The following is a 59,708-nucleotide window of genomic DNA, read 5'->3' as shown; positions in this document are numbered from 1 at the left end:
TTCTCTTTCTGACAATCTCGGATGGCGAGAGACTGGAATTGGCTGCTTATTCTGATTTTGCTGATAAAATAGCTGAAAGTTCCAGAATTTTTCAACAAACTTTTCGCAGTTACGACATATCACATATTACCCATGTCATCATCTTCTTTGACTGTGACATGACAGCTATGGAATATTTTTTTTCCCAGGTTATGCTCCTTTCCAGTTTTGGAAAATATTTTTTTAGGCTTTTTGTGTCTGTTGTTTGGTTACACAGTCGACATAGGCTCCCTCTCCGATTATACACTTTTTTTGGAGTAATTGGCCAGTATCGTTCATTTAAAATAAAAAGCTTGAATCAATAAATTCTTGTTTTGATTTTATACATGTTTTTTATAAGAACAACTATATATTGGATGTTCAAAACTTTAGAATATGTTAAGAACATTTTAAGAACATTTTTTTTAAACTTTAAATTGAAAAAGGTAAAAGCATTTAAGGGCTTCCTTCAAGTTGGGTGTTCTTATAAAACAAACGTTTATGTATAAAATTTACAATATGTATTTTTATACCTAGCTATATATATATTTTACCTTGTGTTGTTTTTGAGAGCTAGCTCTGCTCTAGCCATGTCTTGAAAAATATTTCTTCTTTACTTCACTGTACTAGTTTTGTTGGAAGCTAGCTGTTACAAAAAACTATATTTTATATTTACTACATTGCACGTGGTGCCTTAACGTCACACCAAACTCTAACACCACCCTAACATCACACCTAAACAAATCTTTTTCACACCTTGCATAACCTGCACAAAAAGCTGCCCCAGCTGCATTGTGAAAAACAGAAACTTGCTTTAACACTCTCTGAATACACTCTCTAATACACAACTTGTATGAAAATAAGATCAAAACATAGAGCACACAGCGGAAGTCACTGCTTCAGCTGATCCAGCAACTATCACTGCTGGTGACCAAAAATTTAAATGGAACGATGAATTAGTAGAGAAACTGATTGATCTGTAACTGGTAGGGCCTCGCTTTCTTTTTTCATCGTCATCTATTACCAATGCCAAAAATAAACATGCTGCAGCACAAACAAAGAGAATGAATGGTCACGTTTCAGTAGAATGTAGTTGCTTAAAATGTTGACGGGAATGTTGACGAGGGTATAGCAAATCATATCAATAAGTTTGCTCAAAATGTTGACGAGGATGTTGACCGAGAATGACCGAGTCACAAAAAAATAGGGACCAACCTGAGAAAACTTGTCAAATATCATTGAAGTCTATTTATTAAGATTTCGGATTACATCCGAGATCTTAATAAAACGGGCGGTTTTTTTCTTCTTCTTTTTCTTCTTCTTCTTTGACCGATTTTAACCGATTGCCGTAACGTCACGACTTTTAAAGTACGACCTGACCCCGCGACCTAGCGCTACGCCAGCTGTGTGTGTATCTCGATATCCGTGAAGAATGAAGACTGCGTTACGAATTTGATCACAAATATTGTTATAGACTTATTTTAATATTATTTAATGAACTACGCTAGATACTCCTTCAAATTTACGTTTCAGTTATGTTTTTAACGAGGCGGATTTTGTTTAATTAAACCGAGCTCTGGGGGTTAAGGTACGAGTCGTTTCTTTGATGGACGGAGTTCAAGGACGCCATATAGATTATACTTCAGCTGCGAATCAAAAATTCTTGAAGCAAAAAGAAATATTTGGTTGGGTTAGTATAATTATTTAACTGCCTAAATTTCAGTTCTATCAACGTTTAAGATACTCTCTTCATTGTGTCTATGTTTTCACATATTATGATAAAAAAATCATCACGTTTTCTAGCCATGTGTAAATCTGAAACAAATCAATTTCAATATTTTAGCTAGCTACGAACGTAGATTTCAAGGCAGCATCCTGCTTAAGGTGTAGCTGGCCTTATTTCTTCTTATTCTTTTAGAGTTTGGTATATTATTATTTATTTTTATGTTGGGGCTGTGGCTCTTTAGCTAGCTCTCTAGCTAGGTGAAAAGAAAAAGTAGCCAAATGCAATTTGTCTTGCTAACAAAATTCTTAATCAATATTTCTTATACGTCAGTAGGTAGCGACACCATTTATTACAATTATGAAAACTTACTAGACAAAATAAAATTGCTAAAGGATTTTTTTAGCGGAAGGGCGTAACGACAGGCTGTTGCCTGTTTTTTTATTTAAACCAAAGTTGCAATAAATTTTTTTGAAAAAGGGTGTTGCATCAATATGGATGTGCAACATTGTCTGCCTGTACTAATCACTCAGCCCGGAGTAATATTTATTTTTAAACTTTTAGCTGAAAAATAATAGAGGTTGGCCGACTGTTTTTGCTATAACAGGTAGCAACGAGTGGTAAATTGTGTTTTCATTTCAGCTAAAGTTGTGGAAATTTATTTATTAAAAAATATATTACACCGGCTAGTCTCTATTATAATAGCCGTATTTCCTCTATCTGTCTCCGCGCGGACCCCCCGCTGAGTTAGAAAATCGTGCTACGGAAACACGAATATCAAATGCGACATATATTTATCCACTTTGTTACCACGGGTAAATTGAAAGGACGTATTCCGTCTTCGTGCGTCTGTTTGTCTGTCTGTTACGGAAACACGAAATTCGATATATAAAGGACAGGTGACCCCGTGGACTTTTCCACGGGTTAACAACTAGTCTCTTCAATAATAGCCGTCGTCTGTCTGTCTGTGTCTCCGCGAAAGCCGCGTCCCGTAACGGAAACACGAATTTTGTAAAATTACACGCCCATACCAAATGCGATATATTATTACCGACTTTGTTTTGACCGCTCGCGCGTGGTATACCAATCACGACGCCTGATTCTTAAAAAAAAAAGATTTTCGCGACCAGAAAGAATTCAAGATCTTCGCTGAACGGAGGCCATTTTGATTTCGATAATGGTCGTGTGTGCGGTCAGTGTGTGAGGTTTGTTGTTTGTAGGCCTGTTTGACTTTTTTTATCTTCTAAAAGCTTTATATATTTGTAATATTTTTTTTCTGTTTGTTTTCAATGTTAGGATAAATATATTGTTACGCTTTTTAGCCAAGTACAGATCTTAAACGCACCAGTTTAGATGTTTGGCTAGGAACGAAGATTAGCTAGCTAGCTGCTAGAGCCTCACGTATTGCTACTCTGTTTGGTATAAGAGCTTTCTATCCTAGCCAACATTTATTTTTATGTTGAGGCTGTGGCTATTTAGCTAGCTCCTTAAAAAGTGAAAGTATAAAAATGCAGTTTGGCTACAACAATATTCTTAAGCAATAATTTTTATGCTAAATGCAGTTAGGTACATCTTTTATTATTTTCCTGAACACTTTTCTCTGCAAATATAATGGTTGAGCAATTGTTTTAACTGGACAGGTAACAACAGGCTGTTCTTCTTTCTTCTTCTTCTATGCCCTTTCGATTTGTAAAAACAGTGTTTTATTTATCTTAGGCGAGGCAATGACTTTAAAGTCATTTTCTTTCTTTATGTTAAAATGAACAGGGAGACTGGACGTCAGTCCGCCATTTTGTTCAGTGTTCCCTGTGTTTTTATTTAAGCCATAGTTGCAATGTTTTTTTGGATTATTACGCCTATATGCCTGTTTAACTATGTTTAACTGTACTAAGCGCTTAGCCCAGTGTTGACAACAGACTTTTTTTCTGCAACGTTGTTTACATGTACCAAGGGGTCAGCCTACTGTGACAATTAATCTTTAAACTTTCTCAGTAATCACGCCGGCACGGTTGTGCAACACAGTTTACCCGGACTAACTGCTCAGCCCAGTTTTACCAATGGACTGTTTCCTGTTTTTTTTTTTTTTTTATTATTAAAACAGAATCTGCAATAAAGTTTTTTCAACAGGGTATTATCCCTATACGCCTGTGCAACACCGTTTAACTGCACTAAGCGGTCATCCCGGTGTCACAATTAATTTTTTTACTTTAGGAACTTTTATTCCGCATTGTAAAATAATATTGAACGACTGTTGTTGCTATGGCGGGGTGACAACGGTTTTAACTCTGTTTTTATTTCATCTTTTTTTTTTTTTTTTTAATTTATTTTGCCGTTGTAGAATTTACAGTTTTCCGTAAGAATAAAATACAAATCTTAAGCTATTATATCGTATAATCTAAAGATAGGATTGCATATGCTAAAAATATTAGCTAGAGAGGTAAAAAATGGCAGGAACGAGAAGAAGGCTATAATAGCCTTATCACCAAGCCCCCAACCTATATAAAAGGTTAGCATTGAAGATGATGAGGAGTTAATTGTTCCACCGATGCGTTCAAAGCTGTTTGCCTGTACTAGGCGTTCAACCTGGTTGCACAAATAATTTTGAATTTACGCCGAAACTTATTCTGCAAAATTAAATAATATTGACCGATTGTTTTTGTTATGATTGAGTAAAAACGGTTTGTAGAACTCTGTTTTTATTTCAGTTATTGTTGCGGGAAAGTTATTTTTTTTAAAATGGTGTATGCACTGCACTTGATTTACGACATACTGCCTGTACTAAAGCGCTCCAACTGATTGTGTGACACAGTTTACGGCTCTTATGAAGCGCTCCACAGAGTGTTCAACACCGGGTCACACTTGTGGTTTCCCGACCATCTATATTATAATGCCCGTATACGTCTGTCTGTCAAGCAGCTGCGACGGGCGAACCCGTGGATTTTTCCACGGGCTAACGACTAGTCTCTTTAATAATAGCCGTCGTCTGTCTGTGTGTCCGCGACAGCCGCGTCCCGTAACGAAAACATGAAATTTTAAAAATGCACACGAATATCAAATGCGATGTATTATTATCCACTTTGTTTCAACGGGTAAATTTAAAGGACGAGCGAACGCGAAGGGTGACCCCGTGGATTTTTCCACGGGCTAACGACTTCTATATTATAATACCCGTATACGTTTGTCTGTCACGCAAAATGGTAGCTTCGCTGCTCAATAGCGAGAAGCACGCAATGCGTTATAAAAAGGACGAGCGAACCCGTGGATTTTCCACGGGCTAACGACTAGTCTCTATTATAATAGCCGTATTCCGTCTGTCTGTTTGTGCGCGAGAAAATAGTCGTGTTACGGAAACACGAAATGCGATATATAAAGGACGAGCGACCCCGTGGATTTTTCTACGGGCTACCGGCAGACTCTTATAATGATATGCTAAGTGTGTCTGTCTGCCTGTGACATGCACAGTGGATGTTTATTTTCCTTTGATGTAGCCGAAAAAGTTGTCTCAGATGGTAAATTTTCTGACGTTACGGCGCGACATAAATAACACGACTTTAACATCAAACTTTAGGCCAAATAACTTGGAAACGAGGTGGTGACGTCAATGTTTTTTCACCGCGTGGGTAACTAGGGACAACCTGGGACCAATTTGGGTAATTTTTCAAACCTAGGTTTCCGAATCCCTTTGGAATGGACGGGTTGATGACGTCATCAAAAAACCTTTAAACCCTCCTAATGTATCTACAATCCTTTGTTAAAAGTACATTTTCTTGATCAGCGCTTCAAGATCTGTACGATGAAGACAACAGCTAAAATTTTTGTGTTTGTCGGGTCTTTCCTGACGTCATCAAAATTTTTTAACTCTTATATCTCCTTAGGCTTTCAAAAAAAATCATATTTATATTTAACTTTTACTACATTTTTAACCACTTTTACCCCCAGTTTTTTTAAGTAAACGTGTTGATATAGTCATCTCATGCGACAAAGCTTTGCACATGTCATATATTGTCAAAGAAGCGATGGACACAGCCATAAGAGCTTCCATCTCTACACCTGTCTTTCCCGTGCATGTAACCGTGGCAACAACTTCAATGCAATAATTTTGTTTGTTTAGATTAAGATCAATGTCTACACAAGAAATTGGAATATTGTGACAAAGGGGTATCAGATTATGTGTATTCTTAGCTGCCATTATGCCGGCTGTTTTCGCAACAGTCAACACATCACCCTTTTTCAGCTCATTATTTTTAACAGCATTAAATATTTCTTTACTGACAGTCACTGCACTAGAAGCGACAGCTGTGCGTTCGCTGACATGTTTAGACACAATATTGACCATGTTTATTTTACCGTCCGTTCTTACGTGCGTAAGTTTCTTAACGCCGTTGTTTTGATCTCCTTGAGGTTTGTTGCTTTCGACAGCTCTGGTTCTCAGACCTCTCGATAACATTACATTCGTTATTGCAAAACTGTTTAAAAGTTGTCTCCAAGTTTCATTTTGACGGTAATTAGGCAGGCTGGAGAAATATCTAATCGCTTTAAGGTTACCTTTGATTCGATCTACAGAAAAATAATTAAAAAAAACAATCACATTGCTGTCAAAAAATTTACAAATTATGTCATGCTAAATGCGTACCTCAGCCACCAACTAATATCATGGGACGATTTTTGGTCTTCGCAATGTTAAACATCCCTGAAATAGCGCAAAAGTTATCTTGATAAAACTTGATAAACACTGCTGATAAACTAAGAACATTCGGCCTCAGTCAAAACTTTGTGTTACTTATAAAAAGCGTAACCACGTAAAAAAATTCGTCAACATTCCACAGCTTTCAAATAAAAGATAAGTCATTCAAATACATTGAGAAATAAAATAATTTGTATGCACTAATGAATTAATACGGAAAATAAAATATATCGAAATGAATTTCAAACGTACTTGCTCTTCAAAGAACTTGATTTTTGCGAAGACTGTCGCAAATGAGTAAATTTTAGATAATTCACTTTTTTTATTCTTCGAATTGACCATTTTTTGATACAAAGGTACAAAAATATGATTAAATAACTCCACTGGCATCCAAAGGAGGAGATTTTCATGGGTTCTTGAACCCGAATATTAACATCGCTAAGGTCTTCATCCCAAAGCGAAGGAGAAAAAAGTAAAGCAATAAGTGACATTAGTCAATAAGTGTCTTTACTAAGGAAGAAAGAGAAAAAACGAAAGAAAAAAAATGAATTATTGACCTTTCAAAGAATTTTCGGAAATATATAGGTAAAATTTGCGAAACTCACAAAAATAGGGCAAAAATAGGGTAAAAATTGCGAAAGTCGCGAAAATAAATAAAAGTTGCGAAACTCGCCAATATAGGTAAAGTTCGCGAAAATAAAATAACCTAAGGTATCACAGTTTCTAACGTTTTAGGAAGAATATCTACGCAAAACGTTTGAGGAAGAATATCTACGCAAAACGTTTTGGAATGACAAGATTTTTTTGACATTTTCACCGTCAAACGGATAGAAATAATACCAAAACTGAAGGGATTGGGTCTTAACCTCGAAGTTCCACATGACATTGTTTAGAAGAGGTACGCATATAGTGCAGTAAGTAAATAAACCCGGCAGACCTGCGTGTTGTTTCTTCTTGTTGTCCACAGCAACCGAGATTATTTTCAACAAATCGCTTTCACTGGCCCCATTACGCAAAGCATTTCTTAACGAAACTTCATTAGGACCAAATAAGCATACCTAAAAGATTGTGTATCAGTGCTTAACCATTTGATCAAGAAAACACCTGTAAGGCTGTACCTTTTACCAATCCAGTATCATCAGTGTCACTCTTCACTTTAACATTTCAACATAGCTATTACATACTTTGATATTTCCATCGGCCGTTACACGAAGCCGATTACAACTGCCACAAAACTGCTCACTCATTGATGTAATGAAACCAACTTGTCCTTTAAAACCAGCAACTTTGTATGCCTGTTGGAAATAGTAAAAAGTTTAATAATTTTTTTACGTAAAACCTATTTGACCGCATTTTATACAACCAAACAACAGTAGTCATTACTTCAAAGACCTGGATTCTACCTGCAGGACATATTACATATTATTCAATTCTAGTGTCATCGAATTACTTAAAAAGTACCACACCACCATAACGTTAAAGGATTTTTTATGAAAATGCTTTTCAAGTTTTTAGAATGAGGATAATTCTGATCCATCTAGGCCGCCAATTATAACTCAAATTTAGAAAGCTAATTTTTTTCTCCCACAAAAATTAGTCTTCCTAAAAAATGATCAACATGTTTATGAATTGAAAAACTCAACTTTGTACTTACCTTTGATGTATCGTTCGCTTTGTCTGAAATTTTATATAAACCAGGAAAAACACGGTGTATACGACTTAACATGTCACGATAAGAAACAAACTTCTGGAGGCTCCATTTATTACCTATAAAAAATGTTCTTTTAGTGTTCACACTTTGCTAAACCAGCTAACATTTCGTTGGATTGATGTTGGTTAAGTACAGGAGTTGCTGTGCAAACAGCACTTACCATCAAACGGCATATACTCGATAAATCTTACATCCAAATTCTAAATACAAGTTACTTTAAAATACAAAAGGAATTCTAAAGTAATAATTTTTATCTACATCAAATCGTGTTCACTGCAGCGTTTTAAGGGCAGGTGTTAAATGCATATACTTTAATCGGAAAAACTGTCGCAAGTCCAAAATGGTTTGGATAAACTTACGCGGATTCAATTTAACGATATCTGAAATTAGTTTTTGCAAGAAAAATTCGCGATTTTGTGACTCATTTTCATTAACTTTAAAATCCCTTGCTGAGAATAGTTAAATTACGAATGTCCTACAAAGAATGATTTAAGAAGTTTGTTCTTATTAAAACTTTTAAAGTGAACATTTTTAAACATTTTGCGGGACAAAGGTTCGGAGTCTATTAATAAGTTAATATAGACATAAAAAACTAGAGTTTTAAATTTTTAGTTGAAACTAATTTTTAGATTTTTTAATAAGGTTAATCCTTTTCAAAAAAATCCAAATTTTTAACTTATGATATAGCATATTTTTTTTAACGAGAAGTACCTCGATAGCTTCGTATAATTGTGACGGATGGACACACAAGAAAATAGACGTTTAGAGAAATCCACTTCATCATATGCCTAATATTTGAGTTGTTCTGGATTCTCCAGTTAAAATCCAAACTTTAAAGAATAAAATCGAGTTCTGTATTTATTTTTTCATCTAATTTAACAAAATTAGACAGGTCTTGTCCATCCTTAACAAATTTTGACGATGAAAATATTAATCCAGCACACATTTTGTCGGCACTCGTCCGGCGCATATCTATCTATATTGTTTTTCATGATCAAAGTGGTATACTCAAGCCTGCAAAAATAGGTTAATATCATGGTTAAACGCTTATTTTCAAACGTATTGTTGAAGTTTTTACCAGCAATGTTCACCGTCTTATATTAGGCACACTTTCCATACAATAATCACGTGCCTGCAGCGTGTTACAGTCAGATTTCAATAGAAAAAAGTTAGGCCCTATTAAAGGAGAATACGGAATTTGATCATTTTTTTTGCGAAAAAGACCCGGTCGAGCACCTCACGCACTGATTCTTTTGAAATTAAAAACAATAGAAAATTCAATACATTTAAAGCGTACAGAAATGAAGTTGTTTCTCCTTCCGTATTCTTTCCTCCAAGCTCTAATTAATAGACCTATTTCCATATCCATTTGGTTCCGAGAAATATGCATGCGAAAATGCAGAATAACATGAAAACGAGATTAGTTATGAGCAAATTTCGGGATGTTGGTTGTTTACATGCAAGTTTGAAGAATCTATCAACAAAATGTTGATTTTTACAGCTTTTAACTGGCAATTTCACATAATCGAAGTTAACAGTTATAAAGAGGGTTTTGGTAGTGGTAGTGCGACAAACAAAGTTAAAATATTGCAAATTTGAAGGGCGTATCTTTTGGCATATTTTAGCTAGCTAAACCTAAAACCTAGCGACGTTTTTAGAATGATGTGAATACATTTTTATTTTAATGTTTCCAAGTAAATTTAGAACTAAAACTCAGTAATATAGTGTACTAACGCTCAGTGGCTTTTCATAATACTCTGATCAGGTCAAAAAATTAAAATTAGCTTGCTGGTAGCTAGCCAAAGGAGCCAGCGTTAAGCTACAACCCTGGAAAAATCTTATTGGGAATTTCATTTTGAGCTCTCCATTCCCCACGATTAATGTTGAATATCGAGTATGCTTGACTTATGCTAACAGGAGTACTGTAAAAACCTGGAGTATTAGAGAAAAGTAAGATAGACTTTGGGGGATAAGGGAGGGGACAATAAAGGGATTTCAACATCAAGAGTAACGAATTGGCAGGAATTTCTTATAGCATTTTTACAAGTATTTTTTTCAGGATTGTTGCTATAGCTTAGTTGCATGAGTAATCAACAGATCATTTTAGAACATTTGTTGCGTAAAATGATATTTAAAACTTATATTTTGAAACTATTGGCTGTTGTGATTATGTATATAATTGTCACACTCCCTCTGTCACTACTCTCTCTCTCTCTCTTACTGACTGTCAATAATCGTACATTTGTATCAAGCATTGTGATGGTTAACTTTAATACTTACAGTTTGTAAGTAATATGAATTGATAGAGCTTAGACCTTATCATAAATCATATAACAATCTGTATGACAAATTAATTTTGCAAATATGCAAGTAAACAAACCATATCTGCACTACTTCGCTGCAAACTAATATTTCCTCATAACTAATCTCGTTTTCATGTCATTCGGTATTTTGGTATATATATATATATATATATATATATATATATATATATATATATATATATATATATATATATATATATATATATATATATATATATATATATATATATATATATATATATATATATATATATATATATATATATATATATATATATATATATATATATATATATATATATATATATATATATATATATATATATATATATATATATATATATATATATATATATATATATATATATATATATATATATATATATATATATATATATATATATATATATATATGTTCCGGAGAACGAAAATGAATATGGAAATAGGTCTATTGCTTAATCCAGGCTGGAATTATCATAAATCCCTTAAGCAATAATAATAGCCTTTTTGCGTTAAAATTATACTCTTTTACCCCAACAAGCATTTGTACAAATTTTTTTTTTGTGTTTTATGATGCAGCAATGCAGGGGTATCGAATTGTAGATTTCGAACGTTTTTTTGTTTCGAATGTTTTGGTTCACTTTTTTGAAATCAGTGATCTAAAGCCCGGTTCAGACTTACTTGCGTCTACGCTGCGCCAGTGGCGTACGCATGCGCAGTTAGATTTCTTTCAGATTGGCGCAAGAGTGACGCAAGAACGACGCAAGCCGTTCACATTTGCGCAAGGATTAATAAGAAAGATTTTAACAAGATGGACGACGAAGACCTTCTGATATATCTTGGCTACATACTTTTAAAAGGAAGTTCTCGAAGAGAAGCTGAAAGGAAAGCTCGAAAAAAAAGATCAATTTGGGTTAGGCAAATTTACAAACAAAGAGAAGAATGTGGTATATATCATACCATGGTACAAGAAATGGCTTTGGGGGATCGAGAATCCTATTTCAAGTAAGTATAACTTACCAACCATTACTGCCATTACTAGCAGTGATAGTAAAACCAGTTTCAGTATCTTTAATTTTGAAAAAAGAAACTAAGTAAGTAATCTAAAATCTACTTTCCTCTCTTTCTCTTTCTCTCTTGTAGGTTTATGAGAATGTCCCCGGAATCTTTCCAGTACCTGTTGAATGTTATCGGACCAGAAATCTCCAAAAAAGACACGAAATTTCGTAAAGCTATCTCAGCATCAGAAAGACTTTTACATTACATTATCTTGCCTATGGAGGAAGTCAGCAGTCATTAAGCTTTTCATTCCGTATAACAAAATCAACTATAAGCAGTATTGTAAACGAAACATGTTCAGCTATTTGGAATTGTCTTAAAGAACAATATTTGCGCCCTCCAAAAGCTTTGGATGAATGGAAGAAAATTGCTCAGGACTTAATGACATGTGGGATCTACCACATTGCATTGGTGCCATAGATGGAAAACATATCAGAATGAAAGCACCAATAAATAGCGGATCCCTATATTACAATTATAAAGGGTTTTTTAGTATCATCTTGATGGCAATATGTGATGCTCGCTACGTATTTTTATTTGTTGATATCGGAGATTATGGTTCAAACAATGATAGCGGTGTTTTCCGTAGATCAGCAATTGGGAAATCGTTTTTCAAAAAAGAAATGAACCTTCCTGAACCAGAAAATATTGAGAATTCCCCTACTTTTGGTCTAATGCCTTTTTATTTAGTTAGCGATGATGCTTTCCCGCTTCAACAGTGGCTTATGAAGCCTTATCCTGGACAGGGTATAAAAGAGAACCAGTTAATTTTTAACTACAGATTGTCTAGAGCACGACGAGTAATCGAGAATGCATTCGGTATTCTTGCTGCCAGATGGAGAGTTTTTATGAATCCCCTGCAAACAAATGTCAACAATGCAGAAACGATAGTTAAAGCCACAATATGTTTGCACAATTTCCTCCGTCTAACTAACAGTGCCGCTTATTGTCCATCTGGTTTTGTTGACAGTTGGGACGATAAGGGAGAGATCAAGGAAGGGGAATGGAGAAGGTTGGTCGCTGATGGGAATAGTAGCTTATTAATTGATATCCCACCCATTAGAGGATCTCGGCCATCGAATACTGCTGTTAATGTTAGAGATAATTTAAAGTCATATGTTAACTCTATGGAAGGCTCACTACCTTGGCAATGGTAGCATGTACGAAGCAGAGGGAAAGTAACACAAAACAAAGAGTAAACATTTTTGCTGAGCTTAAGTCAAGTTTAAAAAAAAGCATGTTCCAAGGAGTCGAAGATACATTTACATAATATACGTAGCTTATAATGATACAACCTAACTTTATACAAAATTTTATGCCTAATAAGAAATATAAAAATATATAGTTCTTCTCAGTTACCCATATCTCCTCTCATTCGCCTGAACATATGACCATTTGCCATCGGATCTTGTGAATCATTTTCTAGCATGTTGACATAGGTACCGTTTTGTAGTTGAAAGTTTTTTCGATATGAATCGATACTGGGTAAATTTCTTTGATTATTAAGAGGCTGGTAGACAGGGCTTGACGCCTCAATGGGGGTAGTGCCGCTTATTGTCCATCTGGTTTTGTTGACAGTTGGGACGATAAGGGAGAGATCAAGGAAGGGGAATGGAGAAGGTTGGTCGCTGATGGGAATAGTAGCTTATTAATTGATATCCCACCCATTAGAGGATCTCGGCCATCGAATACTGCTGTTAATGTTAGAGATAATTTAAAGTCATATGTTAACTCTATGGAAGGCTCACTACCTTGGCAATGGTAGCATGTACGAAGCAGAGGGAAAGTAACACAAAACAAAGAGTAAACATTTTTGCTGAGCTTAAGTCAAGTTTAAAAAAAAGCATGTTCCAAGGAGTCGAAGATACATTTACATAATATACGTAGCTTATAATGATACAACCTAACTTTATACAAAATTTTATGCCTAATAAGAAATATAAAAATATATAGTTCTTCTCAGTTACCCATATCTCCTCTCATTCGCCTGAACATATGACCATTTGCCATCGGATCTTGTGAATCATTTTCTAGCATGTTGACATAGGTACCGTTTTGTAGTTGAAAGTTTTTTCGATATGAATCGATACTGGGTAAATTTCTTTGATTATTAAGAGGCTGGTAGACAGGGCTTGACGCCTCAATGGGGGTAAAGGGAGTTGGTGGGGGGCTTCTCAAAACCTCTTGATGGTTTAATAATTGCTGTTGTTGCATCCTTTGTAAAGAATTTTGCTTGTGCTTGGGCCTGTCGATCAGGTACCGCGTTCTCCTCGTCTTCAAGCTCGAATCTAAACATAATGTTGTCTATCTCATGTTTAGCCTTGATCTTACTTATTTTCTTTAGTTTTCTCAGTTTTGTGGCGAGTAAATCACCATAAAGCTGATCGTCATCTTTGGCGTCGGTGTTACTTGAACTAAGTTTGTCTCTCAACTTATACATTAAGTCAGTCTCCAACTCTGCCTTCCTTTTAGTTGCGCCCTTTTGGAATTTTTGTCTTCCCGTGACATCCGAAACGTTTTGTTTACTTTTGTTGGGCGGAAGAGGTGGTGGGTTTGTTACTGGTTCCGATATCACTGACTTGTTGTCACCGTCATTTCCTCCATCTTCCTCTATATCTCCATCTTCTTCTTCCTGGTCAAACTGTTCTCCTTTGAATAATTCCCTGTCGTCATCTTCTTCTTGTGCCACTGGTGCTCCAATTGGATGATGTGCCTCTTTCTACGATATATGGTTCCAACCACCCTAGCACTTCGAGAAGAGGAGGACGTCTCGCTTCTTTTGCACCAGCTCCACTTTTGTTTAAAGAGTTCCACTTCTTTTTCCCTGTCCCATACTTGCTTCTCAAGTTTCGAAAAGCTTTTTCGACTTCGGTAACTAAAATAAAATCATAAAAAATATTTGTCTATGGTTTGGTTATATTCTTGATATAAAATGGGCGAAAAGATAGATCAAAGTCCTCTGTCAACCATTTATGTCCCTCAAGACTTTTAAAAATTTTGTATCATAGCCATCGTTTTAAACTTAAAAAGAACTTAGGATAATTAACGAAAACGTTGTAAAATACAACTTGTTTTTGTTCAATGATCTCAACATATATTTGGATCTTACCATTCTGTTAAGTTCTTTTGCCACATCTGCTCAAGCTAATCTTTTTTTGTTTTTATCTCTGAAATTTTTATCTTGCTTGTCATACAAAGCAGGATATTTTCTTACTGCTTCTGCGAGTCTTTCTTCACTTTCAGTCGACATTTTTGATTCCACCACTCTCTGTTCACTTCTTCCTTCACTTGATTTGTTTGAAAAAGTTTTAAGTTTTCTTGCGCACCTTGCGACTCACGTTCACATTACAAAAATGTGACGCAATAGTGCCGCAAGCGCGACGCAACCGCAAAAAATATCAAAAAATTTTGATATTCTTGCGCTTGTGGCACTCTCGCGACGCTCTTGCGTCACTTAATCCACTAGTGTTCACACGGTGCGCAAGAGTGACGCAGCCGCAACACAGCGCAGCGCAGCCGCAAGTAAGTCTGAACCGGGCTTAACAAGTTGTTTTGCCGCAAAGTTGATTGACAGATTGTCTGGTAAGAATATTTTCTTCGCTCTTTTTTCAAAAAAACTATTCTTTCCTTTTTGTTAAAAGTAAAACATTTTAAGTTTCCCTTATCGATTTTTAAGACCCGTGAATAGCCCCAACCGCACACAGCACATAAGGTCATTTCCTTTTCTAAGGAGAAATAGCATTCCTTTTCTAATATTTTAGAAAATGCCGGTTACTGCAGTGGAAAGAGCGAAACGTTACCGTGAAAAAAAATAAAGACGCCGTCAGAAATGGAGACAACCTTTACAGAAAAACACGACGCCTCAGCATAAAAGTAAACGATCCAATTAAAAATGGCTGAACGGCTACAAATACAAAGATCTGCCAAGGCATCATACCGTAAAAGAAAAGGACAGCATATAATCCTCCTTTGTCCCAATTATCATCATCATCATCAAGACTTTCTTCACAATCCTCAACCACAGGATCTTCACAATCGTCTGCAACGAAGTCATTATCGTCACCAACTCCGCAACCGTCGTGCAGCAATTGGTAAAGGAGTGCGACATCGAGGAGCCTTAGAAAAGCTAACTCACTAGAGTTAACTTTTCTTAGGCTAACTAAACCTAAATCATCAAGGGAAAAGGTTGAAACCGTCAAGTCCATGGCAAGTACCTTTAAATTGAGGATAGAACTACAACAAAAAGCGGTCGACCAAAAAACAAGCTCGATGATGACGAAAGCATGCGGCTTGAACAATTTTTTATCAGACCAGAAATTACTTATAAAACACCTGGGAAAAACCAACAATAATACCTTGGAAAGGTAAATGGAGAAAGTCAGTAGGCGCAGATCTGTTATCTGTTGTATAACCTTAACGACTTGTTAGAAATTCTTAATGGCAACAAAGTGATTAACAACAACGGCTTCGTGGATGAATTTGCTAAATAATCACGTTTCGCCAAATCTACGAGTTTATAAAGGGGCAACCTGAGTTTGTATACAAGGATATTCCGCAATCCGGATGTTTGTGCGAAATATGTAAGAATGCGGTTTACATTGCAAAGGCATGTCTAACGTAAGAGAGAATAGAAAATACGAATTTCTTATTTTTAAAAAATAGAAAATACGAAATTCTATTTTAAAAAATAGCATTTCGTATCTTTAAAAATGTTACGTGTATCAAGTGAGTGGTTAAATAACTAAATAGATAAATTACTTCTCGTCATTTTAGAATGATATCAACTGAAAGCTTCAGAGGGACTTTTTCTCTAATTTTAGAATGAAATACGGCAACTTAAAAGCTTCAGAGGGACGTTTTCTCGTCATTTTAGAATGATATACGGCAACTTAAAAGCTTCAGAGGGACGTTTTCTCGTAATTTTAGAATGAAATACGACAACTTAAAAGCTTCAGAGGGACGTTTTCTCTAATTTTAGAATGAAATACGGCAACTTAAAAGCTTCGCAGGGACGTTTTCTCGTAATTTTAGAATGATATACGGCAAATTTAAGGCTTCACAGGGACGTTTTCTCTAATATTAGAATGAATTACGGCAAATTTAAGGCTTCACAGGGACGTTTTCTCATCATAATCCCATCAAATCGTTTAACTTTTTTTACAAAACCGTTTCAAAATCATTTTATTTTTCATAGTAAATTATATAATTTCGTGAAAAAATATAAAACATTTAATTCGTCGTTTCAATTCGTATCAAAAATGAAACGATCTGGAAGACGATCCCTAACCAGACATTACTTTTATGTCTTTGTATTTTAAATCTACAGCATGTTTTTAGAAATGCGTATTTTTAGAAAGACGCGTATTTTTTTAATACGAATTGCGTATTTTTAAATACGAATTTCGTACTTTTAGAAAATACGAAATACGGTTTTTTAAAAAACACTCGTATTTTTAAATACGCAATTAGTAATTTTAAAAATACGAAATAAGGAATTTTATTGTTTTAAAAATACGAATTAAAAATAGAAGAGGTCAATTTTCCTAGAAAGCATCACTACCATAATTTAAAACTAGTCAACACTTCATACACCAGTAATAGGACACATATTGAAAAGGTTCTAATTATACTACCCTATTTTCTTTTATCAATTGCCGATACGTAAATTTGTTATATCCCTAAATTTTGAATGCGTAATTTTTAAAATAAAGCTAATTACTTTTGCTAAATAATCTCACAAGCATCCCTAAGTGATTTTTTATTTTGTGACATTTTAGTGTCCATCCGTCACGTCTATCCGTCACGCTCGAAGTATACTTAATAATGAATCATAAATTTCAGAAAAACTTAAAATTCGTAAAAAAAATTATTTGAAAGAGTTACCGATGTATGTACGTTTTTTCAGAAGTATCGAATTTTATGTTCCTTTAAGAATGTGAGATGCAACAGATCAAGATGTTCAACTTCCCTTTTTCTCAATTTCTATCTTGTCTATCCGTCATGGACCCTTTAATTAACTATTACAACGAACATAATGACTTATAACGAAAGTTCTATGCTTAAATCAACAAAATTTGACATGCTAACATACAAAAACAAATATTGACATCATCTTAGTTACCAGTGAATTTTTATAACAGGTCAAAGTATCATTTGTCCATCCACCACGAAAAAAGGATTTAGAGTCTCTTCGCAAAAAAAGATAAATCTTAAAATTCAAGAAACCTTCTCACGCAAAAGTTTCTTCGATTGAGTTAGAGTGTAAAAATTAAAAAATATGACAAAATAGACAAACATGAACTACAGGCTGTGGCCAATCATTTGAAAAGTAAGTGTTTTCATATACCCAGATATAACCCCTTGGACGTTACATTCGCCAACCACCTCAGGGTATTATAACAACATTACACGTTACCTTCTCTCTGGTGAGCTCAACAAAATCAACAACTTCGTCATCATTTAAATTTTTCATGACAACACAGTTTAACTAAAAAACAACAACATGTATTCGTTACCAAAAAATACAACAGAAATTATATGCAAGCGTGAGACAATACAGTGATTTACCTTAACTTGGTCAAAATCCAATCCTAAAGCCATATCAATCGAATCTTTTACTTGAGACCACCCTTAATGAAATAGAAAAAAGAAACACTTTAGTAAGAATGTTAAAAACAATAGAGAAACTCAATAATTCTTCTGTTAAATCAAGAGGAAGTCAATTATTATTAGATGATGCACTAACTACGAAAATATCTGTTGCTTAACGTTGTAGCATTAGTTTACAAAAATATACTGTGCTTAAAAATCTGGCACTCAGTGATGTCATAGACTATTATGGGAAACATGTACTACGCACAGAATAAAAGAGCATTTTTGCAATGTTGCCTAAGATGATAAATATCGGCTTTAACTGCCTTTAACTGGTTACAAAATCTTAATTTCAAGACTTCGCTTCACAACAAGTTTGCATTGTACAGAAAGACTGTCGCATTACACCTATTATTATGTTTACAATTATCCTTCAAATCAATGCAATTGTCAAAACTAAGAAAATAATTTTTGCATTACTTGGTATAATACCAGGACTAAGTGACTTAATTTCCATTATTCCTATTATAGTCAGTGTTTCAATCTACGAAATAAATGTCGGCTACCAGAGAATATGAAAAAGGCAATATCATTTTTTCCAATGCTTGAAACATATTAGCAAAACGTTTTCAACAAGGTCTCGGTGTAATTAATATTTCTGTGCAACAAAAACGCAACTTTTATAATTTTTAATTAGAAATATCGTGTTATGCATCGCAAGTTCTTGCAAGAGCTTACCTGCACTGCCATGTAAAGCACAGAAAAAAAAATTGAAAACTTTTACAGCCACACTTTGTATTTATTAATTTTGAAATTTTAGGAAGATACAGATTTTTATAGAATCTAGAAAAAATAAGTTAACAAATTTGACACGATGTAAAACAACAGTGTAGGCTAGCAAATGCAAGTATTTCTATTCACTTACCATTCCTCCTTGTGATGAAGGAAAACTTTCCTGGTATGAGCGTATCAAGACTGATGTTAATATGAGTAACACCAGCTTTTCGTAACAGCGGAAGTTTACGTTTGGCAGCAATACCATTTGTAGTGATGCCAAGTGTTTGAAGACCAGGCAATACACTCAGTTCCTCTGCAAATACAAAATTAAACTTTTATTTTCATGTTTAATTTGTTTTTCACTATTTTACTTCTTCCTTAACAAAGTAACAACTGCTAAATGAAAGAGAAACATTAGGTATAGGCTCTAATGATGTATATACTGAAAATTATGACCCCCTTTACAAACCCTTTATTTATCAAAATAATGTGAATTTTTATACACTCCTGTTTAAAAATTTAGGACTCAAAAAGCAATATAGACATTGCACTTTAGGCATCAGATTAAAGATTCTTGTCACACTAAAATTCGATGAAATATGTGATTGTAGCAGTATAAAAAGTTTAAGATGTCAAATTAAAACAATAAATGCCGTGATTTATTTCTAGGTCCCTGATAAAATAATGTAACCTTACCACATATGTTAACAATATCTTTACGCACCAATGGCTCTCCTCCAGTAAGTCGAATTTTATTAACACCTTCACATACAAATAAACGAGCCAGTTGAATGACTTCCTTGCTGGTTAACAAGTTATTCTGTTGTGTCAGTGCAACACCATCCTCAGGCATGCAGTATTGACCTTGAAAATATGTGGTACTTACAATTAAATATTGTAGTGTTTAAAGCCACAATTATGAAAATTGTTGTTATAGACAAGCTAATTCTTCAATATATAATGCAAAATAAATATTAGGAAAGTCAGACATCAGGACTTTTTAAGTGATGTATGAAATTTGTACATGTTCTATGGAAAGCATGCATGCTAAAATTAATAATATAGTAACTGCCACAATAGCCATATGTACAATTAAAGATTCTCACATCGCAGGTTGCACCTTTCTGTTAATGAAATTCGTAGATAATTATGCTTTCTTCCAAACGTGTCGGTAAGAAATTCAGAAAACGGTTTAACTTCTTTGCCCAAGGTTCTGACAACTGGAACCTAAAAATATATCACAAACATTGATCTGGCTAAATCAAATTTAATTTCACCAAATCAAAAACTGAGAAATAATTTTTTAATTGGCAATTTTACAAAAAGTAAAAGATGTTGTCTCAAAACTCACAACTTCTTGAACAACATTAGATATTCTGATACACATACATATCTTTTTGTCATGTCCTCTGCCTGATTGATTATACAGCAAAAACAACAAAGTCCCAAAAATTAACACAAATTCAGCTAGTTCACATCAAATGAAAAAGAATATAAAAACACAAGTATCCATTATCAACCTACTGTTTTATTACTACACAACCATGATTTTCTGACCATATTGGAAGGTCGTTTTGTACCATAGCAACATCTTAATCTATACATAACTATTTCAAAATGTTAATACAAAAGTAAGCTCAATTGATGGGTTTTACATAATCTTCAAAACATAGGTGTATACTACCAACTATACTACCAACTATAAATATCCAAAATAAAAATATACTCAGTTAAGATGAGAGACAAAAGTTTCAGTAAAGAAAATTTTATCAAGGTTAAGAAACTTTTTTCTTATAAAACTTATAGGATAGGAAATTTGATTGTGAAATGTGATCAAAGTGAAGAATTTCTTTCTCATCAAAAACTTATGTGAAAGGAAAAGTGACTAGGCTAGCAAATAAATTTGTGAAAACAAAATATAGTTTCAGAGGAAAACGAATGTAACATCACTTGATATATCAGATCAAAGTGAAGAATTTCTTTCTCATCAAAAACTTATGGGAAAGGAAAAGTGACTAGGCTAGCAAAAAATTTGTGAAAACAAAATATAGTTTCAGAGGAAAACGAATGTAACATCACTTGATATATCAGATCAAAGTGAAGAATTTCTTTCTCATCATAAACTTATGTGAAAGGAAAAGTGACTAGGCTAGCAAATAAATTTGTGAAAACAAAATATAGTTTCAGAGGAAAACGAATGTAACATCACTTGATATATCAGATCAAAGTGAAGAATTTCTTTCTCATCATAAACTTATGTGAAAGGAAAAGTGACTAGGCTAGCAAATAAATTTGTAAAAACAAAATATAGTTTCAGAGAAAAACGAATGTAACATCACTTGATATATCAGATCAAAGTGAAGAATTTCTTTCTCATCAAAAACTTATGCTAAAAAATTGTAATTGATACATTTACTAGGGTATTGATTTATAGCAAAAAGAGACAAGTAAACAGGCCCCAATTTTTTGTTTCTTTATTTTTTCCAGTCTGTCCACCCTATATTAACTACTTATTTTCCTCACATACCTGATATTTTCTTAACTTTTCCAGCTATTATTTTATACCATTTAGAACTTTGGATTACCTTGAAAATGTAAATGGTAATAACAAAATATTGATTGGTTTAAAATTATGCTAATTCTTTCAAAAAACAATTCTAATTTTTTTTTCTTGTTAATACTTTTTTCTTGTTAATAAAATGAAAATAGTTCTCATTGATCATCTAAACCTAAAATTCCTGACATTTTCCTTTCCCAGAAAAAGATTTCCCTGATATTTTCCCAATATTATTAGAATTCCTGACAGAGGTGGACACCCTGGTTTCTTCTCTACTGATTCAAGATAATTGTTTCCATTAATAAGGACTAAAAATTGTCTACGGCTGATTAATAGACACTAGCTGTCGTGTATTCTTATTATTGCAGTCCAAAACATTGTTTACAATATGCAACCTCATACATGCCAATAAAAGTTGACACAAATAGCTTGAGAAGGAAAATATATTGTCAATGTTGGGTCATTTAAGTCAATTTAACAGAAAAGAAATGTCCAGGTTCTAATAAAACACTTTAATTGGAATTTAATTTTAATCCTGAAAACTTTTATGAGTTCTGGATGTGACTTTAATGGCAAAAAAGAGGAGAAAGAGAAATAAAAAACATTTATCCATCTAGAGATTTATTTTCACAAATATACAAAAAAAAAACGGATAAAACCTACTGCCAAATAAACCTAAGTGTTGTTTTGTTTTGTGCAAACGTAAACTAAAACCAAGACAGGCAGAGTTGCAAAATTTTATGAGAAAATTCTTATCTTTCAATCACATATACAGGAAACTGACCTACATAATTAAAAATGTATTACCTTTTACTATTTAGTCAATAGATATATTTTAGTATGATGGCTAGCTTGTAAAATCATATAAAAATGTTTCTTTAAATATTAATTGATAATTTATTAAAATCATTCTAAGAACGATCTCACATTTTCGGATGAACAACTGTTTAACTTCAACCGTCATATACAACTATTGGACTGGTTTCTTTATCAACCAACACAAATGAAGCACAAGTGGCCAGCCTACTGCGTTTGTAAAACAAGTTTGTCAAAATAAATAACATTCTTGTCTTTAAAGGAACTATTAAAAGCACTTAAATGTCTGTTCAAGTTGCCAAAAATATCAACACGGAACTTTTCATAGCTCCTTTTAAAAAACAGTACTGTATACTAAATTAGTCTTTACAATATAAAACATACATACATGTTGATAACAACTTGTCAAAAACTTAACTAGAATTAATATTAGAAGAGAGGAAATGGAATGTTAAATATTCTTTAGCTTTTTAAAGATAGCTTGAAAACGTTTTTTGCAGAAGATAACTACGATTAATGTTTAAACTAAAACACAATGTTACTCACCGCTTAGGCCTTTTCTTTAAACACTCATATTTGCAACATCGAATTGGAATTGAGAAAAATTATCGAAGAGAAAAGATAATATAAAATGATTTATTAAGTGACACCTGACAACACAGAAGAATATAGTCTACTGAAAATTCTAAGGCGGTTCTGCTTTTAAACGCTTTGGTGCTATTGTGTAATCATCATGGTCACCAGCATTATTGGGGCGCTCCAGTATGACAGGTTCGTTTTTGCCATCTGCTTGTACCATTACATTATCAGTAGAAGGAGCTTGTAACAACATATCAGGGCTGAGAAGAGCAGCAGTAGCCGGATCAAGAGTGAGCGTACCACTGGCTCTTGCTTTTTCCAATTGTCGTACTAAAAATACAACAACTTAAATTTAACTCTATTTGAGTGGGGAGGGCTATGATACCGAGTTTTATATTTGACACTTGCATGCCAAAATTTTAGGTCCCAAATCTTTAAGAACCTTACATATTGGTTATTAGTCGAAACCACCTCTTAATTTTCTATAAAATCCTTTCAATCAGGAAAATGTAATACCTTATTCCATAAAATTAAGAGTCAAGAAATTAACGCAAATTAAATTAATGGTCATGAAATTAACGTGGTTCGATAAAACTATTTTGAAAAAGGCATTTAATGGCTTTTTATAAAATGCATTTAATTAACGCGAATTTGAGAAAAAAGAGGGAAAAAAATTTGACGCAGGAAAAACATTTTTTAACAGTAACTTTTTTCGTATGATATGAAATTGTAATTTTACAAAAATGGGTCCATGTTGATCAGGCTATTTGCTTCTCTGGCGCTTTCCAATGTTTTTGTTATCCAAGCAGCCCTCTAAACAGCAGTGATGATGTTACGACATGAGTTTCGCATGTTCGGAAAGTTGACAAGCAAAAATCAACTTCAATCATGGTTCCCACTCTTCTTTCAAAACAAAAGTTTTAAGGACTTTTGAGAAGGTTTTTCTGATTTTTAAGAAGGTTTTTCTGATTTTTGAGGAGCTTTTGTTAACAAAATTGAGGAGATTTAAGGAGAAAAACTTGCACTTGTAAAATGAAGAAACACACAAACTGGCGTCTCAATATTTTCCTACAAAAGATAACTAAGACACTTTGCTTGAATTACATTTGATTACATTTGAGAAGAAAACCTAAATTTCAGAATTAAGGAGACCTTTTAAATTTGAGGAGATTTAAGGGGCTAAGAGGAGGCGTGGGAGCCCTGTTCAAAGGTTGTCACGTCACGATCAGGGTTTAAAAGCATTTCCTCGGTAATAACATTTGTGAAGTACTCACTGAATGATTTTTCTCCTTTTTTTCATTGATGCATTTGTTGTCAAATCAAGCGGTTGGAGAAGGCGAGTCATATTTTTTTGGCACCATGACTTGAACAATATTTAGAAGTGAGCTTGTTGTTACAATCGATCTGGAAATAGTAATCATGCGACGGGAAAAGTTCAGTCTTTTGTAAAGCGATTGAAGCCAACTTCTTGTAATCACAAACTCCAAATATGAACCATACTTTGCAAGATCAGCTTTATTAAGGCCCATTAAAATTCCACAAACATCATGCGTATTAATAGTGCCTCCTGTTGTTCTCATATTCTTAATAAACAGACACAACTTTGTGTCTAGTTCATTTGGCAATGTGTGTTGTCGGCCATATCCCCAGGAGATCAGCAGATATATTTGGTATGCGATATCACACAAAGCAAAAATTACGGCAACAGTTGAATCCACTGTAGTAAAGCGGTCTTCTCTATTACAAGGCGGTTTGGAAATCAAATAAGAGTTTTCATTGTTTGGAAAGACAATATTAAAAATTTAGTTTTCAGTTAAATTTTCCACTGGATCAGAGTATGAAGATGATACAAAAGCTATTTTAAAAAAGATCGCTGAAAAAGAGAACACTGTTGAGCTATCGTCCGATGAGGAGGAAAAAATAGAAAATTTGTAAAAAAATTGTATTTTTATGTTTTAGGCTTTTATATATTATCAAAAATTCACCAAATTAACAGTATTTTTATATACATTGTATTTAATTAACGGTCATTAAAATAACGCGAACTTTAAAAAAAATCACATTAATTTCATGACTCGTTAATCTCATGGCATATGGTAACTTATGGTAAATTTCAAAAAGAACAAAAGTAATTGAATTTTAAGCAGATAGTGGTATTTTGGATAAATTTTAAGCTTCAACAAAAATTGCTGTTTTTTGTTCTTTTTATGATGTACTATAAGTGTGCTAAGTTTGATTCTATTTAAAAAAAGCTAGCGAAAGTTGTAACAGAGGAAGGGATCAGTTCCTACGGTCATTATATGCTCCAAACACCTCGGACAAAATAGGGTTAACTTCTCAGTATGGGAAAATAAAAAAAGGTGACCACCTTTCCTTGATGCAGGACTTAACATCTAATGCTAATATGGGAGCCCAACTTATGCTTATACATAAGCTATACATAAATATACTTTTTATGGCAATATTTGACAACAGAAAGTTTAAACTAGGCATGAGTTAGATATCAAAGTTTAATACATTTAATACAAGGCACACTCACATCTGAACATATCCTGGTTGGAAATTAATTACAGAGAATAAATTATTAACATTACATACCTTGCTGGTCTAATATCATGTTATGTCTTTTTAATTCATCAATGTCAGCCTAAAAATACCAACAGATAAAACATAAAAAGGAGCTTAGTTTGGAGACAATTCTTATTCTCCACCAAAGTGATGCACACATTACATTACACATTACTTACATTATTTCTTAAATTAACTTGTAAAGTAGGCTTATCATTTATTTTTGGAAAAATAAATAGAAAATGGCGTTTATTGGGCATAAAGATTATATTATTTTCTGGTGTTTAGTTAGCTAAGTTGATTGTTATGGATTTTATATTTTGCACTGGCATTGGCTAATACTAGAAAGCTTTAACCAATGTTGTTGACTTTATTCATTGTTATTGGATATCTTTTATTTTTGAAAACATTTATAAAAAACATATGACTTGTCTATCCTGAGCATGTTGTGTTGGTGGTATTAGGATAAAAAATGGTCTGCATCATGTTACGATTGATGATGAAGTGACAAAACAGCAAGCTGTAATGATAATACTTATCCAAGGACAGGTGGTTATGGCTATGTGCTATATGAGGTTGTACCCTCCAAAGATCCGAATTAATCCAAAATCTTCCTTGTTGTTAGGATTTGGCGAAATATACATTAACCACTTTACTAACATAAAAGTAATACAGTGCACAAAAACAAAGAAGAACAAATTTTAAATACAAATACTTGTCCACAGAAGAAATTATACAAAACAATGATGAACAACAGCTGCAGTCAAAAACAATAAAAGCAAGCAATTCAAAATAAATCGAGGAGTACATAAAATAAATAAAACTTATTATAAAGTGAATATCCTTAAACAGATGAATTTTAAAGGATTTATAACAAATTCTTAGGTAAAAAAAAGCAGGCAACAATCTGTGCGCCAGAACTTGTGACTCTGGCAGTAGCTCTACACGTGTTAATGGGCCCAACACTCAGCCCTACACAGATCATTGCTGCAATGGACGTAATTGAGGTTTTATGCTATCAAGGTCGAAAAATTAGCACAAAGTTTGCATTCTGCCACAGTAAAGGCATGATTAACAATAAGTACCCTGAGACTTAATTTTTATAACATCATGGCCCATAAGAAAGGTACTGTTGTAACTACAGATAAATGCTTTTTTTATAATTAAAAAACAAAAACATTCTTTATAAGTACAGCCAAGTAAATTGTTGTCCCACATCAAGTAAACTATGAGTTCCATCATTTATTTGTACCTAAAAACAAAGTTCAATAACTTTTTGTAAAAATAAATTTGTTATAGGGTGCACTAGACGAATCTGATGGAAATAACATAAAAAAAGTTTGTATAACTATACTTTTCGTAATTCTAAATAAGGGTGATAGATTTTTTATAACGAAAATGATGTATTTTAATTAATAATAAATAGGCATTTTTGGAAAAGTATTCTTTTAAAAGATAAGAGAATTTTAAATAAATAAACAAGTCAGGGTTGTTTTTGTCAAAATCTTGTTTCTATGCATATACTTTTGTACTCAAAAGATTTTCCACAATAACTCAACCTACCGTGAATATAAATAAACTATAGATGGCCTTAATGTTTTGCATCTACGAAAAAATATTCCAACTGAAGAAGGACTTGCACGTATAAATACTCAAGAAGAATATAAGTCATTTCTTGTATTACTCTTGCGTGATGTAGTTAAAAAAAATTAGAGAAGAAATAAATAATGCACACATATACTTATTGTTTGAATATTCTAATTGAAATCAAGAATATTCAACAATGGTTCACCGTACTTTCTTTTGTTTCAATTAGCAAATTATTCAAGAGTTTGTTGAAGGCTATTTATTCTACAATGCCTTTTATTCTTCCCTGTATTACCGTAAAGGATATTTAAAAAAATGTAATGTTATTTTCTTTGTCAATAGACTTATGTGCAAAATGTAAAATAATCGAAAAAACAATATTCTTTATAATTATTCTTTATGTTAGACTGCTTAAGGAGTTTTAAATATATATGGAATTTCAACTAATAAATATCAGAAGTTGCTTAACACTGAGTTTGATTGTGACGAGGATAATTTGTCTGATGATGATGTTGTAGAAGGGCCAGCTACGCAGATCAAGACAGAATGGGTAGTGGAGGCTATTAGGAAATTGAAGATTGGCAAGGCTGCAGGAGTATCAGGTATTGTTGCAGAGATGGTAAAAGCATCTGGATATATTGGAGTTGAGCTTATTACAAGTCTTGCTAACCAGATTATAAAGGATGGTGCTATTCTGAGTGAGTGGCAGTCAAGTGTAATAGTGAATTGTTTCAAGGGCAAGGGTGATGCATTAGAAAGGGGTAACTATAGAGGTTTGAAGTTGGTTGATCAAGTAATAAAAGTTATTGAAAGAGTGATTGATAAGTTACTTAGAGAAAGAATTGATATAGATAAGATGCAATTTGGTTTTGTTCCAGGGCGTGGCACTACAGATGCCATATTTTTACTCAGACAGCTTTAGAAAAAGTATTTAGGAAAAGGAAAGAATTTCTATTTTGCCTTTGTAGATTTAGAGAAAGCTTTTGATAGAGTGCCACGTAAAGTTATTTGGTGGTCTATGAGAAAATTAGGTGTGGACGAGTGGCTAGTTACGATGGTACAGTCTATGTACAGCAATGCTAGAAGTCGTGTCAGGATTAACGATTCACTTAGTGATGAATTTAGTGTACATCAGGGTTCTGTACTTAGTTCTTTGTTGTTTATTCTAGTCTTAGAAGCGCTGTCGATGGAGTTCAGAACAGGTTGTCCATGTTGGGAGTTATTGTATGCAGATGATTTGGTTCTTATAGCAGAGTCGATGGAAGAACTAGTTGAAAAGTTTGAGAAGTGGAAGAAAGGACTAGAAGAGAAAGGGCTAAAGGTAAACACAGCAAAGTCTAAAGTCATGATTAGTAGCATTGCAGCAAAGTGTGACCTTGTAGTTGGAAAGTGACCTTGTGGAGTTTGCAGGAAAGGGGTTGGTAGTAACTCAATTTTTTGTCAGACTTGCAAGCATTGGGTACATAAGAAGTGCAGTAGTATTAGTGGAAGGTTAAGAGCTGACATTCAGTTTGTATGCAAGCGTTGCAAAGGTGAGATTATAGAGAATGAAGTATTTCCAGCTTTAATGATGTACAACAGTGGCTCGTTAGAGATAGTTGAGAACTTCTGTTACTTAGGTGATATGTTGGGCAGTGAACGGGGTGTTGGAAGAAGTGTTACTTGCAGGATAGGTTCTGCTTGTAAAAAGTTAAGAGAGTTACTTCCTTTGTTGACTAGCAGAGTCCTGTCAATTGAGGCAAAAGGTAAGTTGTATGAGGCCTGTGTAAGAAGTGTTATGTTGTACGGTAGTGAGGCATGGGCAGTGAAGCAGGAAGATCTTGACCGTTTAGAAAGGAATGATATGAGAATGGTTAGGTGGATGTGTAACGCCAGTCTGAGAGACAGAAAGAGTTCAGATGAGCTAAGAAGCAGGCTAAGTCTCCGTAGAAAAGTCTCCGTAGAATTAAAGATGTTATCCAGATAAGAAGATTGAATTGGCTGGGGCACTTGGAAAGAATGGAGGAGGATAATTGGGTAAGAAAGTGTAGAGACTTGATAGTTCCAGGGGCAAAGCCCAGAGGCAGACCGAGAAAGACTTGGCAGGAGGTTATAAGGACAGACTTTATACAGAGGAAGTTGAGTTTAGATCTAACACAGTCTAGATCAGATTGGAAGAGGGTCATGAATATACCCTGTCCAACACATGCTAGCATGGAAAACGGACGTTAAGCAGAGAATGATGACGATGATGAAATGACTTTTTTTTACTTTTTTGTAGATAACTCAAGCAGCAAAAAATCATGTTTACAACTAGGATCATTAAAATGGTTGATACAGACCTAATCATGCACTTTCTTTGAATCTAACTTTTAAAAGAAAGCTACTGGCAACACCTACTTAATATTTTTACAGTTTAATGTAAATTTGTGACCTTTGACAAAAAAATATTTCATAAGAACAGAAACATGTTCAATGTGTGAAAGTGTCTTAAACTTCTGAAAGGTTTTTGCTAGTTAGTTTGGTTTATGCCAGAGCCAATACTAAAAACATTGTGATTACCAAGCATCTGGGTTGAGCCAAAAATATGCTGATTACAAATGTATACTAAACAGGAAGACAAAAATTAGCAGGGGAGTGTCACAATAATGACAATACATAGGTGGCTATACTACCTAGCTAAATAGAAAAACTTACTAAATTTTTGCAAAAGATATAACCCACTAAGTGTTTACATTAAAAAGTTTAAACTGTTCGAAGGAATTGAAAAAAGTGTTTGTATCAGCTAGCTATCCAACATGACATAAAAGTTGCCATAAATACAACGTAATAAAACAAATATTCATAACTTTTGTCGCACTGCCACTAATACTAGCCTCCATATACTTGTATCCACAACAATTCTTTCAATATACTAGTTGAGAATTATAAAACTAACATTTGATAACTGAGGCCAAGCAGCCAGTAAACAACTTGTCCTAAACTTTATCTAAACTAAACTTGTTTTCATGCAATGTGTTCCATTTTCTGCTACCATGGCTGGTCATGAAAATGCCATATAGAATATATTCTGTCACAAAAAAACGCAGGCATTATTTCACATAATTTCTATGCAAAAGAAATTTATGCCACTAATAATTTGTAGGTTCATGTAAACATTACAGGTTCATGTAAACATTACCAGAATAAGTTGCTATATAAGAATAAATCATAATTTCCTAATGTAATCGCTTTGCACATGTCTATCAATAAGAGACAGTCATCACACCACACACAGCATTGTAAATAAATAATAAAAAAATTTAATTTTTAAAAGTTATCAGGTGGTACTACGGATCGCAAATAAATGTTTTTACGAATTTCATTGTTGCTTGTCATGATTTTAGTTAAACATAGTATACAACAAATCTCAATTGATGAATTGTATCGTGGCCCTGTAGAGTCCTTTTTTAAATTATTTTAAAAAATTACTAAACAGAGACATATTGCATTTACAAAAAATCAATTTCATCTTACCTGATGAGAATGATTTTTCCTTCTCATGTACTGGATATGTTCAGTAGCTTTGTGAAGAATCTGTGCCCTTGATGACTAAAGAAATGAAGTTAAAAATGGAATGAGTTAAAACAGAACATCTAATTTATTTTTGGATATTGTTTACAAATGTTGCTAGTTAAATCGTTTCCCACCAACAAACTTTCTGAACTGTCTTAGTACAGGCCTATTAATAAGGGGACAGCAATCGCTCTTGCAAAGACTTACCCAATTCTAAGAAATGAGAAACTAGCTTAGCCATTAATTGCTCCCCCAATTCCACAAAAAGTTTGTCTGGTAGAGCAAAATCAATTCATCTCACATGGAAATCAATATTATCTTTTTTATTATTTGCAGTAAAAAAACCCTAAAATATTCAGATTGCTTGCCCAGTCTAAATTATTGTAACCTTGGGTGACCGATTTATTGCTCGAGTGTTATTTTCTTATTGATAGGCTTGTTAGTATTTTTAATATTTTTCATAAATATCAGGATTTTCAAACTGTATACTTATTTGTCTCTCTGGTTACCTTTGAAGAAATTAGACATGTGATTTTGATTACACTTCATTGTTAAATTAGAATAGTGATTTGTCATTTTGCTCCGAGCAAAGAAAGTTATCTATGCAAATAGTATAGCTTCTGCATGATGTAAAATGCAGGGTTAAAATCCATTGCTGGAGGGTTAGAGTCTAACCCTCTAGCAATGAATTTTAACCAATAGACTCATGTTTAGACAGAGAAAACATGCTAGCATGGTTATTCTTAGATTCGCAGTCCAAAATCTAATATTTAAGATGTGGTCATATTAAGTCTAAATATTCTTGTGGTTTTGTATAAAATCAGCAAATTAGCATCACACAAAACTTTGCATTTTATTAAAATCACTGTAATCGTTCAAATGTGTTTGTACAATACAAAAATATTGCTGTGTTGTGTCGATCAGTTAATAATAAGACTCACTTTCTCTCCTTCTAAGGAAGGAATCGAATCTCTCAAGCCACAAAAACTGTCTTTTATATGGTCTCTTCTTTTTCTTTCTAATGCATTGTGATGAGCTCTTTTATCAGCCTAAAAAAGGAAATAAAAATACAAAAAAATTATAAATTTAGAATGTTAAAGAATGGAAATATTGCAGTGAATTTATAAAGGAGAATAATTTGCACAGATTTTGACATTTTCTGACCAATAAAATTTAGAAGAAACAGAAAATCAAAATGAAATGCTGAAATATTAGTGTTCTATAAATTTTACAAAACAAGTGATAGCATATTCACCTATCAGATAGGTGATAGTATATTCCTAGATTTTACAAATTGCCAATAATTACAAGTCCCAAAAAAGACCATAACAACTAGGAAAAAGAAAAGAAAAAAGGATATTACTAATATTCCCAAAAATCAGTGAAATCTAAATTGACCTGGATCAGGTCTTGAATGCTTAGAAAAAACTGCAAGGATTAAACAGATATTAAAAAAATGAAACATTAAAATAAAATACTTTACAAGATGGCCTACAAAAGAGATTGAGATTGAGCCATATTCTACATGAGGTAATAAATAATCAACAACAAAAATACAACAACACTAATACATGAATTTAAGAAGCTCATCAAGTATGTTTGTACTCACTTTTTCTTCATATACTATTCATGTCCTTTCCTGGGAATAAAAGTTACCAACTTATATAGATGTTATTCCTATCACCTTAAGGCTTTACTCTATGTGACTTTGCTTTAAAATCTTTTATTTTCTGTACTAGTAAATAAGCCTAATTTAAATTTTGATGACTTCAACATCACCTGGATACTTATTTTGGATATTTTTTTGTTTGCTTATAATTGTGTAGAGCTGGTATGATAAAAAAAATGTGCTTTTGACAAACAAATTAAAGGTAGTGACTGCTTAATTTTAATATTTAGTTAACATCAAGAATAAGTCTTACTACTTATAAATTACCAGTTAAAACTTCACGAGTAAAACTTAAATTTGCTTAATGTTCCTCGTCTTATTTTCGAAGCTTCTTCCTTGTGCAACAACTTTGATTCGCCATATTGAAATGCCGTAGTTCACGAAAACGAGGCTTTCATAATATGTTTTCGCCGACGTCAGTGGTCATATATTTAAGGAATGAAAGACCCGAATTGTAATGTTTTTCAGTAAATGAATGAATGAAATAAATGATTTCTTCAAAAACCAATACGAGATATACGAGTGTACGGCTGCAGCAATAAAAATAAACGGGAAACAGAGAAAAGTTTCTTTTGTCTCCCGCAAAATCCAAAGGTACGCAAATTATGGGTCCAAGCGATTAACATGACAGAGTTGCCAAAGACTGCGAGGCTGTGCTCCGACCATTTTACGGAGGAATGCTTCGATAAAAGCTTTGAATTACAAAACAGTATGGAGTGTTACAAGGATAGAACAGCAAAAAGAAGGCTGATACCTGGTTCTGTTCCTACGTTGTTTCCACATAAAAAAAAGTCCAATGAACGAGTTTCAAAAAGGAGAGTGGAAGCAAGATTCCAAAAGGAGGTATGTTCTATAGTAAATGTGATTAGCTAGTAATCCATGTCACATTTTTACGTTCAATTTTATTTCTTTAAAGGCTGTTCTCTATGCGTTAGAATCACAATCGATTGTTTCGCCAGTGGAATCATGTTCATTTTCTACTTCTTCCTCTTCCTCTTCGTCGTATTTGATCGGTGTTCAAACTGAGCGATGGTACAAACCAGCTACACGAAATGTCGCAACACAAGTGCATCTGAAAGTTCGCGATTATGGCGTACAAGTGAACTCCAAACCTGACGTAATTGCACAAACACAAACACCACCAATTCGTTATTCCAATGCAGCAACCCAAGCGTCACAGACAGAGTCATCTTTAACATATGGTAAGTACAAATTTGTTTTTACACATTTTCTTCTGATATGAAACCAATAATTTTTGCAATACAAGATTGATCAAGAAAGAAAGAAGAATAACACGTCGACTTTTTATTTAGAGAGTGGAACAGAACGTCTTGATGAGAGTGTTGATGTCAACAGTGAAGAAGAAGATGAAGATTTACAAAGTGGAACGATGAGTCTTTGCCATCGTTCCTTTCAGTTAAACAGTCCGGCAGAAGTTTCAAATTTCTTAAAAATTCTTGGAGTTTCTATATCATTTGATTTAGCTGCGAATTTAAATTCAACACAAATGGAAAATAATGATAACAAAAGCGAGGAAGACAACATACCTGATAATAGTGCGGATGGACCAAGTGAACAGTGTAACAGGGCACAGGTGAGTGGAATACTTTAGAAAGATATTTTACATGTAATAATGCACGGTGATAAGTTTACGTATTGCTTGCTTTGTAGAAAGTTCAAATAGACCAGGAAGGCACAATGAAGCCATTATTTGAAGTTTTCTATTCTAAGCCTACAAAACGATTCGTTGCGAAGCCTGTGAAGGAGGAAAAATCGTTTGGGTATCTTCACTATATTATCCGGAAGATTGTTGTGCCCGCGGCTGGTGGAAGTAAAGCAAGTGCCCGAAAAAGAAGAAAACGGTAACGTGAAAAATCGCTCTGGTTGATAGACCTTCTAGAGACGTTATTATTGAACATTCGTTAAAACACAAACGTATAAAACTATGATAAAAAACAAAAACAAAAAAAAAACAAGAAACACATAAATAAATTCAGTGTTCTTTCTCTCCTCTACCCCATTCGTGCTCTGCCCTCGCATGCGATTATTTCCAGGGGTTTAATACCGCTTTTCCTTTTCAGTCTTTTAAGTATACGACCACTGACGTCAAACGCATAATTATGCATATTAAATTTTTGACCCATCTTTTTTGCGTGCTAACTTTGAGAACGAACATAGCTGTGCTTCGACATGGCCATGTGAAATAAAGTTTTGTTTACATGGGTTTTAAACAAAAACTGTAAAAAAGGTATATGTTTTCTTTATTTTTGTCTAGATAAAAGTTTATATAGAAGTTTTAAGTTTGTAGCAGTCACTACCTTAAAGAGATATCAGGGTGTAAAAGTTTTTTATGACATTTTTAACTGAGATATTTTAAAACAGTTGGGTTCTCCCAAATTTAGTAAATTGGTCACATTTTGGCCCTAGGTAGTCCCTAGTTATTTATGCAGGAGATGAGAGATTGATAAGTGAGGGTTTATTCCATCATGTTTTGACTAAATGGAGGACTATGCCACTGTGATAAAAATTACGTTATGAAAAAAATCTTGCAAAATGTGTAAATCAAAGGGAAATGAACATGTCCACTATTGGTGTTACACACAGACATAACCTATTAATATATTGATGTACAGTGTTACCGCTCTTTCCAAAAAGAAATCCCAAGGGATTCCAGGAGTTTTCTGCTAACAATTCTAAAAAAATTGGTCCTTAACACAATGAACAAACTTTCTCTTTGGAAAAGGATTTTTAAGGATTCTCAACATAAGGGACTATCAAAACTGGTGCAATTTCCAGAAATTTATTAATTTTCTATCCGTCATATGCATCGTATGTATTTTTAACAAAGTCTTGTTTTCTTCAAAAAAATTTGATAGTAATGGATTAATAAGTTGAAAAAAGTTAGTACTTAGGGTTCTTTTTCTTCAACTTAGAAAACAGTTACAAATACCACATGCACTAACGACGCTTACTAGGGCTGAAAAAAAAATGATATCTGGCCACGAACACCACCACATTAGTTCGCCATTTTGAAAATAGATAGTTCGAAAATAAAATAATTATTTTGTTGTCATTTGCATAAATTATCCGAATATATTAGTTTGTAAACAAACATGGCCGAGTTACAATAGTGATTCAGATGAAGAATTTTTACATTTAATACCAGCATTATTCAAATACAACAGCAGAAAGGCAAGCTGGAAACCGTATTCTTAATTATTTCGAGATTGTAATACCGAAGTATTCTGACGCAGAGAGTGTCCATTTGGAAATGGTATTTCCTCTCATGGGCTGACAGTAACGGCAGGGGTGACGTTTGCCTTATTTCCCAGAATCTCAATGAATTTGTTATAATACTTGCATGTTTTTCTATCATTACCTGATTGTCAATTATGATCAACAGTTTTTTTGTATTGCTTAAACATCAAGTCTTCTCCATATCCGTTCGCTTTCATCTCAATCACTATCTCGTTGGCGATAACTTGCCATACTTGCTTTTGCTTATAGCAAACATTACCAAATTTCTCCTTGTGTTTTTGATAAATAGATAATGCTTTATTGAGATCTGCCCTCTAATAAAAGGGGAACTTCTTTTCCATTATTTTCTGGTTGATTTGAAGCACTTGGGACTTTATGTTCGTTTTTTCCTTTTTTCTCCTTGATTCTTTTTAATTGTTGCTGTGGATGTTGTTGCAGCCAGCAATTTTAGCTTCAATGGGGGTATCCGCATTCTTTTTTCTTCTAAACTCCAGTTTTTAAAGATACTTTGATCAATTGTTGAAAATTCTTTATCACAATCACTCATATTCATTTTAATATCAACAAAAAGCGCACATGCATTTTTTTGATTTGATTGCTTTGCTGTTTATTTATATTCCGAATTAATTATATTAATACGCAACAAGCATAATCATAAAATAATTATTTTAAATATGGTAACTTTTTGCGAATAAATTACTATGATTGCTGCGTTTTATCAGAATAAAATGGCTGAAAGTTGGAAGTCGGAACATGAAGGTTTACACTGGAAGTCCAGGTTAGTTTAGCTATGAGTACCACCAATACTACGTTTGCATTGCTTCCCAGGAAGCCAAAGAAATTCAGATACAAGTACCACAAAAGACTGAAAAAAATGAAAAAAGACTGAAAATGGTGGGATTTGTGGTATTTGTAGCCAGATATCTTGTTGAAAAAAATAGACCCTTATGGTGAGGTCTAAAAAACTCTCCAACAAAATTTTGCTGTCGTCAAGGTCAGCCTTCACAGCATTGTGGACCATAGGACTGCATCCAGGCAGTCTTTAGGTATACATAAAATCATGAGTCGAAACATTCACAAATGTTTACACAAACATTTTACAAATCAAACAAATAAGTATTATATTGTTATTTTAACTGCATTTAACTAGGCAATTGTGACAGGCATGGGACAGACAAACAAATCAAAGAACTGAAAGAGCTGAAATAAAACAACTAACTTAAACTTGGGATATGTTGTACTGATAAGTAATAAGTAAATAGACAGTCAAAGGAAAAGAGTTATTTTTTAAGTGTCACATGTTGTTTTAATTTATGACTTAAGTGATGTGAAGAACATATTCAAAAAAATCTAAAAAATATCAACAAGCATTTCAAATATGACAAAGCATCCCTTAAAGAAACTTTTAAAAAGCTATCCCACTTTTTTGATTTTGTTTACATTATTAATATTACATTTCACAATAAAATTAAATTTTACGCTACAAAAATTCAGAAAAAATTTTGAAACTATAATTAAAAGGGAACTCCAGTGAAAATCACTTTTTTTCTTTTTTGTTTTATACATACTCAGAAAAGCATAAGAAATCAAAAAAAAAAAACTTCACTGGTTTTCCTTATTTAAAACTGTTATACTAGCCTTTGCAAATTCAATTTTTTCCTCATAACAGACAGACAAGATTTCATTTAGGACTGGACCCGATTATAAATAATGACATCACATCGTGCAGAAAATTTAAGCGAGTGCAGAGAACGTTCATGTTCAGACCTATAGCTTACATAAAAATCGCTTTTGTATGTGATTTACGTTTAAATCTTAAAAAAATGATTAGTTGCTCTGCGTTTCGATGTACCAACCGATCAGAGAAGTGTAAAGAAGTCAGTTTTCACAGAATCCCGTTTGTTAAAAAAAAAGAAATCAGACAAAATGGCTAAACAAACGAGGTGCAGGTGATCTACCAAGTTAACAAAGTTTTTATATTTGTTTGTCGCACTTCACAGATAGTTCTTTTAAATAAGATCTCCAGGAAATAAACTTCATATTAAAATACTGCCACTTCGTGAAAATGCCATTTTAGCTAGTGAACGCGATCAAAGTTTCTCATTTCTTCTCATTTCATTATTTTGTACTTGTATCCACAAAACACAACCAAATAGCGTTTTGTACATTTTTATATTAAATGGAAAAACATTATACCAATCTCCAATACAAACACTGACAAAAAAGTTTTCTAGTTAGCTACACATGTATCTTTCATAGCGCTCAAGTTTCTATGCTTTGTTTTCAAAAAAGAAGCCTTTTGATGGAAGGACCTGCCAGGGGGTAAATGTGCCAATTTTCTTCATTCTTTGTTACTGTTTAAGGCTGCATGTGATGCCAATGCTGTAGTTTCTAAAACAGCTTTGTCAAAAAACCACTTATCAATCAGTAGCTTCTGCAACGCATTTATGACCTACTATAATCAATAGAATGAGTTTTAATTATACAATATTCATACCCCCGTTTTACCAACTTATCACCACAAACATTATTCAATCTTTCGATTACGCATTTCAATGGTCCTCCATCATGGAGAAAATTTAAACGGTATATAAAATTTGTTTGCATTTGTGCGCAAAAAAGCACTTCTGGAGAAATGTATTGCTGAACTGTGATACAAAAATAAATTGGCTTGTAGAAGTAGGAAAGATTTTTTACTGAAGCAAATGTAAAGTTATTTGAAAAAAAGAACGTAAAAAAAGCGATTAAATGTATTTTTTATTTTTTTAAAAAGAAAATATTTTGCTAAGAACGTTGCTCTCTTGTGAGACACAAGAGGTTCGAAGTCGTATGGCTGTGGCTTTGTAAAGTCTTTTTCATGAAGAGAATTATCCGATTCTAAGTTTTCTGAGTTATAATCTTTGTCATTATTAGAGACGTGTTATCAACGAACAATGTAAACAGTAAGTAAACAAACCTTTAGGTGTGCCTGCTGAGCTCACCGACTTTCTGCACGATGTGACGTATGCTCATTTATTCGGACCTAGTCCTTTCGACTTCACGCAACCTTGCAAATTTATTTGAAATTGAAGATGTTTAAGGTATAAATAAAGATTTTTAACGATTGTAAAAGGTTTATTTTGACATATTTATGTATTGGTTAATCAAAGTAACATTTTTTTAAATATTTTTTTTTTCACTGGAGTGCCCTTTTAAAAATCATGGCAAACTTTACACCTTAAAAAAATTGTAGACGTAAATTTTTAAAAAGTACCAACGTTATATAGTTGGCAAAATATTTGTGCATTTTCCACATGGAAATTCCATGTTAAATACATTTTTCCCATAAGTAGTTACGAAGAGTATAATTACATTTCCTATGCAGTCATTTTGATTTTTTTGACCACTTAAAAAATTGACTTGAACAGCTATTTTAAATTCTGGTCACCATTTATAGACCTGAAAACACTGATCAAGAAAATGTGTAGAATCATGTCCTTTTGATGAACAGTTGCATTGATATCTAGGTGCAAATAGTTGTTGATGACGTCATCAACCTGTCAGTTCTGGAACAGGTAGGTTTACTCAGTTTTTAGGAAATTGGCGTAGAATTGGTCACAGGTGGTGCCTAGTTAACCAAGCAGGACATGACATCAATTATATCGGCCCATTTCGAAGTTTTTAAGCCTTAAACATAAAGTGCAATGCAATGGCTTCACTAATGATAATTCAGTTAATGACATCAATACCTTAGGTATTAACAACAACAAATAGCTAATTTGTCAGTTAAGCAAACTTCATAATAGCAAAATAAATATTTCTTCATACAAATTACATACCGTAATAGCTTGAATAACCGCCTAGGTGCTTTTAAAAATTTTCCGCTTTTAAGGGGGGGATGATTCGGAACAGGTGCTTAGGGATCGTCTCAAAATGTTCGTATGTTTTTTTCGAATAATTATACGAACGCTGCGAAGTACTTCTTTTCGTGAAACGATTGTCATACGAAGTGCTTCGTTTAAAATAAAAAATGTAAACGAAGTTTATACGAACTTTTTTAATATATGATACGAACTTAAATGAAGTTTTTTAATCGTACAAAATGAAATGATACGAACTTTGAACAAAGTAAATTGCTACACGATCTTGAAACGAACTTTAAAAGTACCAGTGTAATTGCGCATAAATATTTCAATACGAAACCAGAAACAAAAGAATTTAACAAAGAACAAAAGGATTTAATAAATTGATACAAAGTTTTTTATACAAATTATACGAGCTACGTACAAACATTTTGAGATGGTCCTTTATTTGAGGAGATCGCTTATAAAAGTATTTTTCAAAAGTATGTCTTCTAGGAAATTTTTTTAAGATTCAAAGATTAAATAAGACTACATTTATAATTTCTTTCATATCTATGAGTTTCCAGAAATGAAAAAGATTACAATTTTTTAAACAAACTGTGTTTTTCTTTCTTTCTGGTTACCCCTTTTTTATTAAAAATTCCAGACATTGAATTTCTTGTGATGAGGAGTATATATAATGTATTCAACTTTATGAAATTCAAATATGCGCCCAAAGGGGGGGGGAGGTTGAGACAGGCACTTATAAAAATATTTTCTAGCAAAGGCGAAACGGATTTGGGGACCTAGGTTTGGGAACTTATGAGGTAGCTGCAGCTTAAATACAAGTATAACGTTGACCGTGAAATCGCACGATAATACCTGACTGTTGCAGCTTAATTACCAGTTTTCTCCCAACAGCTTTAAATTGATACAATTTGAATGCATGATATGATGAACAGTCTTCTCATTTTGTAAATATGTACTTACGTGATCAATCACGTACGCCAGTTGACGCGATTGCGTAGCGTACCTAATTTGCTCCATGTACGCGATTTTTAAAATGGCTATTTATTTGTTTACCAACGCACGTGCAAAGGATGTTAAGCATGCAATACATGCTCCAAGGTTAATCTTTGTTTTGCATTTTATTTTGGGGTAGAAAAGTAGAGTACGTTTTGAATTGTGAAGCACAAACACGATGATTGAGCGTCTACGTATAGCGACTCTCTCAATCTTAACTTTTTTTTCTACTTGTCCCAAATAGTATGCATGACTGATACTGACATTTTCATAAATTTATTGTTTATTTTTTAGGTCATCACAAGCAAATAGGCAAAATATGCTTCGTTTTCAAATAAAAAATCTTTAGCCACGTGGCTTAAATAAAACTTAAACAAACAAAAAATAAAACAAAATTCATTTGGAAAGTTTAACATTGTAACTAAATTTATACAGACAACAGGTTTCGTTTTTAAAATTGTTTGAATAACACTTGCGGCATAAAGAAAAAAATCCATTAAATTCAGACCTGCTATGGTTTCCCAATTTTTTGTCAAATGAAGAAATTATGTACAACTAAATCCATGATAACTTGTCTGTTCTGCCTTTGAGTGCAGTTTTGTTTTATCCGTCCTCCATTAGCATTCACCTCCACTTAGGTAAGAACTGCATGGCTGGATTACTTGTGTAAGACTTAGTTACTAAGGACGAAGGGGCCAGGCAAAAGAGATTTATGTCTACGTAGTTCTTTTAACGAAGTCAGGAGTCAAGTCAGGAGTCAATGAATTTGCTAGGATGGGCAAGTTGGCTATGAATAGACTTGCTTGCAGATTAAAAGAACCAGGATTATTCAATAATTCTCAGATCTTAAAGTAATCTGTCAACGGAGGTTTGTGGGCGGCTCTTTCCGTACCTTATGTAACTCAGGTACGCGATACGGCATAGGAACGCGATCACATACCTCAAAATGAGAAGCCTGTATCAATTAAATTCATTTTCTTTTAATAAAATTATGTTGCAAACATCAGTGGCATACCCAGGGTTTCTTTGAAAGATATCATTTATTCGTTATAAAATTTTCTTACACAGAGAAAGTTTTGAAATATGAGCATTTCAGATCATCAGAAAGTGTATTTTCCAGTGTATGAGCGAAGTCTTCTTGAAAAAATATGGTTCTAATGGCGCTTGACAGGATTTGTGAGAACAACCACACAAATTCATCTAGGCTCAACCACCAAAATTATTAAATTATTTTTTAGACTTGTTTATTCCAACAATATATAACTTCGTTAACAACGGAAGAATACAACATATAATCAATGGTGTTTTTCATGCATAACTTACAGATTGTTAAAGATCTATTACTATACTACCGGCAAGTATGTAATTTACAGACTTGAACATATAGATATATCTAGAAAATTTATCTTCTCCAGTCCTGGTCATGTTTTCATCCTAAATGAGTCTCGCTGAAATATTTCTTTGTAAAATACTTTTCGAAAAAAATATTGAACCAGCGAGCAAAGTGCGCTGGTCTGTTCATTGCGCAAAACGTGTTTGCAGGATTTTTAATATGTGCGCAGGATATACGGAATGTGAGCATTTTAACTGGTTTGTAAGTATTTTATTGAATACTCTAATGTCATATGCTAGCAATTTTCTTGGCCACTTTTATCTAATACATACAACAAGAATAACAGTAGTAGGAAGTGCACCTACCTACAGGCCATTTCTTGAATAAAACTATGCCAGAGCTACAAAAAGCACCCGCTAAAAAATTATGAGTGCTATGGTGTGCAAAAAACCGCACTCGTAAGCAAAATTTACAAGTGCAATGTGAATATTTGCAAGTGTGATTCACACTTGCAAATATTCGTTTAAACGTTATACGTTATTTAAGCTGTATGGATATGAATTTTGTAAAACCATGGTAAAACGTATTAACCACAAGTGCAAGGTTGAAACAACGTGCAACGCGATGATGTGTTGGCAGATTCATTTTTTTTTTGTTTTTTTTTATAAAATATTATACAGAGTAACCTGGATTTCAGCTTTTCCCTGACTGTATGGGCAGCTGGTTTTTATCATTCCATTTTCCTAGTTGTGGTAATTGGTGGAGATAAAATGTAAAATTTTCAGTCAAAATCTCACAACAAAAGCTTTGAATAAACAAAAATTATAACTATCTAAATCAAACACACAATAATTCAGCTCTGAAGTACCATAATGCTTCAAATAAACGCCCAGGGCGTTTATTAATTTTTTTGACATTTTTGGGGGCGTTTATTCGAGGAGGGGGGGGGGGGGGGGTGGTGCTTAAAAGCGGGGGCGTTTATTAAATTTTTTACACTTTGTCTCTTTTGCAGTTTTTAAGGATACCTATAATATATATCTTCACAACAGAAAATAAAAGATTTTCACATGTTTTAGTGAATGAACTTCAAATCGAAAAACTAAACTTTAAGCCTAAGATATAGGAAAAAAGTAAGTAAGTAAGTATACTTTTACTATTGTCTCGAATAAACGCCCCTTATGATGGAGGGCGTCTATTTGAGGGGGCATGTAATAGAAGGGAGCGTTTGTTCGAAGCATTAAGGTAAGAAAAAAGATATGAAAAGCTCCCTGGAACCATAATGGTTACCCTGAAAATACAATCATTTTAGAATTATTACCAGCACATAAGCAAAAACTGTAACAGTTATGGTATTTGTCATAATCAGCCTTTCTGATTAACGTCGGCACATGAAAAATGCCAAGGTGATTTGAAAAAAACTAACTTCACATTGGCAAAATTTTGTCTAGACGAATTTTTTCTTCACAATTTATAGTATATACTTAAATGCCTTGAATGTTTCGTAAATATATAAAAGGTATAGATGGAAAAGCGGTAAAAAGTATTTCTTACCTGCAAGAATTACTAAAGATCATAAAAGTGGCTGCTGAGCATTTTGCTTATTTACTCTAACAGAATAAAAGTAGTTTAAATGTGAACAAGCTGACTTGGAAAAAAGCTTAAATTTAAAAGACAATTTGCTGACATCAGACACCTAAATTAAAGTTCATGTCACCGTTTTTGTTGACGTGAAATTGTGGATTGTCAGCAAAAAATTTGAATTAGAAAAATAAAATAGTGCACCATAAGCAGTATGCAATGGTTATGCTATAGAACTTTCAAATATAAAATTTAAGAACTTTCAAAGATAAAATTATAGAAAACAGGAATGGTCAATGTCTTGTTGTTCCATTTAGAAGTTTGAGGAATATTTCTTGTCATTTTTTTCTGTGGCATTTAGCTACTGCTAATCGACCTAAAGAATGCACAGTTGAAAAGTGTTAAGTTCATCTCAGTCATGGAAAATAAACTTCAATTAAGATATACCTTGTTTATGCGTTATTCCTGACTGTATCATGACATTTACTGACTGAAAGAATTATTATACATCTAACTACTATATAGATGAATTGCAGCGTGACGTCATTTGTTTACTTTTTAGCGGTAAGCTCTTTGGCTCTAGCATTTGCGTGGCAGGATAAAAGATGCTAGGATTGGTGAAGAAAGATCTTTTACTGTGGATTTCTTCTAACAGGAACATCGTTGGGGTTATAAACTATTATCGAGTGGAGGTTGATGCCTTCTGGTTTATTTAAATTCATTAAAAATCATAAGAATGCCTTTGTGTAAAGAAATGGATGGATAATCACTTTGCTTTACCTAGCGCCCCCCATCTTTTTTCCTGCCACGCAAATGCCAAAGCCAAAAAAGCTTACCGCTGAAAATGTAAACAACAGAATTCATCTATATGTAAAATTTGATTTGTATACGCTGCTTAGGAAAACGAAAGTGTCTCAGATTACTAAAAACAACAAATTGTTTGGTAGTTTTTTTTTGCAACAGAAAGAAAATAAAAACACGTTCTTCGCAATGTTCATGCCTGAGCAAGTTAAAACGGTAAAATTTTATTCTTTAGAGGTAAGGTAAGACAACTTGATATATAATTATAATAATAAAAACAGAAAAAACTATATATAATCCATACCAGAGAAGCAAAAGTTCTTGGCTCTTCCAAATCGTCCTGAAAATGTGAAAAATGCAAAAACACATGGTCACTTAAACTTTCTTGTTTGTGGTGTCGTCGCGTGATATCAAACATTTATTAAAAGAATGAAAATACCAAAAAAGAAGACCTTTATAAAAACCTATATAAAAACAACAAACAAATATACCTCGTCGCCACTTTCAACATCCACATCCCGGTCTTCATCACTCATCTTCGTAATTCTATTTAACCAGTAAGTTCTTTCGCTTGATGTTTTCCTTTCTACAGAGTTTGTTGTTGTGTATAGAGACACGGACACGTGCGTGAGCTAAACAGCTTGAACTATTTACCGTTTTGGGGGGAGTTGATCTTAAATAGTAATTAAAACTTCTATATCAATTGGGGAAAAAAACTGACTTTTTAAAAGGAAAAGTCAAAAAAAGTTATCTTGTTCTGAATTTTTTAAATTAAATTTTTTTTTGTCGAATTAAATTATTCAATAAAAAAAATTAATTACTTAAAATACCCCCTTGATTGTTGGTACCGATTGGTTTTTTCAGTTTTGTTTGCCAACTTGTTTCAATAGATTTTTAGTTTAATGTGTCGATTTAGCCTTATTGGCGCAGGAAGGGCCCCCCACAAGGTTCTGAGGCAAAGAGAATAGTTTCTTTTCCTGGCAACATCCTGATCATTTTTTAATGTTAATTTATCTCAGAATAAATATTATTCATAGAACAACATTCACAAAACATATGCATGGTGAAAACCCCTGATGAAATACGTTCATGACCATTATGAGGATAATAAATAGTAATAAATGTTTTTAATACAGATAGGGAGAAGATTGTAGCGGTTTGACTAATGACTTTCAGTGATAACACAATGTATAGTCACAGTCTTGTGGCTATGCACAATGCACTATTTAAACAACTTAGAGTTATGTTGTACGGTAGTGAGACATGGGCAGTGAAGCATGAAGATCTTGACCGCTCAGAAAGGAATGATATTATAATGGTTCGGTGGATGTGTAACGCCAGTCTGAGAGACAAAGAGTTTAGATGAGGTAAGAAGCAGGCTAGGCATCCGTAGCATTAAAAATATTATCCAGATAAGAAGATTGAGTACTTGGGACACTTTTGGAAAGAATGGAGGAATATAATTGGGCAAAAAAGTGTAGAGACTTGATAGTTCGTGGGGCAAAGCCCAGAGATAGACCGAGAAAGAATTGGCAGGAGGTAATAAGGCAGACTTGATGCAGGGAATTTGAGTTTAGATATAACACAGTCTAGATCAAACTGGAAGAGGGTTATTAATATACACCGTCCAACCTATACTACAATGGAAAACGGACGTTAAGCCAAGAATGATGATGATGATGATAAAGAATATCTTGAAAATTTTGTAAAATGAAAAAGAAAAGGTATGTGCCGTGACCAGGATTCGAACCTGGGTTATTGCGGCCACAACGCAATGTACTAACCACTATACGATCACGGCGACAGGAAGTTCTCCTTTTCTGTGTTTATTGAACTAAAAATATACATTCAGAAAGTGTGTAATGAAAATAAAGTGGTAAAATGTTTTATTTTGCATTACACCAAAATTCTAACCAGTAAGTAAATTTTACCCAAATTTATTATTTATTTTAGGGGGTTCACCAGGGGTTTTGTAACAAAAAATTTAAAAAAAAACAACTCCTGGGTACGAGATTATTGTATTGTACAAAAATTTTAATCACTTTTACCGGCAGTTTTTACGACAGAGAAACTCTGTCCAGCCTGAATCACGATGAAAGTAGCGATCAGTTGAAAGAAGTTCTAAAAGAGATTAAGCACGCTCGGAGCATGCTTTAAGCACGCTCCGAAGGAGAATTATTTATTTAAAACTGGCTGCTGCGGTTAAGGCGGAGGCAAACCAGTCCAACATTTTTATCATCCAACATGCAATTTTTGTGATGTTGGATGAAATGTTGGACCGGTTTGAGTCACTTCAAAATTTTGAAAAAAATCGTGTTGGAAGATGTTCGACGAAGTTTGATCGCCGTCAAACATTTTATCCAACATTTTCGGCAAGATCAAAGGAATTCTCTATCTGAGTTGCGTGAATTTTCATGCTGGATTGGTTTGGTGGTACTTTTCATCCAACATATAATTTATTGCAACTAAAGCATGAGGATAGTTCCACCTAGTCTCAAACTTCTCAGGAAATTTCATCCCAGATGATGGAATCCGAATCTGTCTTTGATCTTCAATTCTTTATTAATGATATTACTACAATATCCATTTTGTTCCCTCCCTCTTTATCCACTCTCTTTTTTTTCCGCGAGTTAATTTTTCATCGTCTGAATCGACGAGTTCGCAGCACTGCAGAATTCCTTCCGTCCGCCATTTTGTTTTTCAGGATCGAATGAACTCTTTATCGTTCGAATGTTTTTAAAAGCAGTCCAACAAGCCTAAAATTTTGTTTCATCCAACATGCATTTTTTCATCCAACATTTCATCCAACATGGGAAAAAATAGGTTTGCCCCCACCTTATGGTAAGATCATTTTTTCTGTCCTGATTTTTAACTATGCGGCATATATGAAAAGTAATATACCAGTGTGTGTGTCTTTTAACAAGAAACCGCTATCGGTTTAATGAAATCACACATTATAAAACCAACACAAATAGCGGGATAGCGGCATAATCGCCAGTCGCGTCATTAGAGCTTTTTTTCATATCATATCAGAAACAAAGTCCTGGGAACGAGTTTGAAATATTTAATACCGACTTAGATTTTGATGGAGAGAAGAATTAGCTGCATCTCTAGTTGCATCACTTGCATACATAAATAAAATTAAGTAGCTACTGTAAGTTTCAAAAACTCGTACATAGCACAGAAACAGCGTTTACCTTTGTCCATCTTAACAAAGCAGTATGCTTCAACACAAACAACTGAAAGATAAGGCCTTCTTTTTATTGGGTAAGGACAACAACAGCAGTTTTCTGTTTCCGCGAAATAATAATAGAGAACTTTGCACCCAATAAAATGCACATTTATCAAGATTCGCATTCAGTGTGTTGGAAATGGCCCCATGACTGCCGCGACAAAAAGGTAAACCAACATCATACTACTTCGTATGTGTGATTTAATTAATACCACTGCACTCTCTGGTCTTGTGTAACTATACCTTCAGTTTTGTGGCTGCTTGGATGTGGTTGCTACAAACAGGACCATTTTATCTTATCCATTTGGCTAACAAGGCAACGTTTAAGATTTTGATTTGTTTTCCTGATAGGTATAACGTAAGTATAATCTAATGCCTGTTTGTTTTTTTCGCACAAGCATATCCCATCCCAGTCTTATTTTGAATTTTTTATTGCTTATACGAGAAACTGCAAGTTTCACTAATCCACCTAGGATAAAAAATCCTGGATTCGGACCCTGTGTGTATGCTGAACCATAGTCCTAAAAAAGAGAGAGTCTGGGAACAGCCGTGAATGAGCCGAACACAAATAGCAGTGAAATATATATTCTTTCTTTTTTATAACATCCATTATCAGCCTTCTCGAAAAAACTTGAGCAAAGGAATATTTACTTGTTAAAATTTTCATTGCTAAACTTAAGAAATATTTGAACTGCTTGGTTCATTGTACTTGTTTGTTAGTTATTATTCGAATTATCAATTTTATAACAAAATTTTTAACACTTTTCAAGATCGATATCAAGGACATTCAGATTTTTTAGCATAATAGTATATGTATATGTATAACTGCATGTCTATAATTTTGTTCAGATGCATTGTATGTGTAATTTGAAAAAATTAGCTATTGTTTGAAGATACAGTCTATTTATTACAAGAGAGACTTGAACTTTGATATTTCAAGAAATTAAATGATTTTGCACCACGTTTCTTTGTTTTTAAAATCTATCTGGGATAACTTGTCGACTTTCCAGGGCATTGGAAACCCTGGGTTGTCTAGGTATTTGCGGAAGACTCTTTAAGGAGTTTGTAAAATTTGAAGAAGGTTGTTCCCTTTTAATAAACACGAAACGGTAATAAAGTTATCGTAGTAAAAATAAACAATTGAAAATATCAACCGCGAAAGTTTTCTCACGCGAAAAATTGTAATTTCGCAGAACAATGAAAGGCGTGATTTTCAAAACGGTTCGGAATCTTGTTGTATTTTGATCTTTTTTTTTCAAAATCTAAAAAGTCTGAAAATGTATCAAAATTTCAGAGTTTCCTTCCAAGGTTTTTCCTTTAATTAAAAAGATAAAAACCGCGAAAGTTTATTATGGGAGAGAAACCATCCCGGAATATAATGGGTACGTTACATTTTAAATGTAAAGGCTTGAGCAGTAGTTTACCTTTAAATGTTACCATTTTGTTTCACGATATCGTTTCGGTATGGGAGCGAAATTATTTCACTTTTTGCATCAAAACAAAATTATTCCGTTTCGCATAATCTGATGGGCTAGATTTCGTGTGGATAAATACCCTATCCAGTATGAAATGAGACCTATATTCGCAACGTGTGAACATATGGTCTAAAAAGAGTCAAAAAGGCAGCTAAACTCTGTTGCGAAATTAATGGTGCACTAACTTCGTTCCCAGCGCTTGTCGTTCTTTTGATAACGGGACGACGACAAACGTTCGTCCTGACATAAGGAAGAAACAACAGGTGCTGGAAACGGTGTTATTTCTCGTCATCTATAGAGTAAAGCAGTTTTTGAAATGATTTAGGATAAAAGTAGAGCAGTTTGGAGGTGCATGGTAGAACAGTAAAACCTCTGGAAAGAACAAAATAGAATGGCACAATTCTATATCGGTTAGGAAAAATCGGGGAATGTATTGGACGGTGAAAAGAAAAAATTGGGGAATTTCGGTTGGGAAAATTTTAGTCACTTGCAAGATTTTTAGTTAATTTTTGTCGACTTTTTTTCCTATGTGCTGTGTGAAGTTCATTTGCTGAACCATTTAGAATAGTGACATGATATGCATCTTCAAACGCGTGCGTGTTGTTTTTTTAATGACTTCGCAAGAATTTAAATTCGCGAATAGTGACGATAGTAATTAAAGCATTTCTCAAAATGTCTAAAAATTTGCAAAATCGCGAAATTAAATTTGGTACGAACAAGGAAAAAAAATGAATAGAGACGAAGTATGAAACCCGGTTCTATAAAATTGATAATACATTGATAGCTTTTTTTCAAGAAAGGAAGGAATTAGATACAACACCTTTACGGCAATTATTTTGTGTTTTTGCATACCCGTAATTTAGGTACTCCTAAAAAACAATCTCGTATATTAAGTTAAAAAAAATGTCCAAAGTTGAGCCAGATGAAAAAATAAACTTGAAGGTGAATCATAATAATTACTTACAAACGCTTAATTGGGTGTTTGCATGCCAACCTGATATAAACAACCTGAACTCTATCCCATTAGGATTAATAATAACAGTGTTTTTAATTGTACCACGTGGGTAAATGCTAACGTGATGACTTCGACTCCAGATCGTCTCTTTGTTTTATCATGACACCAGGTTGCTATTAAATTAATTCCTTTTTAACCTCTATTCGTCACTTCGATTTAAAGAGGGAATTTAAAGATATTTAAATTAATGTAATGTGATGCATAAGATTTTATCATTGGACCTCCAACGTGATTGGCTAAGAGGAGCAAGATACACATCATACTCGGAATGCAAAATATTACCGACTTTCATACAGCGTAGTCTGGGCACTAGTAAAGCGCTTGTAGGGACAAATTTTTTTATAATGGTAGCGCAACTAGAAGAAAACAACAACATTAACAGAAAATTTAACTTGTTACTTTACCCATGGAAGTATAAAATAACTTTTATACCTCCAGGCTTTACTGCTATAACACTAAAATCAAAGAAAAGCATTCTTTAATGGTTCATGGACTGTATTCTATCCAAAAAACACAAAATTCAAGGTTATTAATGACTAAAAACTGTTGATTTCGTCGTAAGAGGTTTAGCCTAGCTAATAAAAGTCAAGTTTCCGACGTGTTAAACCAGGAAGAAATGTTATTGTTGGCACCACATTGCTAATTTTTATTGGTATCTTTAAATCAATAATTACTACCATTATATTTCAAAAGTAAGCCAGTGCAGTTTGCAGTTAGCTACCTAGCTACTTAGTTAACTAGCTTAGCAAGTGCAGTTTGCTACCTAGCTAACTAGATGAAAGGTATGTGTAGTTTAAGACAGTTAGCTTTAGTTAGTCTGGCCAGTGCACAAAGACAGGAAAAACATCACTGTAACTACTTTTGTTATATATCATTATGTTAGCTGTTAGTCTACCTAAACCCTAAATATACAAAAAAATTGAAATCTATTATCCACAAAAATTGCTACCACAAACTTTTTATAATTAACTAGCGGGGTTTAATTTTTTACCAAATAGTCAACTATAATTTTAAAAAATGATTCATATTTTTTTTTAAAATACAAAATAAGAAATATTGTTTCCTTCCTCCATTTTGATATACTGTATGTACGAACCATACATACAATTTTGTTTGATTTCAATGCATTTTCCGGTGTCACCGCAAAAAGGTACTCCCCTAAAAATGTATTCCTCAGTATTTATTTTCTGGGAAATAAGTACTACCAAGTATTTATTTCCCAGAAAAAAAGTACTCCTGGGAGTAATTCTTTTCTGTTCGACTGCAAATGCTATGGCAAAGAGTCCACAATTAGAGCCGTCTGGCTGTTTTCACACTTTGATAAAGGATATCATTCCTCGTTATCCAAAGCACAGATTGGATTATCACATGGAAACGAAGAATTTGGGAACGACAGATAAAAAATTTGAACGACGAATCATTTCACACTGTGCTTGTTGAAGTCGAGAACGTAATCAACTCGCGTCTGTTAACTTTCGAAACATTAAGTGATGTTACGAGTTTAAAGCCCTGACTGGAAAATTCGACGAAGCTGATTGGTATAGTAAACGTGTTGACGAAAAGAGTTTTCGTCAACTTTTGAACATCGTTACAAGCTGACAAAACGGACGACGAATTTCAAAAGTAATGACGTTGTTTTTTAATACAGAAAAGTAACAAACTTGGAAACGCCTGGCCGCAACGAAAGTTCTAAAGACATTTCCGGCTTCATCTTAAAGCACGTAAAAGTCGGTTTTTAAAGAACGGAAAATTCGTAGTGAAGGCTAACAGTTAAATTCAGAAACGAAGGTTCAACTCAGATATTTGCCTAAATTTAAAGTTACTGAAGCACTTATACCTACCAAGTTACTTGTTTACGTTCTTTGGGTGTTTTTTACTTAACCACACGCAATCAAAAATATGGTCCAGTGCTTGGTCTGTTGGCAGTAACATAACCATAAATCTCATTTTTTGTTTTCACTAAAACGTCAAAAACTCCCCTTTTTATCTTTTTATTGTGTAACATTTCTTAATCAGTTCATTTACCATAGCAACATATTTTTGCCACATATTTTCAAAAAGGCGCGTCGTTCGTTTTTTACAATTTACGTATTTACAATTTGTAAAAAAATATTTTTTAAGAAAGATTTTTAAGAATTCTTAATTAAATAAACGATCGATTCGTTTTTTTCGAAAAAATGTTGCAAGACGGAAATCAATAATAGAAAATAGTAGAAAAAATAATATAAAGTAAGATGATCGTATATTTTAAATTAGACCAAACAGCATGTTCTTCTATGCTTGATGCTGACGAAAGGGCACCTGTTGCCATATCATGGGCGAAGGGCCCTGAGATGAAATTCCACTGCTTTCCATGTTTATGGCACTTACTTAGTTTCGGATTTTAAACCGTTTGCCAGGTTTTTGTCTGATTCATCGAGTCAATTTGTCTGATTCATCGAGTCAATTTGTGGTCGTCTTTTGGTGATTTGTTTTAAGAATCAGAATAATGTTTTGACATAGATGCTACGCTTAACATTTGTTTGGTGACATTGTTCTTGAAGGTCGTACAAAATTGTAATAAATAACACGCCTGTTATGACTGTTCATCAACATGCCACATAAATACGTGATAATAGTAATTTTCTTTTATCCAGTTTGACGACCTGTAAAATGTTTTACTAAATTGCCAAAAGAAAGTGTTAGCGAGCAGATGTAATTAATGTTGTCTCTCCCAGAGTCTGGGTCGATTCACTACTATCTTTGTATTCAAAGTTTTTAGTCTTATATACTGTAAATAATCTAATTAATTCCCTGGGCGTTTTAATTTTTGAGATTTTTACAGGGGTGTTTGTTTATTGGAAAGGAGCGTTGATAAGAGAGGAACGCCTATTTAGGAACTTCGTTTTATATATATTTTAAAATATGTTTTTCCGTGATATCAATCAACAGTTACAATCGTGTCCGCCGAATCTCCATCGTTGAAATCTGCACTTGCCTATTAAACATCAGAAATGATCGCCGTCTGATAACAGAAGTGTTTGATCTTTCAAGAGATTTCCTTCAAGAGCAGAGTTGTGGTCTAACTCTTTGGTTAATTTTTGCCATACATTCAGAATCTATGCGACGGTCAAGTTCCTGAAAGCTGGCTTTTTATTACCCGTCTTTGTAAGTTATTGGACTCCGTTCGCAAGCCATTCAGTATAATACATCATGACGAACATACACAACTAGAGCTTGTGTGTATGCCACCCGGAATTAGGACACCTCTCCGCCTTCATTTCATTCGACCTTTTCTTAACTGATTGCATTTTTTTCAAAAAGAAAACATTCTTACTACTTTTTACACCCATTTAATGTTATTTAATTTCCCTGACTTAGTTGAAATTCTAATTAACGCCCTATTTGCTATCAAACGGAGACGTTTATAGGGGAGGGGCGTTTATTGGAAAGTGAGTGTTTATTTAATTTTGAAGTTTTCAGAGAGGCATTTGTTAGTGAGTGGCGTAAAAAAGAGAGAACGTTGATAAGAGATTTACCGTTCATCTTCTTTTTTTTTCTCCAAGGCATACAGTTCTGTGTTTTATTCTATAGCTACCTTTTTATCACGACGAGGTGGATTTCATGTCTATGCAAATCCGCAGTTTAAAACTGTGTATAACAAGAGATCTTGTATCCAATCATTGGAGCGCCTAGAGGAAATCAAAGTACAAGAATGCTTAGTTGTAACTCATCCACTGCAAAGGTTTTTTTTAGATCAGCCAGACATCTGCTTGGGTATTTAGTTTAGTCTAGTCAAGGTGCCTCTCGAAATTTCTGATTCTTTAGTTTGGTTTTGTTTCAGTTTTATTTTTATTTTTGGTCCAATTATCACGTTGTGATTTTCACCGCTGCACATGATTCTATTAAAAGACAATCAGAAAAGATCAGCCAACCCAGAATTAAACAACAAGGATAACAGGAGTTGGCAAAGAGTTTGAGACACTATGACAAACATTAGATCGTAAAGTTTATATGGTCGAAAAATGTCCCTCTTTGTTTATAGTAAAGAAATGCCTGGCGCCGACGAAAATTCAAGCCGAATGTGTTTGGGCCGATAGGGTAAAGCAAGAAAGTGTGTCCAGGAAGATTTTGATGTTTTTTGTTATGTCAAAACTGAGCACAAAAATGAAATTGTTCAACTTTTGATTAGTATCAGAGAATTAATTTTTCTTAAAATCTGCAAGGACTTTTCGTGTGATAAGTAAAAATTTAACACAACGTACTTTATATGATTTTTAGAAATTTATTACTTAAAAATTATTTGGCACTGAAATGAAAAAAAAAATACAGCTAAACCAGTAGCTTAGAAATCTCGCTCGATTAAGATAAGAAAGGTAAATGTTATAAAGTAAGGACAGTGGTGTTGGTTGAAAATAAAAAAACTTAAAATAAAGTTACTGTATTTTCTCTTATAAACCCCCGCACTTACGCATTTAACGAAAATATCATTAACTTGGGCAAGTGAACCTTTTTTCTTGAATTTTTGAGTTTTTTTCGTTAGAAGAAAGTGGCAAAATATTGTCTCACAAAAAGATGTGTGAAAGTTTGTTTCCGTATCGTTATGTGTTACTTTTCGTCGACCACAAATGTCAGCTTCACGTTTATGCGGTGATATTACGTTATGAGTTCAGCACGTACGCATATATCTGTGCTTACTTGTGAACTGGACGAAGAAGTCCGGAAGATAACCTGACATTAATTCAAATTCCCGAAAGATAAGATATTCCTGTTTGTGTAATAACTTTTACTTAACATAACACATGCCACATTTGTACAGTAAAGCTTCTTTACAGCGGATGTATTGTGTAAGAAGAACCTAATTTTATTTAGATACCTGTTTTAATGCTATTGGATAAACTGTATGTGCAACAGAGAACTTATTGAAATTTTATTATTTTTGTTTTTTGTTTGCCTTTTTCTACTTTCGGTACAAATAATTTTTTTGAGTTGCATTTACATCATTACAAATACTTACATATTTACGCTTACTTAAAAAAATTGAAGTTGCGAGATAGATCCAATTTTTGCGTCCTAAAACTCTGAAAACAATCCTATTTACGCGCATGTGCGGCAATGCTGAAGGATGTAATTGATAAAGGAACTATCAGGGGAATTGCGAGAGTAGAGACATCCTCGTATCGTCAATACTATTCTATAATAGTCCATTAATAACTTACAAACAACACGCTATTCTAAATATTCTTCAGCAGTTACTTCTTGTTTTTTGACTGGCATAAGTTAAAAAAAGCATGTGCGCAAAAAATATTTATAATTTAATCCTATAGTTGCTGGAAAAAAGGTTGTTCTTTTGTTTTTACTTAGCTGTTAGCTATCTGTTGACATTCAGAGGAGTTTTTAATTGTTGAAGTGACCTATTCAAACGTGTGCAGTGGCACTATTGCACACATTAGTAAAAGATCTCACATCTCTCACATGTATCGACACATTCTTGCCATTGTTGAGCCTGTAAAAAAAACCATTAAAATACTCTGTCAAAGATGTGGGAAATTTACGATGATGGTATTTCCAAAATGTTATTATAGAAAAAGACACGAAATGATTTGCAGTTATTATGAAAGGCAAAAGAAACTCGCCCCATTTTATCAACACAACAATTTTAAACTCTGGTATTGGCGTAAATGTTAACCACATCTTCACTTGCTTAGCAAGTTCGTAAGTTTTTGACGTTTACAAGGTATTAGAAGTAAACAACTACGTAAAACACGAAAAACATACAAAAGACGTTTTTGTTGCGTAGAGCGATGCCTGTTGAGAGAGACATCTCTTTGCGTGGGATTTTGTTTTTCTTTCTCAAACACTGTGATGCATTTAAAAATTAAAAACAATAACACATATTTTAGGATAAAAAGGATATAGAAAACGGACGCTTTTATTTGTTTTGAAAAAATTGAACAAAATTTTTTAACATTTTTTCGGGGTTGAACGAGGAGGAGGTCATTAGATTTTTATCTTCAGGGTTGAATCTCTTGGGTACCTTCGCAACTTTTGTAGTTGCGGCTTTACATAACTTAGATAACCGCTTGAATTACTTATATTATAAGGCTAATGGTCTGTTTGTTAGCCAAAGATGATTGGTGCGAGAATCCATGTGCAAATTCCTGTGGAGTTTCCCACGGGTTTACGACTAGTATCGACAAACTCGCGTTAACCGTTACAAAACTATAAATTTCATTATTTTTAATTTCGGTTCTCAATCAGTGATTTTGCTTGTTAAACAAAAGTAAATATTTATGTATAGCGATATTTACACGACATATCACCAATTGAAAAAGAACGTAAATAAAAACTTTTTCCTCCTGCATACCAATGCAGGCATTGCTATTTCACATCTGTTTCTAACTCATGCTTAGAACAAAATTCAAGCATAAGATCAAGTTGTTTATGACCATGGAAACTTGGCGTATTCTTTACGGCAAGGCAAGTCGTGAAATTTCACACGATCTTTCTGGGTTTGCTTTCTAATGACTTGTTATTGTTGACATTTTCATGCTACTCTCATTAAAGCATATGATTGTACCAGCTTTCCAACCAACCCGACTTAGCGTTAAAACAGTCAATGTCAATCATATCTGTTGATTTTCTCTGAATCGCACTAAATTCAGAATTTAATTATGATGCCAACGGCAAAATATTGAAATGTTTATCTGTTTACAGCTCGGAGAGCTTTGTTGTAGCTTGAAAAATGAGTAAAAATTTCTTAGCAGAATATCTTGCGTCTTTCCCTTAATTATTTCCAAAAATTTTAATACAGTATTCTCTCCAATTAACGGATAATCAAGGCGGGTAACTTTAATTAACAGACAAATTTTATTTACACCGACTGTATTCTGGCTAAAGTCTGCCTAGGATCGCTAATTAAGAAAATGTATAGGATCGTGTTCTTTTGAAGAACGGTTACACAGATATTGAGGTTTAAAAGTGTTTTTCATGACGTCGTCAACCCGTTTGTTCCAAAAGGGATGAGTTGACCAAGCCTTAGGTAATTGGTCCTCCTTTTGGTACCAGGTAATCTCTAAACGAAAAAACATCCTCTTTGTAAGTAGACTAAGCCTGTATGTGTTAATAGATCAGACAAGGAGAAAAATGTTTGGACACGATGGCAATACTTGTATGTTATTTCACAATAAATTTAAAAAAGAGAGGATTAGGCAAACGTCCTGTTTTTAAAACGAAGAGGATGCTAACCTCACATCCGGTTTTAACAGCAGAAGAATGTACACGCGAGCAAAAATCATAACTCTACAAATCTAAAATTGTTATTTTTGCGAATACACTTTTTCATAACAAAAAAAATACCACGGAAGTTGAGCAAAGGTTTTTGGAAGAAAGTAAACTACTTTGATGAAAGGGAAATGATACTTTTGCAGAGTTATTTCCTTTCACTTTAGATGAAAAAACGTCTACTTTATCGGCCCTTTTAAGTTAGACCATATAAAAAGTTTCAAAGGGATCCGTCCTAATAAGTGCGCAGTTTAGCATCAGCAACAGAATTGTTCTAAGAAAGGTATGGTGGTTAAGGTTGGCTCATTTTATGTTTATGTTGGCTGGTGGTATACCCAACCGAAACAACTGCGGTAAAACTACTTTGTGAGAGGGAGAGTTAATAGAATGTGAGAGACCAGATGATTAGCCTGTGGATGATTTATGTACTTTTTTTGCAATCATAATAAGCTAAAATCTTCACCCAAAAAAAACATATTGCTTCTAACGTAAAAAAGTAGAGCATATCCATTTAAACCAACTAATAGATTTAAATGTCTAAAACATATAAATATACGCTGATTAAAATGTGGTTTGCGAAAATTTTCGCTCTAGAAAATAAAAATAAATGCTTAATAAAACATCTTAATAATGAATCAAAAACAGGCAAACAAATATAAAGTTCTATTCTTTTTACTTTACAACGAACAATACGCTTGTTTTCCGATAAATCCTTTCACGTGAAGTTGTTTTGCAACCTTTTGATATAGTTTTTCAGCGTTGCTACAGCCAGCCTAAGATGTGCTTCTTCCGCAGGTTTGTCCATGATAGTTCAACAAATAACACTGAACAGCCCGGTGTAACGTGAAACGACCTTGAATGAAGGCCAACTATTTATAAGAAAAAGAAATAAAACGAATTTTTAAGTTCCTTTTTTTAAAAAAAAATATTAAGTTTTACGTTTTTCATTATGGCACCGTATCGAGGTCATTATCAAGTTACAACAGCGTTTCTTTTTTTATCAAAGTAGACTTTTTACCCCACTTTTATTTTGAGGAGTTCTCACAGCTGAGAGGAGGAGGGCTAATAGTAGGTCTGTGGATGATTATTCAGGAAATTATGCGTTGTAACTGGGTATACTTGCTGTTTAGACATGCATATGTAATCGAAAATCGAAGAGCAAGACAAAACAAAAACAATCATGCGCCCTTATTAACATGTCGATCTATTCATTAAAGAGGTCTCCTAAAGAGGTACAACAACGGTCAATGTTTTAAATGTTATTGACATTCTAAAGGTAACTTATGCGTAACTGGCAAACATTTAAAAATAAAAAAAATAAAAAATCTTTTTAGTAAAATGTTTGAAGATGTCAGCGACTTCAAGAGACATGTTATAAGTCAATAAAAATGGTTTGAATAACGTTTGTTGCCGCAAGTCTACTTTGAATTGTTCGCCTGTGTCCTTTGATGGCAATAATGTCGAATAAAAAATTGACAGGAACACGTAGACACACGGGCATATTGGAATTTTTTTTCTTGATTTATGAAATATTTATACAGGATTACCAATCAGATTATAAGTATATATACATGTAAAATTCTGTTGTTAATATAGGTCCTGGGAAAAATAAAATTGTTTAAAACTAAAAATTGATATTACAAAAGAAAAATAGACTTTAAAATACAAGGATTCAAAGAGAAAATTGCCAGGGTTCTTATAAAAACGTGTTAAATAGAATTTTTTGAAACTTCTCAAAGACTTAAGCTGAATAAATGTAAAAAAAGTTATTAAGAAAAGCAAGATGAGAGGAGTCGGATATGTTGAGCAACAAAGAAAGCTTTTGTTTATTTGTTTTTTTAATTGCCATCAAGAAAACAATTTTTCTCTTCAGCTGTGCAGTCTCTCAAAAAGCCCAACATTTGTTGCTGGAATTTCAAAAGTTTTTTCAATTAAAACAGATATAAAATCAACTTCAGTGCTTTTAAAGCTTTTCATAGCATTAATCCACCTTTATATACGGGTTTTCACAATTGAAGTACTTTATCCTATGTTTCAATGATAAGGCGGGCCGTTATTGTTGCACGTGAATTTTACACGTGGTTGCACACTCGATCCTATCATAGAAAAGTTGGTGAGCGACATTTTATTGCAAATTTGACGGTTTTGTGTTTATGCACGGAAATTGTTTTAGTTTTTTGATCATGCAATTATGCGTTCGCATTTTCATGATTTGCCTGAACAAATAAAAAAACGCTAAAATAATGACAAGTAACGAAAAAATAAGTAGCTAATATGTATCAAGTTACGCGAAGTGAGCATTATAATTCGATTAACGTAAAAAGGGCTTTTATCTGAAATAAAAAAGCTCTTACCTACAATATGTGATCAGTAAATCTATCTATATTATTGTTACCCTAACCAAATTTTCGTGCTGTTTCAAATTCACCATCTTACCCACCCAGTCGTGGTAAACAGGTTTTTTATTTCGTTTTTGGGCAGCCTTTTTTCGCCCTTTTGCTTCAATCTCTAGCGATGACGTTTACAAAAAATCTTTCAAAAAACCCAATTTGGTTAAGGGAAACACTAAGTAGCAATTTCACATCTCTGTGTTTTCATTTTGCCACAACGTTATTTGATTTAAAAACATAAAAACTGTATTCTGCACCATGCAATAACTAAAGACATGGTGCTTTTCACGAGTTATTGTTGTTGTTTTTATTTGTTCGTTTA

General features: G+C 33.5%; 2 protein-coding genes and 1 non-coding gene across 5 annotated transcripts; all 3 read right to left on the bottom strand.

The window, feature by feature from the left end:
* Positions 1-5,612: 5,612 nt before the first annotated feature.
* On the bottom strand, positions 5,613-21,925 carry LOC130641515 (molybdenum cofactor biosynthesis protein 1-like). Of its 2 annotated transcripts, XM_057448340.1 has the most exons (12): positions 20,412-21,925; positions 19,994-20,114; positions 19,584-19,751; positions 19,036-19,200; positions 18,087-18,148; positions 17,935-18,006; positions 8,297-8,336; positions 8,080-8,192; positions 7,610-7,720; positions 7,363-7,483; positions 6,375-6,431; positions 6,158-6,298 (listed from the first exon to the last, which is right to left on the bottom strand). In XM_057448340.1, exons 1-11 carry the CDS (start codon positions 20,490-20,492, stop codon positions 6,376-6,378), a joined length of 1,110 nt encoding a protein of 369 aa, XP_057304323.1. In that variant the 5' UTR covers positions 20,493-21,925; the 3' UTR covers positions 6,158-6,298; position 6,375. The 2 variants fall into 2 exon arrangements, with proteins under 2 accessions (XP_057304322.1, XP_057304323.1); XM_057448339.1 differs by lacking the exon at positions 6,375-6,431 and having other exon boundaries at positions 5,613-6,298.
* A 123-nt stretch (positions 21,926-22,048) lies between these two features.
* LOC130641516 (protein max-like) lies at positions 22,049-44,656 on the bottom strand. Of its 2 annotated transcripts, XM_057448341.1 has the most exons (6): positions 44,503-44,656; positions 44,316-44,351; positions 31,470-31,577; positions 30,490-30,564; positions 25,438-25,486; positions 22,049-23,169 (listed from the first exon to the last, which is right to left on the bottom strand). In XM_057448341.1, the coding sequence occupies exons 1-6, from the start codon at positions 44,545-44,547 to the stop codon at positions 22,946-22,948; spliced, it is 537 nt and encodes a 178-aa protein (XP_057304324.1). In that variant the 5' UTR covers positions 44,548-44,656; the 3' UTR covers positions 22,049-22,945. The 2 variants fall into 2 exon arrangements, with proteins under 2 accessions (XP_057304324.1, XP_057304325.1); XM_057448342.1 differs by lacking the exon at positions 44,316-44,351 and having other exon boundaries at positions 44,503-44,632.
* Positions 44,657-45,740: 1,084 nt separating this feature from the next.
* On the bottom strand, positions 45,741-45,812 carry Trnah-gug (transfer RNA histidin (anticodon GUG)). The gene has a single exon. It is a non-coding gene; the product is annotated as a tRNA-His (tRNA).
* Between the last annotated feature and the right edge of the window lie 13,896 nt (positions 45,813-59,708).

This window comes from Hydractinia symbiolongicarpus, chromosome 4 (genome assembly GCF_029227915.1).
Source record: "Hydractinia symbiolongicarpus strain clone_291-10 chromosome 4, HSymV2.1, whole genome shotgun sequence".
In the NCBI taxonomy this organism is placed as follows: domain Eukaryota; kingdom Metazoa; phylum Cnidaria; class Hydrozoa; order Anthoathecata; family Hydractiniidae; genus Hydractinia; species Hydractinia symbiolongicarpus.
The sequence above is the reverse complement of the archived record's forward strand: the minus strand, read 5'-3'. Positions and strand labels throughout refer to the sequence as shown.

What these genes read in the sequence shown, in the direction of transcription:
- LOC130641516 (XM_057448341.1), bottom strand. Translation starts at nt 44,547, where the DNA reads ATGAGTGATGAAGACCGGGATGTGGATGTTGAAAGTGGCGACGAG. An exon ending in CTTCCTTAGAAGGAGAGAAA is followed by an intron (nt 30,565 to 31,469) that starts GTGAGTCTTATT and finishes TCATTTCTTTAG; the next exon opens with TCATCAAGGGCACAGATTCT. An exon ending in CATGATATTAGACCAGCAAG is followed by an intron (nt 23,170 to 25,437) that starts GTATGTAATGTT and finishes TTGTATTTTTAG; the next exon opens with TACGACAATTGGAAAAAGCA.
- LOC130641515 (XM_057448339.1), bottom strand. Translation starts at nt 20,492, where the DNA reads ATGTATAGATTAAGATGTTGCTATGGTACAAAACGACCTTCCAATATG. An exon ending in CGAGTATATGCCGTTTGATG is followed by an intron (nt 8,193 to 8,296) that starts GTAAGTGCTGTT and finishes CATTTTTTATAG; the next exon opens with GTAATAAATGGAGCCTCCAG. An exon ending in CAAGAAGAAACAACACGCAG is followed by an intron (nt 6,299 to 7,362) that starts GTCTGCCGGGTT and finishes ATTTTTCTGTAG; the next exon opens with ATCGAATCAAAGGTAACCTT.